The sequence below is a fragment of the Macaca mulatta genome, chromosome 9, assembly GCF_049350105.2.
Source record: "Macaca mulatta isolate MMU2019108-1 chromosome 9, T2T-MMU8v2.0, whole genome shotgun sequence".
In the NCBI taxonomy this organism is placed as follows: Eukaryota; Metazoa; Chordata; class Mammalia; order Primates; family Cercopithecidae; genus Macaca; species Macaca mulatta.
In genome coordinates, this window is record NC_133414.1 from 56,244,343 (window position 1) to 56,316,431 (window position 72,089).

The window sequence follows — 72,089 nt, forward strand, 5'->3', positions numbered from 1 at the left end:
GTGTGTGTGTGTTTTTCTGCAATTACTTCTTTTCCTTTGGTAGGCCTACTTTAGTTCTTTGAAAAATCTCCATACTGTTTTCCATAGAGGTTGCACTGATCTAACATTCCCACCAGCAGTGTATAAGCATTACCCTTTCACCACATTGTGCCTACATCTCTTGCTTTCTGACTTTTTAATCACGGCCATTCTGGCTGGGGTGAAGTGGGATCTTGTGGTTTTAATTTGCATTTCCCTGATGATCAGTGTTGTTGAACATTTTTTTTTATATGCTTATTGGCCATTTATATATCTCCTTTTGAGAAATGTCTGTTTGTATAATTTTAAATTTCATACAGCTTGAATCCTTTTGGTTTTATTAACACTTATTTTATGATCCAAAATATGGTCTTTGTTGGTGAATATTCTACATGCACCTGAAAAGAATGTGTATTCTGCTGTTTTGGGTGAACTATTAATGCCAATCATGTCATGTTAGTTGATAGTTTATTTGGGTCTTCTAAAATTCTTCCTGCTTTTATCTCTCTTTGTTTCATTAATTGTAGAGTGAAGGGTATTAAAATATTTTATCATAGTGGCTTCATATATTTTTAAACTCTGTTATTAGGTGCATAAATATTTAGAATTGCTATGTCCTCTTAATGAATTCACCCTTTTATCAATATGAAAAGACCATTATTATCCCTGATAATACTCTTTGCACTGAAATCTACTTTGTCTGATATTACTATAGTCAGTCCAATTTTCTTTCGATTAGTGCTAGCATGGTCTATGTTTTCCATTCTTTTTCTGTTATTATTTTTGTGACTATTTTTGTTACTATCTCTGTGTATTTTTAAACTGTTACTAGATGCCTACAAACTGAGGATGTATATATTATCTTAATGAATTGATCCATTTAACACTTTGAAATTTTTTTTAATCTTTAGTAATGCGCTTTGCTCTGAAATCCACCTTGTCTGATTTTTTTTTTTTGAGACAGAGTCTTGCTCTGTCACCCAGGCTGGAGTGCAGTGGCCGGATCTCAGCTCACTGCAAGCTCCGCCTCCTGGGTTTATGCCATTCTCCTGCTTCAGCCTCCCGAGTAGCTGGGACTACAGGTGCCCGCCACCTCGCCTGGCTAGTTTTTTGTATTTTTTAGTAGAGACAGGGTTTCACCATGTTAGCCAGGATGGTCTCGATCTCCTGACCTTGTGATCCGCCCATCTCAGCCTCCCAAAATGCTAGGTCTCTTTAACTTTCTTTGTATCAGTGTTAGCGTGGTATATTATTTTCTCCTCATTTAAATTTTAGTCTATTTGTGTCTTTATGTAAAATGCATTTTTGATTATATATGTATTTTGAAAATTGATTATTTATTGCATGTACTTAAGATATATGACGATGTTTTGATATACATATACATACTGAAATGATTACAACAGGTAAACAAATTAATATATTTATCATTTTCCTCAGTAATCTCGGTTTTTGTGGTAAGAGCACCTTAAATCTGCTTTGTCAGCAAATTTTCAATATATAATACAATATTATTAACTATAGTCCTCTTGCTGTACATTAATTCTTTAGACTTACTCATCTTACATAACTGCAAATTTGTACCTTTGAACTACATCTCCCCATTTCCTTCCCCATCCTGCCCTGAAAACCACTATTCTACTCTCTGTAGAAAGAGTAAAATTTTTTGGATTGCACATGTAAATGAGATCATGCACTTTTTTTATTTTTGTGTCTTCACTTTTTTTTTGTTTTCTTCACTTAACATAATGTCTTCTAGGTTCATGCATGTTATTGTAAATGGCAGTATATCCTTTTTAAAGGTTGAATAGTATTTCATTATGTAAATATACCACAGTTTCTTCATTCATTCATCCATTGATGGACACTTACGTTGTTTTAATATCTTGGCTATTGTGAATAATGCCACAAGGAATATGGGACACAGATATCTTTATGAGGTGCTGATTTCGTTTCCTTTGTGTATACACTCAGCAGAGGGATTGCTGGGTCACATGGTAGTCCTATTTTTAATATTTTGAAGAACGTCTGTACTATTTTCCATAATGGTCATACCGATTTACATTTCCACCAACAGCATACAAGGGATCCCTTTTCTCCACACCCATGCCAGCACTTGTTATCTCTTGTTTTTTTAATTGATTTTTTATTTTTTAAAATAATAGTCATTCTAACAAGTGTAAAGTGATATCTCATCATGGTTTTGATTTGCATTTCCCTGATGATTAGTGATGTTGAGCACCTTTTCAGATACCTGTTGACCATTTTTATGTCTTATTTGGAAAAATATATCTTCAGGTCATTGCCAATTTATTGATTGGGTTGTTTTTACTTTTTAGTTTGCCGTTGAGTTGTGTAAGTTCCCTGTATATTTTGAATATTAACCCCTTATCAGATATATGGCTTGAAAATATTTTCTCCCAATCCATAGGCTACCTTTTCATCTTAATTTTTTTCTTTGCTGTACAGAAGCTTTTAGTTTGGTATAGTTTCATTTTTTATTTTTGCATCATTGCCAGAACTTTTTGTGTGATATTCAAAAAATAATTGCCAAAACCAATAATGAGGAGTTTTCCCTCTATATTTTCTTCTAGGAGTTTTATTGTTTCAGGTCTTATGTTTAAGTCTTTAATCCATTTTGAGTTAATTTTTGTGTATGATGTAAGTGTCCAATTTTATTCTTTTGCATGTAAATCATATGTTTATTGGCCATTTATGTATCTCCTTTTGAGAAATGTCTCTTTATATAATTTTAAATTATATTTTGCCAACACCATTAATGAAAAGACTATCTTTCTCCCCATTGTGCCTTCTTGATGTGCTTGTCAAAAATTATTTGACTATACTTGCTTGGTTTTATTTTTGAGCTCTCTATTCTGTTCCACTGGTCTATTTGCCTGTTTTTTTTTGTTTTGTTTTGCTTTTGGCCAGTAACATACTCTTTTGATTTTTACAGCTTGGTACTATAATTTGAAATCCAAAAGTGTGATGTCTCCAACTTTGTTATTCTTTCTTAAGGTTGTCTTGGCTATTTGGTATCTCTTGTGGTTCCATATATATTTTAGAATTGCTTTTTTTATTTACTTGAGAAATGCCATTGGGATTTTGATGGAGATTGCATTGAATCTCTATATTACTTTGAGTAGTACGGGGATTTTAACAATATTCATTATTCCAGTCCATAAACATCAGATATCTTTCCATTTGTTTGTGTCTTCTTTAATTTCTTTTCCCAATGTTTTTATACTTTTCAGTGTACAGATCTTTCACTAATTTGGTTAAATAAATTCCTAAGTATTTTACTTTTTTTGATGCTATCATAAGTGGGATTGTTTTCTTGGTTTCTTTTTTCAGATAGACTGTTATTGGTGTAAAAAAATGCAACTAACTTTTTATGTTAATTTTGAGTCCCTCAACTTTATTAAGTGCATTTTTTGAGAACAGCATAAATTGAGTCTTGGTTTTTTGATTTTAGCTGACAATTTCTGTCTTCTAATTGGGGTATTTAGGCTATTTACATTTAATTTATCACTGATATTGTTAGGCTTAAATCTATCATCTCGTTTATTTTGTATTTTTCTCATCAGTTGTTCCCTTTTATTTGTATGCCTTTTTAAGATTTATTAAATATTTAATATATTTCCATTTTATGTCAATTTTTGCTTTTTAGTGATAGTTATTTGTTTTGTTATTTTAGTATTTTAGTGGTTACTTTAGAGTTTATAGTATATATCTTTAATTTTTTGCAGTCTGTCTTTAACTAATATTATGCCACTTCATGAATACTTAATAAAACCCTATAGTAGTATACTTCCATTTCTACTCTCCTGACTTTGTGCTATTACTGTCATATGTTTAACATCTACATATGTTATATAAACCTTAAACCTTCAGTTATTTTTCTTTAAATACTTAATATTTACTCTTTAAGCAAATATATTTAAGTAATATTCGAGACGTTTAAATAATAAAACATATTTTACTTTTGTTTTTACCAGTCTCCGTGCTCTTTATACACTTTTGCAGATCCACATTTCCATATGGTACTTTCTTTGTCATTTCTGTATATGATGCATTTGCTGGTGAATTAAATGATTTCAACTTTCATATGACTGAAAGTCCTTATTTTGTCCTTAATTTTGAAACATAATTATGCTTCACAAATCATAACCATTACTAATAAGGAAAAAAAGACATAAAATGGGATCATACAAAATATTTAATTTTAAAAAGGCATATAGATGGGGGAACAAAGAATTGATGAGAAAAAAACAAAACAAATGAGATGATAGATTTAAACATAACGATATGAAGGATGTAGAATTCTTGTTTCACCAGTTTTTCTTTTTGCTCAGCACTACCTTAAAAATTTGCTCTATTGCATTCTCTTTGCTCTATTGCATTCTCTATTGCATTCTTGTTTTAATAGTTTTCAGTAAGAAATTTGTTATCCTTATCTTTAATTACCTGTATACGACATACCTTTCATTCTCTGGCTACTTAAAAAATATACTCTTTATCACTGTTTTCAAGAAATGTGTTTATGATGTACCTCAGTGTAGTTTTCTTCATATTTCTTATGCTTGGGGTTCATTCATCTTCTTAGATCTGTGAATTTATAGTTTTCCTTAAATTTGGAAAATTCAAGTCCTCATTTCTTTAAATACTTATTTTCTCTCTGTGTTCTCTTCCCCTTTAGAGACTCGACTTACATGTACGCCAGACTGCTTGAAGTTGTGCTACAGCTTACCCATGAGCTGCTTACTTTAACAATTTATTTTCTTTCTGTTTGATTTTGAGCCATTAAAGGGAAAGGTAGCAGTTTCAAGGAACTTATAAAGGAAAATGGCATATTTACTTTGATAAGCTGTAATTTAAAAAAGAAATAAGTCAGATCTTTCCTGTCCAAAAGAGTGGCTATCAAAAAATAAGAGAGCTTTTGTAAAAACTGGAAAACGTCAGAGTATTCCTTATCAAAGTAAACGGTTTGTTTTTGTGTAGAGATTTCCCCTGCCTGAATTTACTGATTTTTCTCTCCATTGTGTTATCTGACATGCTCCTCTATTCTCTGTATTTCATGTAGAGTGGTAGTTAGATCTGGATGATACAATTTTTTTGACAAGAATATTTCATAGGTAGTTGTGTACTTCAACCAGGAAGCACATAATGTTGATTTTTCTCTTGTGATGTTAACAGCCTTTGACAGTCATCATTATCACTCCATATGGCAATTTAGTTCCAGTAGACGCCTCATGAATGACTCATGGGAGTAAGATGTCTTGAGTTTTTGCTTTTTTAAGTAAGAGATTGCCTTAAGCCTTTAAATATTAGTCTGGCTGGATGTAAAATTCCTGGCCTCATTCATTTCCTTGAGCATATTAAATATGTAATTCCATTGTCATTTGGCACAAAATGTTGCTGTTAAAATGTCTGATGCCAATCTGATATTTCTTCCACTTTAAATGTCTTGTTATTTTTGCCTGGTATTATGCACACAAACAAAATAGTTTTTGAAAAATAAGTACTCTTTTTTAAAGTTTCAACTACTGTTCTCAGATTGACCTCTCTTGCTCATCTGTATTTTTTGGAACTTTTTTGTTTGTTGGTTGCCAGTGTTACTAGAAGTGTCATTGTCTCATGCAGCTCACATAGCTGTAAGTGGCTTGTTTCTGCTTTATAACTTTGGGTTTATGAAGATACGTTGTCATCTAGATTTTTAGTAGATATTATATTGCTTGTAGGCTTTTGGGTCTTCCTAGGTGCTCTGTTTATAAGGACAGGAGCTCTCAGGAGGATTAACAAGCAATGCATATGCCATTATGCCTGTTTTCTCAATCTTCCTAGTAGGTTTTGAAAATCTTGGATGTGAGTTTTTGTTGGTGTCTTTATTTGCATTTTCTTTTGTTTTGGTGTTCATGACTTTCAGGATACATTGGCTTTTCCCTCATTTCCCTAACTTAGACCCACAGCTGCTGACCTCCCACAGTCCTGCTCACCACTACTTTTACTCAGGTCAAAAAGGACTCTCCATTACCTGGTGGTGTTGAAGATGTTATCCATAGATTCATTTTCTTCCAATTTCATATTTGCTCTGTTTAGTTTTAAGGAGTTTGGAACATTAAAAAAAACTACCCTGCTGCTATGGTCAGTCATATCATTGGAAGTTTATGGAACTTTGTTTCCGTATGGAAGTTAACGGAAATTTGTAAAAGTTTTATCACACCATAAATGTCACTATTCATATTGATAGTTCCTTTTTTACACTTAAATTGTCTTTGGAATTTATTCCTGTGGACATACACATACATGTATATATAATTTTATAATTTCTCTGTGGTATTTTCCCTTTGTATGAATATGCCACATTTAATTCACCAACTCACCTATTCATTTGCATTTCTGCTATTTCAGATTTTTCACTATAACAAAAAAGACTGCAGTAAAAATTCTGACATATTTCTGTTTGAGATCATGTGATAGTTACTATAGTGTTTATTTATAAAAATTCATCTTTAGTCTTTCAAAAATTAAATCACATAAAAGAGCTTTATAAATGGAATATGGTATACAAAAGTCAGGTACTTTATCTGAGATTCTGGCATTTTCTGATTTTTACAAAAGATCTCTTCCTTTTTGATAGTTGCTTTTTTGGACACAAAAGACTTGACTTTATTATTTTTTTAAATGACAGCTTATGAATGTAAACATCCCATTTCCCTTTACAAGTTTCTTGAAACTGCTCCCTTTCCGTTTAATGACTCAATAGAGCACACATAAAGAACTGCACAAACGTACATGCACACCCAAGAGAGCCTTGTGTGAAAATCTCTCTGTAGGTAGTTTTCTGTGGTGGTTACCCTTTTAGTTTGCTCTAAAACATCCTAAGAAGAGAGAGGAAGGATATATTGGATTCCCTTCCAGGCTCTTCCATCCTATATCAATGTGCTTGGGGCTTCTGTTGCATTCCAAGCAGTTCCAGCCAGGCAACTTTGCCTTGACAGTAACAAAGTTTCTTAGTTTGCACAACATTTATTAATGAATAAGTCAGCCTGACTCTTTGGCATGGAGTCCTTTGCTTTTCATTTGGGTAAATTAACTTAAGAACCCTAAATTCAACTCTTTGAATTTCCTGTGTATTCTTTTGTTGAGGAAGCAGTGATCCTAGTGTTTTTAGATATGGTCCAGGCAGCTGTGACTGCCCCAGATGAGGTTAAGAACATTTCTGTTTTCCCCTGGCTAAGACCTCACACGTTGGTCTCAGTCTCAAAGGGAAAGTCACCAGCTGTTTGGTCAGTACGTTCATTTGTTCATTCACTTGACATGCCTTTATGGAACACCTGCTGTGTGGTCGGCTGTGGTAGAAGCTCAGGATGCAAACACGATGATGATGATGATGATGATGATCACACTGAGCACAATGATGCTGGGTTTAGATGTGCTTGTTTCCTGCTAATAGCTGGAGAATATTTTTTCCATTTCATGAATATACTACATTTAATTGATCAATTTTACAATGCATGCACATTTAGAATGTTTGTTCCAGTGATTTACATGATTAGCTGCTTTCATCCTCACAATAATCCCAGAGGTTGGCAAAATTGTTCTCACCCCTGTTTTACAGACGGGAGGAGGAAGGCACAGAGAGCGAAGCAGTTTTCTTATAAGTGCTCTTACTTGGTGAGCCTTGGATCCCATCCTAGGCAGCCATATTCCAAAGACCACATGCTCCAGAACTCTGCTCTCTCCACCTGTCCAGAAGTAGTTGCTGTCCTAAGGAATTCACAGGCTAAAAGCTCAACATGCAAATAAGTCACTTATAGTACAAAGTAGTAAAAAACAATAGGTGAGCACTTACAGGACAGGCCCAGCACAGACAAGAGGGGACTAACTCACCTCTGCAGGTAGGAGGAAGTCTGCTGGGGAGACTCCTTGTTTTGAAGGATGCATAGGCTCAGCCAATCAATTTAGATTCCTAGAGAAGGCATCTGTACATGGCAGTGGTGGACTATGTGGACAGTATGAGCAGTGGTGGACTGTTGACAGTGTGAGCTCACCTACAGCAGGGCAGTGCGGAGGAACGGGAGGTTCCCCAAGAGAGTCCACTTGGGGTCAGAAGTTCAGGCCCCGACACTCTGCCTCTCACGACCTCCGGCAAGTTGCTTAGCTCTCCTGATGTGGTCTTCACTTAACAACCTCACACACTGGCCTCAGTCTCAAAGGGAATAATCAACGCAGAAGTTCCTTGTAAATGGCAAAGTGCTGGGCACTGTGATGGCTGCTAGCACTCCCTGGAAAGGACAAATGAGGCCTGGTGAGTCTCATGGGGGGCAGCGTGAATCACGGCTCTATCGCCTTGCTCCAGTGACTGCCTCGTAAAGCTGCATCTAATCTCTAGGTTCCAGCCTTGAGCTCCTCAGGAAGGGTGTCAAGTATCACGTTTCACCAGGAACTGTTGGTGTTGACCCACAGTCAGGGCCTGGCCAGCGAGGTGAGGCTGCGCTTCTCCGCGCCACTCAGCCATGGTCCCCTTTCTTCCTCCCTAGGCAGAAAGCGTCTGTTTCTGTACAATAACGAGAGCGGCTCCACTGATAACACAGTGGCTCAACCGGCCCGACCACCAGAACAGTAGCACTGGTTAATTCTGTGCACAGAAGCAGGGACTTTCCCTAAAATGGTTCTCAGAAACTGGGAAAGTAAGACTGAGCTGAGGGTTTATCCTAGAAGAATGTGTCAGGATAGCCCTCTTGTTAACAGGTTTCATCCATGATTCAATCTGTAATTCCAAGAAGTCTTATTTTTTAGACCTAACAAGCTCTCCATCAATAATGGCTGGAGAAAGACTAAAGAGAATATTTTAAAAACTGAAACCTGCAATCTCCTGATGATGGAGACCAAAAATGGAAATAATCACAGAAATTTCTCGAGGTCCTCAGTCCCTCCAGTTTCCCAGGCTCCCTCTTGAGAGAGCTACGTTTCATTCAGACCAGGGAGAATTTGCATTGAGGGGTCCATCTGGGTGTACTCAGCTGAACCTAGCAGCCAAGCTGGCCAGAGGAGTCCCCGCTTGCACGGCGGATGCTGATGTTGGCCGGGAAGCCTCCCCCCATTCAGCTCTGTGTCATTCTTGGGAATGGGTAGTGGCCCCTGTGTTCTCCTGAGGTTTGGGTAGTTTCCTTCCCTGGCGAAGCTGCAGTGAGGAGGCCACTGGGCATGGCAGTCTGGAGTTCAGTGGATCCTGTGCTTGCTGTAGAGCTCCCTTTAACTCTGGGTCTGCTGGGAATATGTGACCATGAAATGCACTGAGAAGAGGCAGCACCACATCTTTGGATAAAGATGCACCACCAAACTAATCGACTAAGGTCATGACCCCAGGGTGATTCCCAAGCCCAGAGCCATGTCCACCCTGGACCTCCCTACCCAGCCATGCTACCTGTGTCTAGGTCTGGGGGCAACTCAACTCTGCTTCTCTCAGAAGCTTCTGGTCAAATAATGGTCTGTCCTGCCTTGGCTGTGGTAAGGCTGTCACACAACCCATTTTGGGAAACTTTCATGGTGATGGTCAGGTTGGACGACCTGCTGCCTTTAACTCAGTGTCCTAGATGTCACCTGAAAGGCATCAGCTTCACAATATCCCACATCTTGAGGCTCTGAGCTCCCTGCTTGCTTCCTGGCAATGTGTGCTTAGTCAGCTTCATGGTTGCTTTAAGCTTCCCACTTACGATGCCTGTATCTTTGTTCAAGTTCTTTTAAACATATTTTGTTCCTCCAAATTGTGCCATTTGAATTTGGTTTTACTTTGACTGACTGATATTTTATGGAAATACATGATGATAAGCCCCCAGCAACTTGCATCCCCCTTAGCTGAAGTTTGAATGGGAGCCCTGAGCTGCACACTTCAATGGTGCTGAAAGAGGGTCCCAGAGAGGCAAGGAGGTGCATTTGGGCATGCGCAGCCCTGGCCAGCGATACCCTTTGCTTTATTCTTCTCAGTGTATGACCTCCAGACCTCCCAGCTCACTCATAGTCATAGCCAAAGTCACGTTTTGCCCTAATCTCCTACTCCCCTCCCCCTACTCCGTGGGGCACACCGGCCTCCTGCCTCCTTGGCCATGCCAGACACTGGCTCACCTACCTGGATGCCTTTACACACCTGTCCACAGGATGGCGCCGTCACCTCTTCCAGGTCTTTGCCCAAAAGTCACCTTCTCGGGGACTTGTTCTTCACCATTTGGTTATTTAAAATTACAGCAGATTCCTAGAACCAACCATCCCTTTTGCTTTTTTTTTTTTTTTTTTTTTTTTTTTTTGCCCTTCTCACCACTGAGCATACTCTTTATTGATTGTGTATTTCTCCCAACTACTGTGTAACCCTTAGAATATAAATTTTTTTTCTTTACAACTTTTATTTTCGGCTCAAGGGGTACAAGTGCAGGTTTTTTATATGGATGAATTGCGTGTCATGGGGGTTTGGTGTACAGATTACTTTGTCTATAATAAGTAGTAAGCACAATAGCCCATGAGTAGTTTTTAATCCTCATCCTCCATCTTCCACTCTCAGGTAGGCCCAGCGGTCCTTGTTCCCTTCGTGTCCACGCATATGCGGTGATCAGCTCCCACTTCCACATGAGATCATGGAGGACAGGTGTCTGTCTGGTTTGTTACCTTCCCAGTACCTGGGCAAGAGTGTGCATGAACTAATACTTTCTAAAGAATAAATTAATATTATATCCTCATATTATATAAAGAATATCATTTGAAGTATTTCTCCTTCTGTAACATTTCTCCAAGTAAAAATTAAATGCCTCTAGTAGAATAACTTTAAAACAACAAATAACTTCATTTATCCATAGATACATTTTTAAGACATCTTTTTACTTTGTTTTTTTATTTTTAATTTTTTTTATTATACTTTAAGTTCTAGGGTACATGTGCACAATGTGCAGATTTGTTACATATGTATACTTGTGCCATGTTGGTGTGCTGCACTCATCAACTCATCAGCACTCATCAACTTGTCATTTACGTCAGGTATAACTCCCAATGCCATCCCTCCCCCCTTCCCCCTCCCCGTAATAGGCCCTGGTGTGTGATGTTCCCCTTCCAGAGTCCAAGTGATCTCATTGTTCAATTCCCACCTGTGAGTGAGAACATGCGGTGTTTGGTTTTCTGTTCTTGTGATAGTTTGCTGAGAATGATGGTTTCCAGCTGCATCCATGTCCCCACAAAGGACACGAACTCATCCTTTTTTATGGCTGCATAGTATTCCATGGTGTATATGTGCCACATTTTCTTAATCCAGTCTGTCACTGATGGACATTTGGGTTGATTCCAAGTCTTTGCTATTGTGAATAGTGCCACAATAAACATATGTGTGCATGTGTCTTTATAGGAGCATGATTTATAATCCTTTGGGTATATACCCAGTAATGGGATGGCTGGGTCATATGGTATTTCTAGTTCTAGATCCTTGAGGAATCGCCATACTGTTTTCTACAATGGTTGAACCAGTTTACAATCCCACCAACAGTGTAAAAGTGTTCCTATTTCTGCACATCCTCTCCAGCACCTGTTGTTTCCTGACTTTTTAATGATTGCCATTCTAACTGGTGTGAGATGGTATCTCATTGTGGTTTTGATTTGCATTTCTCTGATGGCCAGTGATGATGAGCATTTTTTCATGTGCCTGTTGGCTGTATGCATGTCTCCTTTTGAGAAATGTCTGTTCATATCCTTTGCCCACTTTTTGATGGGGTTGTTTGTTTTTTTCTCATAAATTTGTTTGAGTTCTTTATAGGTTCTGGATATTAGCCCTTTGTCAGATGAGTAGATTGCAAAAATGTTCTCCCATTCTGTAGGTTGCCTGTTCACTCTGATGATAGTTTCTTTTGCTGTGCAGAAGCTCTTTAGTTTAATTAGATCCCATTTGTCAATTTTGGCTTTTGTTGCTGTTGCTTTTGGTGTTTTAGACATGAAGTCCTTGCCCATGCCTATGTCCTGAATGGTATTACCTAGGTTTTCTTCTAGGGTTTTTATGGTTTTAGGTCTAACATTTAAGTCTCTAATCTATTTTGAATTAATTTTCTACTTATGGCTAGCCAATTTTCGCAGCACCATTTATTAAATAGGGAATCCTTTCCCTATTTCTTGTTTTTCCATTGTCAAAGATCAGATGGCTGTAGACATGTGGTATTATTTCTGAGGGCTCTGTTCTCTTCCATTGGTCTATATCTCTGTTGTGGTACCAGTATCATGCTGTTTTGGTTACTGTAGCCTTGTAGTATAGTTTGAAGTCAGGTAGTGTGATGCCTCCAGCTTTGTTCTTTTGACTTAGGATTGTCTTGGCAATGCGGGGTCTTGTTTGGTTCCATATGAACTTTAAAGCAGTTTTTTCCAGTTCTGTGAAGAGTCATTGGTAGCTTGATGGGAATGGCATTGAATCTATAAATTACCTTGCGCAGTATGGCCATTTTCACGATATTGATTCTTCCTATCCATGAGCATGGTATGTTCTTCCATTTGTTTGTGTCCTCTTTTATTTCACTGAGCAGTGGTTTGTAGTTCTTCTTGTAAGTTGGATTCCTAGGTATTTTATTCTCTTTGAAGCAATTGTGAATGGCAGTTCATTCATGATTTGGCTCTCTGTTTGTCTGTTACTGGTGTATAAGAATGCTTGTGATTTTTGCACATTAATTTTGTATGCTGAGACTTTGCTGAAGTTTCTTATCAGCTTAAGGAGATTTTGGGCTGAGATGATGGGGTTTTCTAAACATACAATCATGTCATCTGCAAACAGGGACAATTTGACTTCTTCTTTTCCTAGCTGAATACCCTTGATTTCTTTCTCTTGCCTGATTGCCCTAGCCAGAACTTCCAACACTATGTTGACTAGGAGTGGTGAGAGAGGGCATCCCTGTCTTGTGCCAGTTTTCAAAGGGAATGCTTCCAGTTTTTGCCCATTCAGTATGATATTGGCTGTGGGTTTGTCATAAATAGCTCTTATTATTTGGAGATACATTCCATCAATACCGAATTTATTGAGAGTTTTTAGTATGAAGGGCTGTTGAATTTTGTCAAAGGCCTTTTCTGCATCTATTGAGATAATCATGTGGTTTTTGTCTTTGGTTCTGTTTATATGCTGGATTACATTTATTGATTTGTGTATGTTGAACTAGCCTTGCATCCCAGGGATGAAGCCCACTTGATCATGGTGGATAAGCTTTTTGATGTGCTGCTGGATTTGGTTTGCCAGTATTTTATTGAGGATTTTTTGCATCAGTGTTCATTGGGGATATTGGTCTAAAATTCTCTTTATTTGTTGTATCTCTGCCAGGCTTTGGTATCAGGATGATGTTGGCCTCATAAAATGAGTTAGGGAGGATTCCCTCTTTTTCTATTTATTGGAATAGTTTCAGAAGGAATGGTACCAGCTCCTCCTTGTAACTCCAGTAGAATTTGACTGTGAATTCATCTGGTCCTGGACTTTTTTTGGTTGGTAGGCCATTAATTATTGCTTCAATTTCAGAGCCTGCTATTGGTCTATTCAGGGATTCAACTTCTTCCTGGTTTAGTCTTGGGAGAGTGTAAATGTCCAGGAAATTATCCATTTCTTCTAGGTTTTCTAGTTTATTTGCATAGAGGTGTTTATAGTATTCTCTGATGGTAGTTTGTATTTCTGTGAGGTTGGTGGTGATATCCCCTTTATCATTTTTTATTGCATCTATTTGCTTCTTCTCTCTTCTTTATTTTTCTTGCTAGCAGTCTATCAATTTTGTTGATCTTTTCAAAAAACTAACTCCTGGATTCATTGATTTTTTGGAGGGCTTTTTGTGTCTCTATCTCCTTCAGTTCTGCTCTGATCTTAGCTATTTCTTGCCTTCTGCTAGCTTTTGAATATGTTTGCTCTTGCTTCTCTAGTTGTTTTAATAGTGATGTTAGGGTGTCAATTTTAGATCTTTCCAGCTTTCTCTGGTGGGCATTTAGTGCTATAAATTTCCCTCTACACACTGCTTTAAATGTGTCCCACAGATTCTGGTATGTTGTATCTTTGTTCTCATTGGTTTCAAAGAACATCTTTATTTCTGCCTTCATTTCGTTATGTACCCAGTAGTCATTCAGGAGCAGGTTGTTCAGTTTCCATGTAGTTGAGAGGTTTTGATTGAGTTTCTTAGTACTGAGTTCTAGTTTAATTGCACTGTGGTCTGAGAGCCAGTTTGTTATAATTTCTGTTCTTGTACATTTGCTGAGGAGTGCTTTAATTCCAACTATGTGGTCAATTTTGGAATAAGTGTGATGTGGTGCTGAGAAGAATGTATATTCTGTTGATTTGGGGTGGAGAGTTCTGTAGATGTCTATTAGGTCTGCTTGGTGCAGAGTTGAGTTCAATTCCTGGATATCCTTATTAACTTTCTGTCTCGTTGATCTGTCTAATGTTGACAGTGGGGTGTTGAAGTCTCCCGTTATTATTGTATGGGAGTCTAAGTATCTTTGTAAGTCTGTAAGGGCTTGCTTTATGAATCTGGGTGCTCCTGTATTGGGTGCATATATATTTAGGATAGTTAGCTCTTCCTGTTGAATTGATCCCTTTACCATTATGTAATGGCCTTCTTTGTCTCTTTTGATCGTTGATGGTTTAAAGTCTGTTTTATCAGAGACTAGGATTGCAACTTCTGCTTTTTTTGTTCTCCATTTGCTTGGTAGATCTTCCTCCATCCCTTTATTTTGAGCCTGTGTGTGTCTCTGCATGTTAGATGGGTCTCCTGAATACAGCAAACTGATGGGTCTTGACTCTTTATCCAATTTGCCAGTCTGTGTCTTTTAATTGAACCTTTTATTCCATTTACATTTAAAGTTAATATTGCTATGTGTGAACTTGACCCTGTCATTGTGATATTAGCTGGTTATTTTGCTCATTAGTTGATGCAGTTTCTTCCTAGCATCAATGGTCTTTACATTTTGGCATGTTTTTGCAATGACTGGTACCAGTTGCTCCTTTCCATGTTTAGTGCTTCCTTCAGGGTCTCTTGTAGGGCAGGCCTGGTGGTGACAAAATCTCGAAGCATTTGCTTGCCTGTAACGGATTTTATTTCTCCTTCACTGATGAAACTTAGTTTGGCTGGATATGAAATTCTGGGTTGAAAATTCTTTTCTTTAAGAATGTTGAATATTGGCCCCCCACTCTCTTCTGGCTTGTAGAGTTTCTGCCGAGAGATCTGCTGTTAGTCTGATGGGCTTCCCTTTGTGAGTAACCCGACCTGTCTCTCTGGCTGCCCTTAACATTTTTTCCTTCATTTCAACTTTGGTGAATCTGACAATTATGTGTCTTGGAGTTGCTCTTCTCGAGGAGTATCTTTGTGGTGTTCTCTGTATTTCCTGAATTTGAATGTTGGCCTGCCTTACTAGGTTGGGGAAGTTCTCCTGGATGATATCCTGAAGAGTGTTTTCCAACTTGGTTCCATTTTCCCCCTCACTTTCAGGCACACCAATCAGACGCAGATTTGGTCTTTTCCATAATCCCATATTTCTTGGAGGCTTTGTTCATTTCTTTTTCGTTTTTTTTCTCTAGACTTCTCCTCTCGCTTCATTTCATTCATTTGATCTTCAATCATTGATACTCTTTCTTCCAGTTGATCGAGTTGGTTACTGAAGCTTGTGTATTTGTCACGTATTTCTCGTGTCATGGTTTTTGTCTCTGTTAGTTTATGGCCTTCTCTGCATTGATTATTCTAGTTATCCATTCTCCCATTCTTTTTTCAAGATTTTTAGTTTCTTTGTACTGGGTACGTAGTTCCTCCTTTAGCTCTGAGAAGTTTGATTGACTGAAGCCTTCTTCTCTCAACTCGTCAAAGTCATTCTCCGTCCAGCTGTGATCCATTGCTGGTGATGAGCTGCATTCCCTTGGAGGGGAGATGCGCTCTGATTTTTTGAATTTCCAGCTTTTCTGCCCTACTTTTTCCCCATCTTTGTGGTTTTATCTGCCTTTGGTCTTTGATGCTGGCGATGTACTGATGGGGTTTTGGTGTGGGTGTCCTTTCTCTTTGTTAGTTTTCCTTCTAACAGTCAGGATTCTCAGCTGTAGGTCTGTTGGAGATTGCCTGAGGTCCACTCCAGACCTGTTTGCCTGGATATCAGCAGTGGAGGCTGCAGAAGATAGAATATTGCTGAACAGTGAGTGCTGCTGTCTGATTCTTGCTCTGGAAGCTTCATCTCAGGGGAGTACCCCGCCATGTGAGGTGTGAGGTGTCGGTCTGCACCTAGTGGGGGATGTCTCCCAGTTAGGCTACTCAGGGGTCAGGGACCCACTTGAGCAGGCAGTCTGTCCGTTCTCAGATCTCAACCTCCATGCTGGGAGATCCACTGCTCTCTTCAAAGCTGTCAGACAGGGTCATTAACATCTACAGAGGTTTCTGCTGCTTTTTATTTAGCTATGCCCCATCCCCAGAGGTGGAGTCTATAGAGACAGGCAGGTCTCCTTGAGCTGAGGTACGTTCCACCCAGTTCGAGCTTCCCGGAGGCTTTGTTTACCTACTTAAGCCTCAGCAATGGCGGTCGCCCCTCCCCCAGCCTCGCTGCCACCTTGCAGTTAGATCGCAGACCTCTGTGCTAGCAATGAGGGAGGCTCCATGGGCGTGGGACCCTCTGGGTCAGGTGTGGAATATAATCTCCTGGTGTGCTGTTTGCTAAGACCCTTGGTAAAGCGCAGTATTAGGGTGGGAGTTACCTGATTTTCCAGGTGTTGTGTCTCAGTTTCCCTTGGCTAGGAAAAGGGATTCCCTTCCCCCTTGCGCTTTGCAGGTGAGGCGATGCCTTGCCTTGCTTCAGCTCTCACTGGTCGGGCTGCACCAACTGACCAGCACTGATTGTCTGGCACTCCCCAATGAGATGAACCTGGTACCTCAGTTGAAAATGCAGAAATCACCCGTCTTCTGTGTCGTTTGTGCTCGGAGCTGGAGGCTGGAGCTGTTCCTATTCAGCCATCTTGCCTACATCTTCCTCTTTTTACTTTTTTGTAAAAGTTTTGAAAAACTTTTTTTCAGGCAATAAAAGTAATTCAGAATCATTGTAAAGAGTTTTTAAAAAGTACTATTCTTTTTAAAATTAGTAATTAGTAATAATCCCAGAGTTAACCGCTGTTAGCACTTTGCTGTATTTCCTTTTGTATTTTTATCTATGAGTGCACATTTGCATGGACACACATACATACTTCTATAAATACTTAATATTTGTCTACATGCACATGTGTGTGTGTGTACATGTGTGTATATATATATATTTAGGTTGGAATTGTACTATGTTTACTTTTATCATGTACTATGCCAAGAACATATTACGTATTGCTCATTGCTGGTCTTTCTGGAACACTATGTTCAGAGATATATTATCATTTCACCACATATAATCTATCATAATTTAACTAGTATGCTATTGTGGATAATAAGTGTTTACATTTTCATTATCTATTGAGTTTATCGGTCTTTAACAGCTCTCACTTTTATCTATTCTAATTCCTTTAGCTTATTTTGCTTGTATATTTTACCTATCAATAACCTTCAAAGTTTAGTCTTTTGTTCTTATGTTCTTTCAGAATGGCATTCTCTTGACTCTCAGTGGTTTCATCCCATGGCCTGTTTACCTTTAGTTCCTTGATTCTACCTGTCTCATCTTCTCTGTATTTTCTAGAGTAGATCCCATTTCCAGAATGTTTCCTGGCAGGCTTTCACTGTGGTGAATGGGAACAACGTGACCCCACAGCCCACTTCCTACTCTGTCAGAACCTCCTTCTCAAAGAGCACACTCAGGACCTAAGGTTCTTCCCCCTGTGGCTGGCCAGGTTACAGTGCCCTCTGGAATCACATTCCCAGCCCTCCCTTGCTGAGAGAGGAACATTCCATGTTCTAGAGTCTCTAACATGTGCAGCCCCTGATGACGAGCAAGAATGTCCCCTCTCACCCAGCCTTGTTGGAGCCAAGTGAATGAAGCCCAGGCAGGCCTGGAGAAGCTGCCCGAGGAGCCTCAGTAGTCAATGCTGGCATCGTTTCTCTCTCAGCCCCTGTCTCCGTCACTTTGAAGCTCTCTACTGGTTTCCTTTGAGTCCCCTCAGCTCCCCAGTCAGATCAAGGAAGAGCTGGTTGTTGCTCTCACAGACTTCAGGGACAAGCAGATCTGAGCACCTTGAGGGTCAAACAGACCTGCCCCAACTGCAGCGTTAAGGAGGAGATCCACTTCCTAAAAGTGTGGGGAGACGGCTATTGGTGGGATGCTCTATTCACATCTGTCTCCACTGCTTGTCCACAGAACGGCTCCCTGTATTCTGGGAGTAGCGTTCCCTGGCTTCTCTGAGCTTTCTGCAGTTCATGACAGGCTGTTTCCCTTGATGGAAGCCTTTCCTCTTCTTCCACATCTGGCTGACTGCATGTCCTTTGGAGCAAGCCCTCTGGACTGAGGACTCAAATCTCTGATTGATCCGCCCACTACTCAGCTCCATGGTCTCAGTGATGTCCATGAGCCTCTTGACATGGGACCCATTCACAAGGGAAGGCACCTCCCCACAGATGCACCTAAAAGCTGTGGACCCTGTGATTCTCAGGAATTCAGCTGACTGATGGAGCAATCCTTCCCAGGCGGGTGGAGGTGAAAGACTCCCCTTGATCCAGACACACGGGTACTCCCTGGGTTTCTTGATGGCGCCAGTTCCTCTGAAGTATGAATTTTACTTCTTTGTGTTGTCTGATTAGATAAACTATACCAAGATAAAGATCCGGACATATTGGCAAGGGACCTGGCTTTTAGAAAACACATAGTCCTCAGATTTAAAGTTTTAGGCCCTCTTTTCTCTCCAGGTATGTGAAGAAGATACCTTTGGCAAAGATCTTGGTGGGCTGGCACCTGTATCTGCTTAAATTCTGGAAGAACTGGCTCATGCTCTGAGAATCTGCTTCTCCCAGATCTGATCTGTCTCATTAGATGTACGATCTACATTCCAGTCAGGGTGCATTCCATCTACTCGGCATCTCAGTCCCATTGCAATCCAACTTTAACCTTGATTCTCTGCCCCAGGAGGGGGAGTGGTTATCTGAGAAGACACATCACTAGGCCCAGCCTCGGGCTCATGGGCCCGCATGGAGCCATGGGCCATCCTCTGGGTGGTTTACAGCCACAGTTGGGAGTGACATTGAGTTCAAGGGTTTGCTAGTTTGTAAGTGAATTTTATTGCTGTAATATTCTCACTCACTTGCCCTCTGATGTGCTTCCTTGGTCAGGAGGGAAGGTCAGGGTGACTCAGTGATGCAGAAATTATCTTGATTCTTGGGCTCCTCCAGGACCCCATGTGGGCTCTGGGTCCAAGGAAAGCAATGACACTCATGTTAGGACCCTGAATACTCAAGTTCAGCCTCTGCCTTTTTGTAAATAGTAAATCCACCCGAGGTTGTGTACATCCCAAAGGGGAAATGTGCCTTTTCCACCCTGTTACACAGCGTGGAGGTGCATTTACAACTTGAATGTGAGAAATTCACCCCCAGCTGGGGACCAAGGCCAAAGGGCCTTCTTACTGTCAGGCTTCTCTGCTGCAGGCCTGATGTGCATGGCAGACTCACACCTCTGACGATCTCAGCCAGATGGGACAAGGGCCATTCAGGTGGGAATTCAATTTCTGGACCTTATAGTATATCCACATCCCATGAAATGTTATGTGGTTATTTAAAAAGCATGCTTTTGGGGTTATTTTAAGACATGGGAAGATGTTCTTAGTACTCTACAAAGTTGAAGAAAAGGACAGGCCCTCAGCTGCTTCCTCAGTACGACCCCCGTTTTGTTATCTGTATAATAGCCATATCAAAATGCTGATGACAGATATTTTTGGGTGACTTCATTATAGGAACTTTCTAATATTTTTCAATGTCTACAGTGTATGTGAATTATTTTGTAATGAGAAAAAGACACATTATTGAATTAATATGTTTTTAAAAAAACTATTAAAATTATGAGTTTCATAATTAATAATGAAGCCCCACCCATGGACTCATCGCCCATTCTCAAAAATTACCCCAACTGTGGGCTAGTATCCCATATATGAGTATATGAGTATAAAGCAACGGCAGTGCTGGTTGCTGGCGCTGATACGTGGGGGCTGGGGTGTGTGGCTGCGCCTGCCTGGGGAAGGTGAGCCTCACTCCTCCGGGAACAGTAACTTTAACTGGAGCACCGTTGTTGAGGCAGTGGGAGTGGGAATGAGCACGCAGAATGTTCCCCAAGACTGATTGGAGCCAGAACCTACAAAGGGGATTAAAAAAATTAAAAAGTAATCCTGGCCGCCTAATGAAACAGAGACTTTCTCAGCAGTGGAATGGGGGAGCAATGTCCAGCCATGATGTCACCACGGCCGGCCAGGCAGCTCTTTCCAGACACCTGCCAGACGCTAATTAGTGCAGGCCTCCAGAGCAGGGATCCGGGCGGGAGCAGAGGGAGCAGAGGTCATTTTCCCCAGGACATTTGCAACCTGTCAGAGTTTAATGCCCTGTTCCCACAACCAGTCAGTAGAGTTTTGGTTTCTATATGCAGAAGGGGACAAGAATTGTCAGAGCCAGCTGACTCAGCCCTTAAATTCATCATGCCAGTTGTGGTAGAGACCACACTGACTGTTTGATCTTCAAGAATCTCACTGATAAGCACTTCTTGCATGGGGTCAGGCTTCGGGAGGCAGTGGTGGCAAGACAGGGCAGGTTCTGCAGGGGCACTGAGCTCCCACTGCGGGACACCAAGTCCCCAAGGACAGTAGGGACTGCTCTTTATTTGCTTATTTCCAGGGGCCCCACCAGCCTTCATGTTGCCCTGTGTAGCCAAAGGGCCATGTCTATGCACAGACACATGTCATCTGGGTTTCTCAAGAGTGGAAAAGACCAAAACTGAATTCTGAGTTTCCCAGTTTCCAAATATTCAGCCTGTCTTGATGATGTGAGCAAGCCCTCCTGTGTGGAGGGAGTCACAGAGAGCTGGGCCCTGCTCATGGCTTCCCTCTACCTGCTTTTGGGGCCACAGCTAGATATCAGTCACTTCTCAGCAGTGGACCTCACCCCTTCCTAGCTAGGAGCACCAAACTCAACCCAGGACCATTCAGATTCTTTAGGCTACTTTAGAGAATCTGTACAAACCTATATAGAAAAACAATTAGGAAACTTTAAAATGAAAACTAGGAGAAGGGACTTGCTCTCCAAGATTCCAAAATGTATTTTAGGTTTCCATGGAAAATGGTGCCTGGTAAGAATTCCAGATACAACCTCCTCTCCCTTTACATGAAAAGACCTAGGAAGAAACAGAAACGCTTGGACACTAACAGATTCTTACTGTACGTGTATTGCATACCAGGTATCATGCTGGGTACTTCCAGCAGCTCATCAAGGTTGGCGGAGTAACTGACCCCACTTACAGAGGACACCCACCCGCCCAGGCATGCACAACCCCACAGACTCAGCCAGCAAGGGGGCACAATGGGTGTCATGTCCAGCCCTTCCTGGATCCCAGGGCTGTGTTCCTACTGAGGTCACTCATCTGGTCTTCAGAATCCTGGGGGAATTTCCACAACATGAGAACCTAAGGGGCTGAACCAAGAATCACGCGCAGAAGCTGGCAGGGTCCGAGCCTGGGACAGATGGGGAAGGACAATGGCTTGGTGCCTGTGGTCATCTCTCCCCTCACAGGCCCATGTGGTTGGCACTCAGGCCACAGTCTTAGGTTGGAGCTGTGGTTACTTTTTGGAGGTTTCATAGGAAGGCTTTGGTAGCTGACCTCAATCATTCTCTCCCAGCCCAAGATGGAGCAAATCCATCAGCCTCGTTCAAAGGCCAGTACCTTCCTCTGTCATGGCTCAAAACCCAGGCCATGACCAAGCCCTGCCATGCCTGGCAAGGGAACGACTGTTGGCATTGACCAGAGAACTGCTCCCTGTACTGTTTCCCTGACCTCTTTCCTCCACCTGATTTCCCCACAAACCCTCTCTTTCTAGATCTGTTCAGGGGAGCCAGAGAGTAGCAGATGAGAGGCAGTAGCACTATCTCCCAATTCTTCCCTCACAGTCTGCCCCTGCAATGTCTTCTCTACACAGTAGCTATGGTGAGACTTTTAAAACATACATTCAGTCCTGTACCTCCTCTGCTGGTGCTCTTAAATAGCCCCATGGACTTCTCGTGTTGTAAAAGCCTCTCCTCCCTACCCACTCCACTCCTGACTCTGGAGGCCTTGCTCTTCCTGCAAATACCAGGCGGGCTCCGACCTCAGGGCCTTTGTGTGTGCTGAGCCCCCATCCTAGGATGCGCTTTGGCCAAATGTATTCATGCTCTGCTATGTCCACTGTTGGCTTGGAAAAGGATGAGTTCTCTTTGTCTTTTACCAAATGAGGACCTCGATTTCTGAAATACTGGTAATGTAAAAAAGAGTTCTGGCTTGAACTTGAGAAGTTGATTTTGTCTGACCTTATGAAATCTCTTGAGAATACTTAGAGGTGATTCAGCGAAGAAGAAGTGAACTGATCTTCCCTCTCTTAAGTGATCCACCAAGGAGAGGAAGGGAATCCAGAACTTTCAGGAGCAAAGTCATATGTTAGAAAGGTGTCCATCATATATTCATTCAATAGACACCTACTGAACACTGAGCTCATGAGTTAGGAGGTGGGGACCCCACCTCGAATCAGAGAGCAGTCCCACTCTCAACGAGCTGATGGCTGGCCTAACTGAGGAGACAAATATTAAGTGACTATACAAACAATTATAAAATCCTAAGTATCATAAGTGCAGTGAAGGTGACATGGGCAGTTTTAGGTCTGTCTGGTAGGTCAGGAAGGGCTTCCCCAGAAAAGGGACATTCGTTGTAGAATATGAAAGATAAGTTGGAGAGATGCTGAGCAGCACTGAGAGATCCATGGCTTCCACCCTTCGATGCTCACTAGTATCATTCAGTGAAACAGAAAACACCAGCAGACAGGAAGGCCTGGTGTGGGTAGATGGGGAAAAGAACAAGTCCTGTTTGGGACTTTACTGTGAGGTTCATTTGAGCCAGAGAAGAGTGAATATCAAATATAGAATTGGATATTACTAGATATACCAAGGACAATATGCAGACAAAAGCGTGGAAATGTGAGGAGTGGTCTGGCTCAAGGGACATGTTTGCGAGTCACCACCATGCTGTGCGGTAACCGAAGCCCTGGGTGCACACGAGTTCTTCTGAGGACAGAGTGCAGATGGCGCAGAGAAGGGGGCCTGGGGGCCACCTTGAGGAGCTCTAACATTCCAACTGTATGTAAAGAAGGATGAGTTTGCCAAGAAAGCAGAGACATTTCCTGATCAGCAGGAGGAAAAGCAGGAGACAGTGCATTGAATGAAGTCGAGGGAGGATTCTTTGGACTATTGGTGTGACATTTTTGTAAGTCTAAAATTATTTCAAAACAAACAGTAAAAATCAGTTTATTAGGGCTTATTAGGATGGAGGAGGGCCCATCTTCTCCATGGTGGATAACTGCCCCCCATCAATAGGGACCTTCCTTAGTAGGGGTCCTCATCTTCCATATCCTCTTCAAAGAGCCACTTTAACTCCTCAAAGCTTCCTCCTCCTCATGCCCCTACACTTATCTCTGCATTCAAACCGGTGTCATTCCAGGACATAAACTGTGAAAAACGGGTGGATCATTTATTTTTCAACACTTTATATTTAAAGAAATGCTATTGGCTTTTAAACATATGCTACATTTTAATATATCCCCACTTATTTATTAAACAAACATATACATACATTTAATTGAGGACACTACTACCAATTTGTACCAGTCAGGATAGGTCAGGTTTGAGAGTAACAAACAAGCCCCAAGTCCTAGGAGCTAAAAGAACAAAGGTTTGCTTTCTCCTCAAGTGCTCCATCTAGTGTGGGTTGTGGGAGAGCTTGGTTTGTATTTAACACTCTAAGACCGCTCCATCTTGACAACTGTTTCCATGATTGCTGTGGTGGGGAAGGCAGGGCTCAGTCAAGCACTGCAGCTGGGTGCTTCAGCCTGGGAGCTACACACATCGTTTCTGCTCACCCTTCATTAGCTGCAGGCAAGCACTGGTTGTGCCTGACTTCATGGGAGTGTGGAAGTATCCTTCCTGTGTATATGAAATAGAAGAAATCCAGAACCAGTCCATGCAATGTAAGGTTCTACCACAAGCAATAAAAGTCAGTAAAATCTCAACACTGTGCAGAAACAGCTAATTGCTTAGTCAGTGTTCATTATCTACTTCCTAATAGTACTCTTGTATGTCAATACCTACTGAAAAGTATCTAACTCTACAGATATCCTATTAGCTAAGGGGGGACATATGACCCAATTTTGGGTGTTTGGACAGAATCAGAAGTCACTAGGGATGGGGCTTAAAGCAAAAAAATCTTTTTGGTGATCTGACAATGCTGGCTTGTACCTTTGGCCTCTGTCCCTCCCCTGCCGTCCATCTTCTTCCTCCCATCTTGGACCCTGGACACGGTGGGAGCATGGCAGCTATCCTGTGATCCCAGCACGGGAGCCTCACCCTGAGGACGAGGTGGGGCAGGACTACTTATGGGGACTGGTCTTGGAGCTGGTGTTGAGCCGCTAGATCAGCTGTGGGCTTCTTCCCCCACATCGCTGTAGACAAATAAGCCAGCACTGTTAGGTCCTCTGTTACTTGCAGACAAACCCAATCTAAATGATGCAAATAAAACATTTCTATTATCACATGCCATAAATAATGATGTATTCATACAGTATAATTCTGGGCATTTTAGAAATATTTACAAAAATTGTCACAATAACATCACCTTTCAGGTAGTTAAATGGCATATAACTTTCTGTAATGAATTTAGAACAATTTTTCTACAGGAAAATGGAGGGAAAATAAAATATTATCTACATGTAAGACCCACTTTGGGGAATAAGTTGTATGCTTTGAACTTCTTGTAAAACCAATCTAACATAATAATTTAAGACATTAAAGTTAGTTATTCAAACATTGATAGTGATAAATATAGCAGTTGTATCCATTCCTCCTCCAGGTAATCAAGACATTCTGATTTTTTGATGTAAATTATTTTTTAAACATGCAGTTCATTTAGCAATACATGTATTGACAGCTGCACCTTCAAAAAAACTTAAAAAACCAGGGAACACAACATTAACTTGTTACTAAACTAAAAGAAACTTAGCTGAGATAGTGTTTCGGAAATCGCTAGGGAAATAGCCTGTTCTTTGAAAAGAAAACAAAAGCATTTACTGGAGCATAAAATTAAATTCATTATTTGGCAAATTTCTTGCTAAAATACCATGTCCACAGGCATCTCTGTCCCAGCAATTCTGTTTTGTTGTGAATTATGTAGAACTTATTTTAATGTGTTTGCTTTACTTAAAAAAAGGAATGAATTATAGTAATCTTTTCATCATGCTTGCCTCACCGGAGGGGAGCTCTTAGGAGAGCTGTTCCGGGTGTAAGAGTCCCATCACAATCCTTCCGCCTTTCTGAAACGCCTATGCAGGATCTTGAGGGCCTCTGGCCAGCGTTATTTTTTTTTTAATCTCCCCCATTCCTTTAAACTTAATTTATATGAATAAAAGAACCTGAGACAATTTAGCTCAATTTTAATATTTTCCAAGCATTATTTTGACCAGGTAGCCAGGTTTAAGTAATGAATATTGACAGTGTCCATTATATAACTACACTTGAAGTTATTAAGGACTTAACCATTTTCTAATGCTAGCCTATTTTCTACACTGCTTTTCACATATATGCCCATTAAAAAATGGAATGTCTGTTACATTTATTGGTTTGTGAGTGTTTCTAGAAAACTGCAGTACGTGTGAAGGCCAATTTCCATGCTGGCATTGCATGCATCCAAATATTAACGCACAGAGGCACAGAATTAGAGAAACAAGAGAGCATATTCAAACACTAGCATGCCCCATTTCCCTTTTTATTGCTTGTTTGCTTAGTACTTCTTAAAACAAAAAGAAAGAATTGAATTCAACGTTCAACTACCAAAGAAAGAGTAACAACAGGGCACATACTCCGGGCTCGAATGAAATTGTAAGCACAGTAGACATTGGTATAACCTTATTATCCAAAACTCTTCTCAACCAGGGCCTTCCAAACAAATTGGTAACAATATGATTTATGTTGAAATATACAATGTGTTCTTTGGGAATTTAAGAACTCAGACTATCCAAATTTGAATTCAGGTCTGTAGGAAGTGAGAAGCCTGTACTAAGCAACTGTGCCACATTTCTGCTGCAGTTAGGTTATTTTGGACAATTATACCTAAACCATCCTTGGTTTCATCCAGCAAAATATATAGAGTACAAACAGGAAAGCATGCCAGCCAGTTAGGGGTTTAATAACGCATGGTTTTTATTCTCTTGCTCTGAAAACTTGTATCAAAAAAAATTTAAATTAAGGAAAATAACTCAAGATTTATGGGCCTCATGTGCTTTAAAAAAGAAAAAAAAAGTACCTACTAATTTGCTCAGATATAGCAGGCTTAATGGTTCCATATTTTGAAAAGCTGTTAAGAATGGTTTCTAACGCAGGAGAGGGAAAACATCCACTACCCCTTTTCAGAATTTAAATGGAGGGCAGAAACATTCTTTACACCCAAAACCTATGGCAGCAGTTCAAATTTGACCAAGGTAAATGTAGATGGAGATGTTCTAAACACAGCTAGGACTCAGCAAGTCTAACACACTAAAATCATGTGATTACATTTTAAATGAAAATGCACAAAAACCAATTAGAAATTTTGAGATTTTTTTCATTTGAAGGTAATCTTAATGCTGTTAAATTCACAAATGCTAATTTAAATACCCAATCCTATTTATCTAAAACACACATTGCAAACACACAAATTATCTATTCTCTCCACATGTCGGCGCCCATTCATACCATGGTTTGGAAATGGGGAGAATGGATTACCCTTAACCTGCAAGTGCAGTTGTCTCTTTACAGTTAACTTTAGCAAAATTCATACAAAATAGTGATTAACAATGATCTTTACTTGTTAACTCACAAGGAAACACCTTCAAAACTGCAATTTGTTAAAGTTTCTGTACTAAAATGTAGAAAAACTGAACTAAACAAATAACAAAATGTTAAAAATTCCTTAATTTTTTATTTCTGGTACCACTACCACAATTTACAGGGCAATATACCTGATGTAATGAAAAGAAAAAGAAAAAGAAAAAGACAAAGCTACAACAGAAAGACCTCTGGAATGTACATCGAATTGACACCACATTGCATTAATCAATAGCTGCACTTTGTGCAAACTGTGGCTATGACAGTCCTGAACAAGAAGAGTTTCCTGTTTAAGCTGCAGTAACTTTTCTGACTATGGATCATTGTTTCTTCTGTGGCAGATTTATACAATTCCTCTAATGCATTTGGGGCAACTGTCTCAAAGTAACCTGCAGCTTTCCTGACAACTCCTTGCTCTCTCTCCTTCTAAGAGTTGTAGCCCTTTTCTGCTGTTTTAAGAACCTCCTGCTACCATATCCACCATTTCCACCACCAGATCCATAACCACCACCATAGGGATTGCCTGAGCTTCTTCTGTTATGCCCAGACCGTTTATTCCCCGAAGAAGACCACCAGAGTCCAGAGTCAAAGCTAAGCAGCAAGGATCTTTATTACAGGTTCGAACCTGGAGCTCTCACTTGCTCGTGAAACGAGACGGGCAGGAGAGCTCCCCCACTGAGCTCCGAACAATGTTATATAGTCTAAGGAAAGTAGGCATAGAATCATTATACAAATTAGAGGTATGAGTGGCTGGAGTTTGAACAAAGCGATTTGGCAAACTATGATTGGTTCCCACCATTTCTGATATTTCAGTACAACCCTTGAGGCGGAAGAGCAGTTTTACATAAAGGCAGTTAATTATATTGCATCAGGTTGCACGACCAGTTTATGGCTATCTTGCTTAAACACACCTTGTGACCTGGCTATCTTACTTAAACATTCCTTGTGACCTGGCCTCAGAAAGAAAAACATGTACTTACAGAACTTACGAAACCTCTGGTACGTGCAGAGATTAGAAAGCAGAACAAAGAGTTTGGCAACATCGGGTGGGGGAAGGGACGGTACGCATTTTTGTATCTTTGTGTCCTTTCATTTCCCCCTCCCATAAGTAACTGGATGTCCAATCTTGGATTTCCAGAGTCTTATAATGTAGCCTCACTTTCTGGGTGCAGGAGAGGCTGGTGATGGCTACTGGGCCAGGTACTAGTTGATGAGTAATATACTCCCCCATGTTGTGGGGTTGTCCACCGAGAGTCCTATAATTATCCAAGTGTAAGTGACGGGAGACTCAGTTTTGTAAAAATACCACCCTTGTTGTTCTCTCCAGTATCGGACAGAGTGCGTCTTACAGTATCTATATGGGCAACCTGCACTCTGGTGCCACCAATAATTTTTACAATTATATTCAGTTTGATCATATTCAAAACAGATCATGGGTATTGCTGGTTGGGCAATCTGGAACCTAGTGAAATTGAGGTAAACTATAGTATTACACCCTGAGGGGGGGCAGTCTGCGCTAGCTAGCAGTTTACCCGCTTGGGGGGTTTCCCCGGGGTGAGTTTTGTTCTCATAGAGCCAGAACCTCCAGACATAGGGATTAGACGGCACAGCAGTGAGGAGAGTCAGATGCATAAGGCATAAAAGCATAGGTAAGCTAGACATGGTTACGGCTATGGGGATGACAGCGCAGGGTTAGCTTTAAGGGATTGTTCTTAGCTTTGTCTACAGTCCATGTAACCGGTGCTCCAGACGGCCCGAGAAGGTTGGATGCTGGGTCCACTGGTTTGACGTGTGTGTAGTGGATCCACGAAGCGATGCCTTCTACCTTGAGAGCGGTGGGAGTAGTCAGGAGTACTTGCAGTGGTCCTTTCCACCTGGGTTGAAGAGTTTCTTGCCGGTGGCGCTTGACTAGGACCCAGTCTCCCGGCTGGAACGGATGAGGCATCGGCGGAGGTCCTGCCTCGTACAGTTCTCGTAGTCTGGGCCAAATTTCCTGGTGAATTTTCTGTAAGGCTTGTAAGGAGAACAAGAGCTCAGAGACATTTTCAGTTTCAGATTTGAGTAAGTCATCTTTTAGACTGGGGACCAGGGGTGGGGGTCTGCCATACATGATTTCATATGGTGTGAGGCCCAGTCTGTAAGGGGTATTTTGGGCCTGGAACAGAGCGTAGGGGAGAAGTACTACCCAATTAGCGCCAGTCTCCATGGTCAATTTAGTTAAGGTCTCCTTTAGAGTCCGATTCATCCTTTCTACCTGTCCTGAGCTTTGGGGCCTATAAGCACAATGTAATTTCCAATTTGCCCCAAGAATGGAAGCCAAATCCTGACTTACCTTAGCAACGAAGGCTGGTCCATTGTCTGACCCTATTTGGACGGGAAAGCCATACCTGGGGAGGATTTCTTCCAAAATTTTCTTTGCTACAACCTGAGCAGTTTCTCTCTTAGTTGGGAACGCTTCTGTCCATCCTGAAAAAGTATCTACAAAGACAAGTAAGTACTGATACCCATATTTTCCAGGCTTTATCTCAGTAAAGTCTATTTCCCAATAGATACCAGGCCTAGTTCCTCTACACCTGATTCCTGCGGCGGTCTGGGTTTGGGGGCAAGCGTTGTTCAGTTGGCAGGCTTTGCAATTTGTTGTCACATCGCTGGCCAGTTCAGCTATGCGTCTGATTCTGAACTTGGCGTGCCTGATTAAGTCTATCATTCGCCGGGCACCCAGGTGGGTTGTCCAGTGGATATGTTCCAACACCTGCCGTCCTAATTTTTCTGGTAGGATGGTTTGGTCATTTATATCAGTCCACCACCCATTTTGAGCCTGTTTTAGGGGAAGCGTGTCCATCCATTCGCGATCCTGTTCGGTATAGTCGGGAAAACATGGCAAATTTCGCGGGCCAGGATCGGGGAGCTGGAGCGCGAGGAGCTGACTGGGAGCTTTTGCTATGCTCCTTGCGGTTTGGTCGGCTAAGAAGTTGCCTCGAGCAATTGGCGTAGTTGGTTTCTGATGCCCAGGGCAATGTACGATAGCCAATTTCTTTGGTTTCCACAAAGCAGTTAATAGAGCTAGGATCTCTTGCTTGTTTTTTATTTCTTTGCCTTCGGCTGTTAATAGTCCCCTTTCTCTGTAGATGGCCCCATGTATGTGCGCAGTAGCGAAAGCATAGCGGCTATCCGTGTATACTGTTAGTTTTTTCTCTGCCCCTAGGGTGAGGGCCTGTGTAAGGGCTATCAGTTCGGCTCTTTGGGCCGATGTCCCTGGAGGCAAGGGTTCCGCCCAGATTACCTCAGTCTCTGATGTTACAGCCGCTCCTGCATACCGCTGGCCTTGGTGGACATAGCTGCTGCCATCAGTGAACCAGGTGAGTTCTGTGTCGGGGAGCGGACGATCTTGCAGGTCCTCCCGCACCCCATGCACCTGAGCCAGTATCTCAGTGCACTCATGGGACGGGGCGTCCAAGTCTGGATTTGGCAGCAGTGAAGCAGGGTTTAAAGAGGTTGGGGGCAGAAAAGTTATTCTGAGGGGGTTTAACAGCAGTCCTTGATAGTGGGTGAGCCGGGCGTTACTCATCCATTGGTCCGGCGGCTGCCGGAGGACGCCTTCAATGGCATGCGGGGTTATAACGCGCAACTCTTGCCCCATGATAAGTTTATCAGTGTCTCGGACCATTAGGGCGGTCGCCGTGATTATCCGGAGGCAGGGTGGCCAGCCAGCAGTCACTGAATCTAATTTTTTTGACAAATAGGCAACTGGCCTCTGCCAGGGGCCTAGGTACTGTGTTAACACGGCTTTTGCAACACCCTTACTTTCATCCACGTATAAGTGGAAGGGCTTGGAGATATCAGGGAGCCCCAGCGCGGGGGCTGATAACAAGGCAGTTTTGATTTGCTGAAAGGCCAGCTCAGCCTCTTCCGTCCAATTGAAGGGCTGCCGTTCCTTTGTTGCCTGGTATAGGGGCTTGGCTAACTCAGCAAATCCGGGTATCCATAACCTACAGAACCCTGCCGACCCCAGGAATTCTCTCACTTGCCGTGTTGACTGGGGTCTAGGGATGCGTAGGACTGTTTCCTTTCGGGCTTTGGTTAGCCAGCGTTGCCCCCCTTTTAATAGGTACCCCAGATAAGTTACCTCCGACTTGCAGATCTGAGCCTTTGTTGCTGAGGCTCGGTAGCCTAGCTCCCCCAGAGTCTTCAGGGGGTCCTCAGTCCCTCGAGCACAAGTTTCCGGGGACCTGGCCGCTATTAAGAGATCATCAACATATTGCAAAAGAGTTATTTCAGGGTGTTGCTGCCGGTACTCACCCAGATCTTCATGAAGGGCTTCATCGAACAGGGTTGGCGAGTTCTTGAACCCTTGTGGCAGTCTGGTCCATGTTAGCTGACCGTTGATGCCCCTCTCAGGATCCGTCCATTGAAATGCAAAGAGTTCTTGACTTTTGGGAGCCAGAGGAAGGCTGAAGAAAGCGTCTTTTAGATCAAGAATGGTATACCACTGTTTTTTGGGATGTAAGGCACTCGAAGGGTGTATGGATTGGGCACAGTGGGATGTATGTCCATGACCCTTTTATTAACTTCTCTTAAATCCTGTACTGGCCTGTAGTCCATACTGTTGGGTTTACGAACAGGTAACAGTGGAGTATTCCAGGATGAGTGGCAAGCCCGTAGGACTCCCTGGTCTAGGAGTCGGCGGATATGGGGCGTAATTCCTTCTCTTGCCTCCAGGGGCATAGGATATTGCCGAACCCAAACCGGGTCCGTCCCTGGCTTAACTTCCACAAATATGGCAGGTCGATGTTTAGCTAGCCCCAAGCCCCCAGTTTCTGCCCACGCTTCAGGGAAACGCTGGAGCTAAGAGTCAATTCCCTGATCGGGGGGCTTTTGCTCTTGATAGAGTTGGTACTCATCTTCTAAGGTGACAGTCAGGATAGATATTGGCCTGTTTTGGGAATCAGTTATCTTGGGCCCTTCTGGCTCAAAGTGGATTTGGGCCCCCATCTTTGTCAGCAAGTCCCTCCCTAGTAGAGGGCAGGGGCTCTCTGGGATGACTAGGAAGGAATGGGAGACTTTTCCCGTTCCTAAGTCTACAGTCCTCTGGGTTGTCCAGGGGTATTTTTTGATGCCTGTGGCCCCGTGCACCCAGGATGTTTTCTTAGACATTTTTCCAATTGGTTTGGTTAGGACTGAGCGTTCCGCCCCAGTATCGACCAAGAAGCGAACTGGGGACCCCTCCACTTGCAAAGTTACCCTGGGTTCGGGGAGGGGGTCCAAACCCCGTCCTCCCTAGTCAGAGTCCTGGGTAACGAGTACGGAGGTAGGGTTAGCTGGTCTCCGTTTCTTTGGGCAGTCTTTAATCCAGTGGCCACGTTCCTTGCAATAAGCACACTGATCTTTTTCTAATCCTTGCCTAGGGCCTTGCTTTTTCTGCTTTCTGTTTTGGCCATTTCCTGCCTGGGGGAAAGCTGCTACTAAGACTTTGGTCATTTCTTTGGTTGCCTTGAACTGTTTTTCTTCTGGAGTATCCCTATTATTATAAACTCGCTGGGCCATCTGAAGGAGGTCCTGAATCTGCTTTCCCTCTAAACCTTCTAATTTCTGGAGTTTTCTTTTAATATCTGGTGTTGCCTGGTTTACAAAGGACATTACTACCGCTGCCTGATTTTCCGGTGCTTCCGGGTCCATAGGGGTAAACTGTCTGAAGGCTTCCATTAATCTCTCTAAATACACAGCGGGGCTTTCTGTCTTACCTTGTAACACAGAATATACTTTAGCCAAATTGGTGGGCTTGCGAGCTGCAGCCCGGAGACCCGCCATTAGAGTCTGGTGATAAATGAGCAGTCGTCCCCTACCTTCTGCCGTGTTGTAGTCCCATCTGGGCCGGGTCAAAGGGAAAGCCACATTAATGAGGTCAGGATTTGCAGTTGGCTGGCCGTCATCTCCTGGAACCAGTTTTCTGGCCTCAACTTGGATTCTTTCCCGCTCCTCCATTGTGAACAGGATTCGGAGGAGCTGTTGACAGTCATCCCAGGTCGGCTGGTGAGTAAACATGACACTGTCTAACAACGAGGTTAGATCTTTGGGATTATCTGAGAACCGAGCATTTTGGGACTTCCAATTGTATAAATCACTGGTGGAAAAAGGCCAATACATGAGACGGGAGAGCCCGGTATCATCGAGCAATCCTATTTCTCTGAGAGGCAGGGCTACAGTGGAGTCAGGGAGTCGGGAAGCTTGGTCCCGCTGTACGCGGCCTCGTGTTCGGCCGGCCGCCCCCCCCAGGTTACTTTCACTCTCGGCTGCTTCCGCTTCTCGGTTTCCCTCTACGGAAGCACCACCCTGGGGGACTGGGTCCTGTGGGATAAGGTGCGGATATGGTGGGGGAAATGTGGGTTCTAACGTTAGGGGGTCCTGGCTGTCCGGCAGCATAGGGGCCGAGGGAGCAGAGGGAGTCTTTTGTCTTGTAGGTCGCGTTACTAGAACTTTGCAGGGCTCAGGGATGAATGGAGTTATCCAGGGTGGTGGGTTTTCCACAAGATCCTGCCACACTAGAATATAAGGAATTTGATCAGGATGTCCTGACTGCCCTGGCAGGAAAATCTTAGTTTTTACCTTAGTAATAATAGAGAGACAGAAAGTTCCTTCGGAGGGCCACCCTATGCCGAAAGAGGGCCACTCCGAACGGCAGAAAGTAACTAGCTTTCCCTTCTTTAGTTCTACGCTTAAGTTACGCCCCTGAGCCTTCACATCCTTAAAACTGGTAACAAGGAGTGAGAGCGGCGTGCTCTGGTTGTTGCCCATCTTTGGACTGCTCCTACAAAGAGAAGGGGGGACGAAAATGAGTGTGAAGCAGAGGGGAGTATCCGACAGGTCCGGTCCTGGAAGGGGAAGAAAAGGTTTTATGTTTCGTTTTGGGCTTACACTTAACACTTAACAATAACGGACAGACAGTAATAACGATGAGCATTCACGAGCGCGTGTCGGACTTCCGACCTGAGTCAGACGGGGCAACCAAGGATGGAGGCCCCCAGATGGGCACTGGGGAACGTCTCCCACCAGTCCCGAGTGGCTGTCTTCTAGCGCGTCCGCCAAGACCGTGCCACTTACAGAACAGACCAATACAGATTACAGATTACGGATTTCGCGAAATTTCAGGGAGACAGACAGAGACAAAGACAGAGACAGTGACAAAGCCGGCTTACCTACAGATTAAGATCCGTTGACTTGGGGGTCTGGTGGGCTTGGGGGAAATCCCGGACGAGCCCCCATTTGTTATGCCCAGATCGTTTATTCCCCGAAGACCACCAGAGTCCAGAGTCAAAGCTAAGCAGCAAGGATCTTTATTACAGGTTCGAACCTGGAGCTCTCACTTGCTCGTGAAACGAGACGGGCAGGAGAGCTCCCCCACTGAGCTCCGAACAATGTTATATAGTCTAAGGAAAGTAGGCATAGAATCATTATACAAATTAGAGGTATGAGTGGCTGGAGTTTGAACAAAGCGATTTGGCAAACTATGATTGGTTCCCACCATTTCTGATATTTCAGTACAACCCTTGAGGCGGAAGAGCAGTTTTACATAAAGGCAGTTAATTATATTGCATCAGGTTGCACGACCAGTTTATGGCTATCTTGCTTAAACACACCTTGTGACCTGGCTATCTTACTTAAACATTCCTTGTGACCTGGCCTCAGAAAGAAAAACATGTACTTACAGAACTTACGAAACCTCTGGTACGTGCAGAGATTAGAAAGCAGAACAAAGAGTTTGGCAACATCGGGTGGGGGAAGGGACGGTACGCATTTTTGTATCTTTGTGTCCTTTCACTTCTACCAAAACTACCCCCGTTCATGGGTCCATAATTTGATTGCTGTTGTCCACTATAATTTCCAAAATCATTATAGTTCCCACCACCACCATAGTTCCCACTGCCAACATTCCGTCCTTCATGGTAACCATCACATCCTCCACCACCTTGGTTTCCATATCCTGGTCCACCACCACCATAGGCCCCTTTACTACTATAAACAGGACCACCGCCATAGTTGCCACCATTACCTCCAAATCCATTATATCCACATCACCTCCTCCATAACTACATCTCCTGCCCCCACCTCCACCACCATAGCCTCCTCTTCCACCAAAGTTTCCACCACAGCCAAAATTACCTCCACCACTTCCAAAGTTTCCTCCATGACCCATAAAATTGCCAGATCCACCTCCACGACCCCTCTGTGATCCAGCAGACTGCATCTCTTGTTTAGAAAGGGCCTTTTTCACATCACAATTATGCCTATTAATAGTGTGGTATTTCTGAACAAAAATTTTATCAGCTGTATCATGATCATTAAAAGTTACAAAAGCAAATCCTCTCTTTTTTCCACTCTGCCTGTCTTCCATAACTTCTATGGTTTCAATCTTGCCATACTTTTCAAAGTAGTCTCTCAAATTATATTCTTCTGTATTTTCTTTAATACCACCAACAAAAATGTTCTTCACTGTTAGATGGGCACCAGGCTTTACAGAATCCTCTCTAGAAACAGCTCTCTTTGGTTCCACCACACGGCCATCAACCTTGTGTGGTCGAGCACACATTGCTGCATCCACCTCTTTAACACAAGAATAAGTCACAAAACCAAATCCCCTGGAACGTTTTGTTTGGGAGTCTGTCATTACCACACAATCTGTGAGTGTGCCCCATTTCTCAAAATGTTCTCTTAAACTATCATCTGTAGTTTCAAAGCTCAGACCACCAATAAACAGTTTTCTCAATTGCTCTGGTTCCTTTAGATCATGACCCTCCTCCCCCTGGCGGCGAGTCGGGCTGGGGGCGAGTCGGGCTGGGGGGCACCGGGCGGTGGTTTGACCTCCATTTTGAGACAGGACTCACCTCTTCCAACTCGAGCTCAATATGGGACCCAGAGGAAGGTGACCAGCGTTTTCATTTAGACAACTCTGCCTGGATCAGCACACTTTTCCTCTGCAGTTCAGGACTTAACTCTGAACTTACTTGATAACTTATTCTGACTTCAGGAAAAACCACATTATCTTGCAGTATGTCAATCGAGCCACTGACAGGGGCCTGAAAATGGCTTTTTAAATGGTGAGATGAGGCCGGTATGTACTTTTGGATCAAAAGTCAAGTAAGGAGGAGCCAGGGAAGATGAGAGTTGCAGGTAATTTTGGTGCTCTAGATGCCCTAGACCTGGGAATGGGGGGAGGGTCAGGGATGCTGGCTGGAAAACATTTTTTCCTGAGCTGTGGACATTTCAATATTTCTCACTCCACATTTCTACCACATTTGGTTATTATTTGAACATGTTTTGCATGTTTTACTTGCATGCAAATATTCTCCCCAAATCCACTGTTTCAGTGCTAAGCAGCCCAGCTCCAGTCCCGTCTTCTCTGGGAGCTTTCCAGATCTCGCCATCTTCCTCTGAGATACCATAGCTTTCTGTCTGTGTTTGACTGTGCCATGTCTTGAGCCTGCCCTCTCACTGTTCTGCCAGCTCTTAGAAGGCTGGCATCATTCTTATTCTTCTCTGACTGTCCCAGGTGTTTGGCACGCAGTGGATGAATCTAGGAGCTTCATGTGTGCTTGAACAGAATGAAAGGACAGCTGTGATTTTCTCCTCTGTGCGGCTGATGCCTTCTCTGTCCCGTCCAGAAGCAGGATTGCATTGAGATCCCTGGAGTTGTCTGTGGCCCTTGTAAAATTAAATGCCAAGAGAATCCTGGTTAACAGAAGAAATGGAGAAGGACCAACTTCTAGTTTTCTATGCCAGAGGTCAGGGCATTGCTTCTTCTCTGTGAATTGCTCTGACTTGCTGAATTGAAACTTTCTTTACTTTTGGGCAGATAAGAGTAATTTGGGGGCAGATAAGAGCTTCTGGGAAGTTGTCATTGCAAAGGGGTTGGCAGTGATGCTGCTACAAAATGATTATCCAGGACTTGTTTTTTTCCTAGTTTGAATTATTTTATAAAACCTAAGAATTACTTGATTTAAAAATAATAGGTCAAGACCTTCTGGCACTACTGAAACTTCTGAGTGGCCCTCAGATGGTCACTTGAGAATCTATTCAGACAACCCAGCAGTTGGCAGATGTAACACTCATCATGCCTCCGCACTCTTTTGTCATTAGTTGATTACATAACAAGTATCAGCGGGCTGGGCGCGGTGGCTCATGCCTGTAATCCCGGCACTTTGGAAGTCTGAGGCAGGCGGATCACAAGGTTAGGAGATTGAGACCATCCTGGCTAACACGGTGAAACCCTGTCTCTACTGAAAGTAAAAAAAAATTAGCCAGGCGTGGTGGCGGGCGCCTGTAGTCCCAGCTACTTGGGAGGCTGAGGCAGGAGAACGGCGTGAATCTAGGAAGCAGAACTTGTAGTGAGCCAAGATCGTGCCACTGCACTCCAGCCTGAGCGACAGAGAGAGACTCCTTCTCAAAAAACAAACAAACAAAAAACAAATAGCAAACATGAAGTTGTGTGCCCGAGTGAAGCCCTAGCAAAGGAATCAAAGAGCAAACTTTTACATGTAGGTCAGCAACTGTTGGTGTGCTCCATGGGGAATTTACCATCAGGGCACACTTGGGCCCCCACTGTGCCACCATCACTGCTGGCCTCCCTGCCCAGGGGAAGGACTCCATGTTCCTCTCCCAGGCGGATTCTCCCTCCTCATGCCACTTGTCCTCCCCACCTCCCATTTACTTATGTGCATCAACACAAAGCTGTCCATGGACTCTCTCCTTTGTTCTGGAGTTATCATTCTGGGAATAAAAAGGAGAGTGGATAGACCATGCACAGTGTGTGGGATGGAAAATGCCAGAGAATTCAGGTGTCTGTGAGGCTGGAGGAAGCCTCCTCTTTGGGAGCAAGGACACTGGCTCAGTCTATGCTGCGTCCAGCCTCAGGGCCAGCTGGGAGCAGGTGTCATTTGCTCTTCATCCCACTCTAAATAGGCAGGTGTGAACGCTGGTACAACAGGCTTTCTCAGGCTATTTTCGATTGTGTGCAGCTGGTGTTTGAAAGAGCATTGCATTTAGGAATAGGGCTACTTTATGCTCTGGGGGTGAGGAAGGATGGAATGAGAAGACTCTGGTTCTGACCCATCCCAAACCACTGTGCAACACCCTGTCTCCGAGGTAGCCCAGAGTGGAAAGTGCCTGGGGTCCTGCATACCCACTGCTGCTAGTGACTTATTAGCCATGAACATATTGTCGCCTGATTTCTGAGATAGCACTTGTCACATCCAGAGGAAGAAGTAACTATGAGATGTGAGAGATAGTGCTGGTGGCAGAGGGTAGGGAGGGGAATGGTGGGAATCCTGAGGGTTAGTGTGGTCTGTGGGGCCCAGGCCCAGGTGAGCAGGCACTGAAATTCTCTAGGATAGAGGATGTAGCGATGCTAAAGGCAGCCATCACTGCCTTAATTTTACAACGATTTTACGTGTGTTTGCACCTGCACTCTGAGGAATTTCGAGGCTGGACGTGGTGGGATGTGCCTGTCTTCAAGGTCCTGCCCTTCCACCAGGAGAGCCAAGATGAGCACTTACACTAAATTTGTATTTGCCACAGTGAACAGCTCCTATGCTCATGGATGGCACTGACTGTGATTTACCAATGGGGACGGTCCATCCTGAAGAGGGCCTTTCCTCTCCTTTGCAAAAGGATGTAAGAAGCATAGAGGGACACATGATCCTCCCCAGCCCATGGTTTCCTTGAGCCCCATGGCTGCTGATGCCAGGGCAGCAGGAATAGAGCCCCCAGGAGCTCTCCCACCTGGCGAGAGTCAGGCCCCAACCCACAAAGCATAGCCCTGGGAGCGCGCTTGCGATTCTAGTCTTTTTCTGAGCATCCTTTCTCCAGATTAGAGAAAAATCCTTTTAAAGTAAGTCAATGGTCAGATGACCTCTGTGAAACCTCTAAAACGATTTCTCACACACATTAGGCTCAGCTCCTTATATCAGGCAGACAGGAACTGTATTTTAAATCTTTAATAGCACCTAGTATCATATTCGGCACAATAATTCTGATGAATACATTTCTTTACCTTTGTTGGTGAAAATCATTCACCTCGAGGGCATCTGTTTAGGTTTTGAAAAACGCATTAGATATTTTCTTTATATACTGTTTGCTACATACACCCACCCACCCACCCACACACACACATACACACAAGTTATGAAATCCAATATAACATGAACATCCGTGAACTTACCACTAAGTTGAGAAGCTGTCTTTGTGTTCTTCCAAGATCCCATTCCTCCCTGCCATGAAATCCTGAATTTTGTGTATATTGTGGCCATAATTGTCCAGATGTGTATGTATCTCCAGTTGTATTGTTTAGATTCTACAGTTGCTGGCTTTGTTTAGGAGTGTGTAACACAGTGGTTACAAATAGTGGTTTTGGAATCAAACTCATTGTGTTGAAATCTGAGATGAAGTATTTACTAGTTGTGCAACCTTGAATGCATTACTTACCTGCTCTGAACATCAGTTTTTTCACTCTCAAATGGTGGTAATCCTGCCCAACTCATCCCTCTCCTGGAGTTGTCCAGGGGATTGAATGGAATGAGACCTTGTCCATTTCTTCTTGGCCCACGATCGACCCTCAACTAAGGTTGAGGGCAACCCTCTGCCCCAGACATCCCTGGGAACTCCTGTCAAACACACTCACCCTTCACCACTGGCACGTACTCCAAGTCACCAGGCCTTAAAACAGCAGCGAATGAGGAATGCATGGGATGAACAAGTGTGCCAGACTATTAAGTCTTTCCTGTGTCCACACAGGAAGAGGAATGCGCCGGGCAGAGGACAGCAGATGCCATTACCAGATCATTACTTAGCACGTTGCTTGGTCTTGGCAGGAAATGGTTCATCATTTTCAGATGAGTAGAGAGCTGTAGAACCTCGTAACTGTCCTCCCTCGTTCTGCACCCGTGTGGCAGACGCAATGGTCCTTGCCAAAGCTTTCCCTCCCACGGTGCCTTATCAAGATAAGTGACTGGGGGTGTGGGATACCACATGATCCACTGAATGCAAGAGCCCTGAACTCAGAAGGGGGCTGGGGTCAAAGGCTTCCAGGGCTGGAGAGTGAGGCCGGAAACCCCAAAAGATAAATGAGGACTTCTGGAACAAGATGAGAAGATGAATTAAACTGTTTGCTTTGAGCATGCACATAATGTTCCAGAAAAATCCACTTTGGCTGCCAAAGTAGCCCTTTTGGAATTTATGAAGACCCTTGCCAGGGCCCTCACCCTGGGGCTTAGTGCTCAGGTCTTGTATCTGTCTTTTTTTTTTTTTTTGAGATGGAGTTTCGCTCTTGTCACCCAGGCTGGAGTGCAATGGCGTGATCTCAGCTCACTGCAACCTCCGCCTCCTGGGTTCAAGCAATTCTCTCGCCTCAGCCTCCCGAGTAGCTGGGACTACAGGTACCTGCCACCATGCGTTGCTAATGTTTGTATTTTCAGTAGAGACAGGATCACCATGTTGATCAGACTGGTCTTGAACTCCTGAGTTCAGGTGATCCACCCACCTCGGCTTCCCAAAGTTTTGGGATTACAGGTGGGAGCCACTGTCCCTGGCTGCATGTGCTGTTTTACAGCAATCCAGTGAGGCAAGATCACCAAGCTCACAAACGAGGAACCTGAGGTTTAGGAAGCAAAAGTTATTGCCCAAATTAAAATACATAGTAAGAAGCTGGTTTGATTCCAAACCAACATCTGTTTAACTTCAAAACTCAGGTCGGCTCTATTTCACCATCCTGTGTCCCTCAACAAGGTGACAGGTCAGCAGGACAGCCACTGGCCAGCAGTGTCTCAATCACTGATTGTCCACTGTGCTTAAGCATCCACAGAGCCCTTGGTGCTGAATAGATGGTGGATTTTTGGCCTTTTTGTCTGTCCCGAATCTTTAGAAGCCTGTTGTCTATGGTGATAGTGATTTCAGGTTGGCTAAGTTTGACAAGCAGTGAGCAACAATACATCTGTTGTTAGAGGTGTTTGTTATTCCACATGCCAGGAAGACAGAGAGAAAGTCTCAACCAAATTGTCAAGGCAAGAGTCTTTCAGGAAAAGGATATGGCTAAGAATTCTAAAAGGGGTGAGGGTTGGTTTAACAAGAAGGAGCAGGGAAAGGTGTCTACCTTGAATCTCCAATCTAAAAGATTGGTATAGGCATAAGATGTCAAGAAAATTAGCAGAAAACATCGTGTTGAGCCCTCAAGACTTGCTTGGAGCAGAGGAGACCACACTCCTGCAGCTGGGTGGTCAGGTAACTGGGTTTCTGCTTTTACAGGAGCAGCCATGCGACTACACACCTGGCTGGGGCTTGAGGCTGGGGGTTGGGGAGGCATGGTGACCCAGCGATCTGCTACAGTTCAGCTGCTGTTTCCCCAACAGGAACCCTAGGGTTGGAGGGAGGGGCTGTTGGTTTTGTCAGTCCATTGTGCTTTGGGTGAGGAAAATATTTAGGATATATTTTAAGTAATCTTAAATTAAAAACTAAAATTATTGTCACAAAACTGTGTGCCATTCTTATTTTCAGATAGAATTAAGAACTATTTGGCTGGGCTCAGTGGCTCACACCTGTAATTCCAGCACTTTAGAAGGCCCGAGGTGGGCGGATTACTTGAGCTCAAGAGTTTGAAACCAGCCTGGCCAACGTGGTGAAACCCCGTCTCTACTAAAAATACAAAAATTAGCTGGGTGTGGTGGCGTGCGCCTATAATCCCAGCTTCTCGGGAGGCTGAGGCAAAAGATGAGAATCGCTTGAACCTGGGAGGCGGAGGTTGCTGTCAGCCGAGATTGCACCACTACACTCCAGCCTAGGCGACAGAGTGAGACTCAATCTCAAAAAAAAAACCAAACCAAAACAACAACAACAACAAAAAACCCCTAATTTATTAGTATCTGTGGAGAGCAGATATAAGCATTTGTCCACAATTTTTTATTGTTTCACTTATATCCTCCCATCCATGCTTTAGTTTTCCCTTCCTCCCACTGAATTAGTTAAAAGACAATCCAGATTTTTATACCATTTTGGTCATAAATGTTTAACTATGCGTCTCTAACCAAAAGAGACTATTTAAAAAAATAAAAATTTTGCCATTATCAAACTAGAAATATGAAAAATAATTCCTAAATATCATCTAATATTCAGTCAATGCTTAAATTTTCCTGATTCTTTTCAGGTGATTAAAAAAGGAAATAAACAAGTGTACACCTTATATTTGGTATGTATGTACGTATCTGTCTATCTCAACCAACAGTTCTCCCTTCTTCTTTTTCCTCCTTGTTATTTATATGTTGAAGACACTGAATCATTTGCCCTGCAGAATTTTCCACACTGTGGATTTGCCGGACTACACCCTGTGGTGGTGTTCTTCTACCTTGTTCTGGGTAAGTTAATAATTAGATCTAGAGGCTTGATCAGATTTGGAAGTTTTTGCAAAACTATTTCCCACTTATTGCCATGTTCTTCCTGCTGCAGCTCACAGGGGCACTGGGAGGCTGAGGTCTCTCCTTTGGGATATGTAGATTCATCAGTGGGATCAGGTCATGTCAGCCTCCTCCATCCTGAAAGAAATTTCTCACCAGCTGTCGTCTAAGGATTTGGCAGCTAATCATGGTTACTGCCAGATTCATTATTTTATTGGGGTTATGAAACGCTGATATCCTCACACAATAATTGTTTCTGCATTTGTTAGCTGAAATAATTCTATGAATAAGAACTTTTGGTCATCGGCTAATTCGTTTCCCCTGAAAATAGTTTGTACAAGAAAGTCCAGATAAATGCTCTGTTCTTTCCATTTATATATCAGTTTTCAGAATAACAATTTGTTGTTCTAGCAATCTCCATTGTGACCAATGCTATTATTATGAACTCATCGATTTTTAACTTCTTTGATATAGTTTGACTGGCTGCAATCATTGTTCTTTTTGATGCTTAAATTATGCCATCCTCAGTCAGTGAGAATCCTTTTGGACTGGTCTCTCTGTCTTTTTGACATTTCCCTGATAGTCTTCGTTAGCTTTCTTGCATCTCATACAATTTCTGATGAGATCTGGAATCAGACGTTTTTTCCCCAATGGATTCCTAGGACAACTCTTTGTAAACTAAAGTCTGGATACTGCTTGGTTTTCATAGCTTCTAGGTTTTTTTTTTTTTTTTTTTTGGAAATCAAGGAAATAATATTTTTACTGGGCTAGAAAATATGTATTTATTTTTATTTAAAAGTAAAAGTACATCATGAGTTTTCACTTGCATTTCTGTTTTTTTTTTTTTTTTTTGACAGCGTTTCACTTCTATCACCCAGGCTGGAGTGCAGTGGCTCTATTGGGCTCACTGCAACCCCCTCTCCCACCTTCCTGCTCAAGTGATTCTCTGGCCTCAACATCCCTCCCCCTCAATAGCTGGGGACTACAGATGCATGCCACCACTCCTGGCTCATTTTTGTGTTTTTTTTTTTTTTTTTTTTTTTTTTTTTGTAGAGATAGGGTTTCACCATGTTGCCCATGCTGGTCTTGAGCTCCTGAGTTCAATCAATCTGCTCACCTCGGCCTCCCAAAGTGATGGGATTACAGGCGTGAGCCACCACATCCAGCCTTTTACTTGTATTTCTAAGTCACATTTAAGATTACAGGGATCTTAACTTCTTTGATTTAATGTTAATTTTCTTTACTTTTACACTAAAAGTTCTTGATTCCTAAAAACATTGTGGTGATGTGTGTGTGTGTGTATGTGTGTGTGTGTGTTTGTAGTTTCAAATAACAATGTCAACAGCACCACTTGTTATTGATAAAAAGTAAGGCTGCAGAATACTATTTGAAATTTCTCTGTATTCTTTTTGTCCTTAAGATGTATTCCGGTAGGGGGAATCGCCACACTGTTTTCCACAATGGTTGAACTAGTTTACAGTCCCACCAACAGTGCAAAAGTGTTCGTATTTCTCCACATCCTCTCCAGCACCTGTTGTTTCCTGATTTTTTAATGATTGCCATTCTAACTGGTGTGAGATGGTATCTCATTGTGGTTTTGATTTGCATTTCTCTGATGGCGAGTGATGATGAGCATTTTTTCATGTGTCTGTTGGCTGTATGAATGTCTTCTTTTGAGAAGTGTCTGTTCATATCCTTAGAACTAGAAATACCATTTGATCCAGCCATCCCATTACTGGAGATATACCCAAAGGATTATAAGTTATGCTGCTATAAAGACACATGCACACGTATGTTTATTGCGGCACTATTCACAATAGCTAAGACTTGGAATCAACCCAAATGTCCATCAGTGACAGACTGGATTAAGAAAATGTGGCACATACACACCATGGAATACTATGCAGCCATAAAAATGATGGGTTCGTGTCCTTTGTGGGGACATGGATGCAGCTGGAAACCATCATTCTCAGCAAACTATCGCAAGAACAGAAAACCAAATACCACATGTTCTCACTCATAGGTGGGAATTGAACAATGAGATCACTTGGACACAGGAAGGGGAGCATCACACACTGGGTCCTATTGTGGGGAGGGGATAGGGCAGAGGGATAGCATTAGGAGATATACCTAATGTAAATGACGAGTTAATGGGTGCAGCACACCAACATGGCACATGTATATATATGTAACAAACCTGCATGTTGTGCACTAGAACTTAAAGTATAATTAAAAAAAAAAAAGGTTGTATTCCTGTAGTTCCATATCTGTGTCTTAAACTTACTTAAAGTAATTTTTCTCTTTACTTCCCTCTTATCCTGTCCAATGTCATTAAACACCAACCTAATATATAGTTGGGTTAATTTATTTTGTTTTGATTGGTAATCATTTTTTCCCATTTTGGTTGAATTTTATTTTGTAACAATGTAACACATCCACAAGGTTCCAAAGGTGGAACTCTAAAGCAGGTGCCCTCTGAGCAATCGAGTTCTGTTCCTGTCTCCTGCTTCCTATTTTCTCCTTCTCTCACAGGTAACTATTTTTTAAAAGTTGAGTTTTTTTTTCTTCAATTCAGTTTAAAAACAAAACAAAACAAGCACTCACATATTTATACTGACTTCTGTCTTAGACAAAAGGTATCACGCTACATTTGCTATTTGGCACCTTGCCTTTTGTCTTTAATATATGTGGATCTTTCTTCTTTTCACAGCAGCACAGTCCTCGATTGTATCACAGTTTATTCACATTGTCCCCTGTGATGGACACTGGGTCCCCCTTGATGGACACAGGAGTTATTTCCATTCTTTTCTATTACAAATAGTGTTGTAGTAGGCAGCTCTGTGCCTGTGTTGTTTGCATTTTTTGGTAACAAGTTGAATGAGCTTAGAAATCATCTTAGTTATAATCTTTCAGGAGTTAGGTAAGTAGAATTATTCACTTAACATATAGGTATTTGTTGATGCTTATTATGTGACAAAATCTGTGCTAGTTTTGGTGAAAGAGGGCTGGACAGAGTGATGAACAATACAGGCGTGGCCCTTCCCTTGTGGGGCTTACAACATGGTAGGGAAAGTATGTGAGTAATGGTAGAAATAAATGTATAATTAAATGTGTGATGAATGACATGGGGGGAATGAGAAGAGTGAGCTAAGAGGGCTGAGATGGTGGTGAGTGGCCAGAGAAAGGCTCCAGAAGGAATGGCCATTAGGTGGGCATCTGGAGGAAGAAGAAGAACAGACCAGGCAGAGATGCAAAGCAACGTCTGCCAGGCCAAGCTAGCAGAATGGAAAAAGTTCACAGGCAGGAGAAGGCTGATGTTTCAAGCAGGAAAAGGGCAGTTGGTCTACATCATGGGCAAGGAGGAGGGTGGCAAGGGATATGGTGCAAGGGTGTGCAGGGCAGGTGGCAAGGATCTGGGGGGACTGGGAATCCATTCTAAGTTACAAGAAGCCACTGGAGAGTTTACACTAGTGGTGTGATCCAGTTCATTCTGTAAAATGCTGTTCCAACTTCCATGTCCAGAGGGACTGGGGAGGGGTGGGAGCAGAGGCACAAAGACCAGGAGGGGATGATTGTGGGAGTCCATGAAACTGATGACGACAGCTTGGCTTAGGGTAGTGGGGTTGGGATAGAGAAGAGGGAATGGGTTGAACTCTTTTAGAGGAAGTGTAGATCAGAATTACTGGATGGAAGTATTGGGCTGAATGAGAGGGAAGGAGGTGTCCACAGTAACTCCTTGGTCTTGAGCACAGGAACTGGCTTATCGAGCTGGATGACTTTGAAAGAGGACTGGGTTGGGGTGGGGTGGGAGAGGCCATACATTTGGGACATTTTAATTTGAGATCTGTGAGAAATCCAAACGGAGACACAGGGAAAGTCTCTGAGTACGTCTGTTGGGACCTCTGAAGGTGTCATCTGGAGGTTGCACACACTGGAGATGGGACGAGACTGCCCAGGGGAAGGGCAGTGAGTGTGAAAAGAGGCTCCAGGGCTTGATCCAAGAAATTCCAGCATTGAGGAGCTTGGAGAAAATGAGGCGCTGGTTGAGAAGTTTGGATTATTTTTAACAACAGTGGGAGTGAAAATTATTTTTTCTTAATAACTTACATTTACTACATTATAGAACAACAGCGATTCTGGAGATATGTAGTCTGACTCTCCCATTTAATTGAAAAGGAGTTGGAGAATTCTGAAGTTACTGTCTGTTGCTTGCTAGCTAGCACGGCCTGCCCTGTACAGCTAGTTTGACTCCAGGAAGAACACTGACCTCAATTAGTTTGCAAATGCAGGGAAAAAAAAAAAAAAAAAGAAAAGAAAAATTAAAACCACTAAGTGGCTCCTCTGGAGCGTCATCATACCCTTCTCCTGGGGTACAGCTCTCTGGGTATCCGTGTAGGGGTTCACTGGCCTGGAAGTGGCAGCTGGGCATGGCCATCATTCATGCCATTTGTTATATTTTTTCTTTTCCCTCCCTCTCGGTGCATGGCAGGACTGCTCTTCTCAGTCCCCTCATGGTTGGGTATAGCCATGTGACTATTTCTGGAGAATAAGTTATGGGTTGAAACGATGCTTCACCTCCAGACCAGAACTTTTAACTGCCAGGGTGGGATTCTCTACAGTGTTTTGCCTTCTGGCACAGTGACTGAAATCTTGTATTGATATTGACAGCCCCATCAGGCTGGATTCAGTGAATAGCAGAGCCCCTCTGAGAGCTGGAAATGAACATGCAGCATGAGCAAGATAGAAATCTTTGTTGTCTTAAGCCACTGATGTTTAGAGGTTGTTTGTTACTACAGCATAACTTAGTCTATGCTGACTGACACCCTGGATGTTCTACTGTCTGCTTTTCAGGGGCTAAATGGACAGTCTGTGTATTTAGTTCTTTAAGGACAAATAGATACTCTCATTTTCCCTGATTCCAGACTTTGTATAGTTTGCCAAATTAGGTTTTAATGTTGGAGACGCTGACACCCAAAGTCTTAATCAGAGGAGCTGAGGTTGCTTCTTCCAGACTTTTATTCTCAAATGAATTTCATGCACTAAGGAGGGAGTATTGGGATACATCATGGTGGGCATTTCTGCCAGTAACATGGAGACCAGGAGACAGGCCTTCCTGAAGGAGGTGGTCTGAGGGAGATGGTTCAAGGAGTAAGCAAACAAACAAGGAAGCAAACAACAACAAGCATTTGCCATCAGGAATGGATGGGGAGAGAGGAGGTGATCAGGCTCCAAGGGGACGTTCCCAAAATGATGGTGAAATTTCCATGAGGTCCAGGTAACTGTTTCTTGTTACTTCATGTCTTTTTCCCCAAAAGGAACTAGAAAAACAATAATTTCCTCCTCATTCAGTAAGAGAAAGAACACATCTAACAAAAGTGAAAGGAAGCAACTTGTCTCAAATTGGAGAAAAATAAGAAGAGGACTGCAGGGGCTTTCTCATACAGAGGGGCACCCGGAACTTCACCACCAGGACTGTGAGGAATCGGGAGTTCAGACAGCCTGCCCATGTGTGGCCTCTGCGATTTCTAAGAGAAAACCCAGAAGTAAATTGTGTAATTTGCCAAAATAGGTTTTAATAGATTTTAATGTTGGAGAGGAATGTTTATACCGAAAGTCTTAACCAGAGGAGCTGAGGTGGCTTGAAGGATGCCCTTCTCCCACAGGCCCCTCTCCCCAGTCCCTTCTTAGCCCTGTCAGGAGCTTTAAGTATGTCTGCCAGCCACTTACTGCCAGTCCGCAAATCCTTTGCTGTTTCTACAGGGAGCTCAGCAGCTAAGCACACTTAATGGATTCAGTTTTGGAGTGGCCAGGATTTTGCTGTGTGGCCAGATATCTATAAAGAAATGCATCTCCAAGAGAGTGACAGATGTTCCATCTTTGTTATATATGAGTTTGTGAGAATAAAGCCTTAATGAGGGTAATTCTTAACTGCTTGGACTCTGGGAGGCAGCTTGGCTTTTTCACACAAGCTGTTGAAATATTTCGCAAATGTTGAGATATCACACATCTTCCCTGCCATGGTGGCTGGGTCTTCTTTATGCCCACAGGGAGGAATCCCAGGGAGGGAGAGCTGGGTGAGGGCTCCCCAAAACTTTTCTACTCTGCTAGAGGTATAACCACAGACAATCGATGGGCAGAATTCACCGTCATCACCCGACCTCTTCCTGTAGTTTCCAGGACACACTTTCTGGTTCCTTCCTCTTAGCCATTGGTGGAGCTTACCTTATAAAATGGCCAATAACGGAAAATGCATATAACCTTTGGGGTAAGACAGGCATGGGTCTCAGTTCTCCACTCAATTTTCCCTGTCCTGCATACTCAACAGGTTGTGAGGCTGACAGAGACACTGGAGGTGGGAACACGGTGTATGGTGAGAAGCCATGTTCCTTAGTCGTTGCTGCTGCTGGTGGTGGCTGCGGTTTAGGTAGGAGAGTTAAAAGGCAGAGCACCTAAGAGAGTGGAAAGAGCCATCCCCAAACCTCACGGTTACATAATCACAGTTCTATAATAGGTGCAGAGGAGAGCTGTGCCATTCCCCTGCCTGCTCCCTCTGCCTCCCGTAGTCGTACTTTTGTTAATCCATCTTGAGACACCAACCCCCAGCCCATGACACAGTGGGGCAAAAGGCGGCATGAAGGCTGTGCTGTGTCTCAGATTTCAGAGCCCCTTCAGAATGGGTTGATGAGTGATAATCAGGATTGAATTCCGTGGTTGTCAGTTATAAGCTGTGTGGCCTCTGCTAAGTGACTAAACCTTTTTGAGCTGTTTTCCCCTCTATCATATAAGGTGGGGTTGATAATCATAGCACTTATCTCTATAGAGTGGCAATAATAGTTAAATGGAATAATGCATACAGGGTCCCTAGCCTGCTGCTTTGCATATAGCAATATATGCTTATTATTTTTGTTTTGAAAAAGAGAAAGTGAGAGAAGAAAAGATGGGTGTCTTAGTCCATTCTGGCTGCTATGACAAAATACCACAGACTGGGTAGCTTATAAACAGTTCACATTTGTTTCTTACAGTTGTGGAGGCTGAGAAGTCTGATGTGATATTTGGTAAGGGCTCATTCCCTGGGCATAGGAGGTGCCTTCTGGCTGTGCCCTCACATGGAACAAGGGGCCGGCAGCTCTCAGGGGTTCCCAGTCAGGACCCACACTCAGGACCTAGTCACCTCCCAAAGGCCCCACTCCTAACACCATCACATTAGCTTCCAGCATGTGAATTTTTGGAGAGCACAAACATTCAGACCACAGTGGTGGGAGTGGCACATGATGTGATGGGTAGATTTTGTTCCTCATGAACCTTAAAAAGGTCCACAGAATGCGTCTGACTCTCTAATCACAGAAACTGGTGGTCCAAGGGGGACATCACTGTCTTTAGGATCTGTGACCCAGCTCCACCTAAGTAGTGACTGCTTTGAAGAGGAACTTGTGCTAAGAGCTGTATTTATCAGTCCTTCAGACAGTCCTTGCACGGTGCGGGGAATGAGGGGTGCTTCTGACCTCCCTGAGGGGAGGAAGTGGGCAGTGGCCCAGGACAATCCTCCTTCTGTGTGTGCTGGCAGATGCCAGGCTTGCATATACTTTTTTGCTTTTTCAAATATAAGCAAACATTAAAAAGAAGTTCCCATGAAATAGCTCTGCAGTTCAGGGAAAATAACATGTTATCTGGAGGATGGTGGACTTAGAGAAACAGCAGATGTCTAAAACCTTTTTCTGCAGGAAACAGAAGAATGTTTTATAAAACATCTGCTTGGTGTCTTCAAAAAGGCAAGAAGACTGGGATTCTATGAAATGGGAGCAAAATGCCACAGAGAAAACATATGGGTTCTAGGGAGGGTGGAGCTAAACGTGAACCCCTATGACAGAGTTCAGGGCTTTCCCTGCCGTGCTCACCATTGCCTTCGTGGGAGAGCCGTCTACAGGAACCACACGCAGTGGCAGGAGTGAGCTGCTCCTACAAGGCTACCTGGTCACAGAGCCATGACAGGCACTGCCCCAGAAACATAGGACGTAAACCACTCAGCACTGAGCTGGAACCTCCTGTCACCTCTACCTCTAGTTCTAAATTTATCCCCACCTCCCCCATGCACTCCTGGAAACTCATCTGGAAAACGGAATGCCTAAGGATCTCAACATCTCCATTCTTTGATCTTAGCTTGAGAAAGTCTAATCAGAAGCCAGCAGCCTCTGACAGGCCCCTCCCAATGCTGCATGGACCTCCCTTTGTAAGGATAAGCAGGCCTATATATATACATATATATATATAAATATAATAAAAAAATCACCCTGCACCTGACACATGTTCCTCCAGGAAGCAGGCTGACTCCAAGAGAAAGGGGGAAATCATTTGAAAATCTGGACTTGGATTCTCAATAAAATGTAGGATGTAAGTTTATGAAAGAGAACGATCTTTGACAAGTGGTCCATGGACTTAAAATGAAAAACACAGTTGCCAACAATAAAAATGACACAGAAGGCACAATGAGCAGATTGGGTGATGCAGACACTTGCCTGAGCAAAAGATTGGCTGGTCATTGCCATGTGGCTGTTAAAGCACAGCATAAAAGTCCTCCCACAGGAAGAAGAAGAATTATAGAGGCACACAGAGGATGTACACGAAGATGAGGCACCAAAGTTCCATCCAGAGAAGTGCAGGCACTCCCAGTGAAGACCACAGAAGGGGGCACACGGCTAGCTGCGGCAATGCACAAAGCTACAGAACCGCAGAAGTGGGTCCCGTGCAATGTTCAAGAGTTTCTCAAATGGAACAAAACCGGAAACAAATGGCAAAAGGGTAAGCAGGCACACCTTGAAAACCCCAGAATACTTAAAAAAAAACAAAAACAAAAAACCCACTCCTGATATCACAGAGAAAATCAGCACTGCAATTACAGAGTATTTAGAGAATAATAACCAAAATTTAAGAGTATGTGGCTGAAACTTAAGGAACATATTTATTTTATTGAAACTCTTCCAGAAACTGTTGCAGAAAGGAATAAAGTTTCCTAATCTCCTTAACAGAGATGGCCTAAACCTGATAAAAACATAATAAAAATAACATTTAAAACATAAAACTATAGCACAATCTCCAGGATGAACGCATTCAGTGTTATAAAGATGTCAGCTCTTTCCACTGATGTGCAAACTTAGTATAACTCTAGTCAATAGCCTAACTTAATTTCTTTTCAGAACTTAGCCAAGGGGTTCTAAAGTTTATCTGGAAGTGAAACATGCAAGGAAAGCCAAGAAAATTCTGGAAAAGACAGCAATTGTCTGGTAATTGCTGTAGCTATTAAAGAGTATCACCATGTTTCGATGATCAGAATAGCCTTGAGCTAACCCCAGGGGAGACTGATCAATGGGGAGAGGCAGAACGAAAACGTGCATCCAGAAACAGATGCATATATGCAGGAAGATGCCTAAAATTAATAAAAATGGCGTTTAAGGCAGCATAGCTGGGGTTTATTACTCAGTATGATACATTAGCCCAGCTTGTTACTTATTTGGTAAAACACTGGCAACAAAAATTACAACAGTAATAAGTATAAATCTTTATCAGATTAATTATATGTAAAATAAAAAAGCCATAAAAACAGTAGAAGGAATTGCAGGAGAATAATTTTGTGATCTTAGGCTGGGGTAGGCTTCTCAAACCAAGATTTTAGAGTCTGAAACCTTAAGGGAAAATGTGATAGAATTGACTCAGATTTATGAAAAAACTCTTCAGAATGGAAACTATTATAATAAAAATTTCAAATAAAGCTGAATTGGGAAAAATAAGACAGAAGATGAATATTATCAACATGCACAGAGCTTTGCAAACCAATATGAAAACTACCAATGCCCTAATTTTGGTGGGTGCTGTGGTCCATGCCCACATTCCTCCTTCAGGACTGAATTCCTGTTCCCCAGCTGCCAGGAGGTTGGCAGCTGGAGGCTTACAGTGAGTCCTTTCCCAGGAATTGCCCTCTGCTGAAGAAAGCTGCCTCCCATAGGGTTGAAGGCCCCCCTAAGAGTGTGACCAGACTCTGCAAGGCTGTCTCAGCTGCAGGGCACCCCTGCTGTGGGCTGAGGGCCTGCAGCAGGTGCACAGCTCTGTGCCTCCGCCTCCACCCTGCCTCCACCCTGCCTCTGCCCTGCTGCCCTCCCTTCCTCCAGGCATTGCTCTGAGAGCCCCAGACATCCTGCATGCACATCTCTGTTTCAGAATCTCTTTCCTGGACAACCTGACCTAAGAAACCAACTAGATAAAAATGGACAAGCGACATAAGCACAGATCACATACACAAAAAGGAAGAAAAAAATCCTAAACAAGATGGTCAATTAGCGCTGAACGTGTGGAACAATGCCCAGCTGGAGTGAAGCAACATGAGAAGCAGGGCTGTTTGGGAAGGTAATTAACACAGCATTTGTGAATGGAAATGTGGCAGTATGTGTGAAAATCTAGAAGGTTTTTCTTGGGAAATCTCTCATTAATTTATCCTAAGGAGGTAACTGTACAAACAGATGTATTAGCCAGGATTCTCCAGAAAAACAGAAGCGTGTGTGTGTGTGTGTGTGTGTGTGTGTGTGTGTGTGTGTATAAAGAGTTTTTTATTTTGAAACAGGGTTTCACTCTGTTGCCCAGGCTGGAGTGCAGTGGTACGAAACATAGCTCACTGCAACTTTGAACTCCTGAGCTCATATTCTTCCTCCCTTAGCCTCCCAAGTAGCTGGGAGTACAGGCCTGCATGACCATGTCCAGCTAATTAAACCTTTTTTTTGTTTGTTTTTTTTTGGTAGAGATGAGATTTTGCTATGTCGTCCAGGCTGGTATTGAACTCCTGGCCTCAAGCATTCTTCCCTCTTTAGCCACCCAAAGTGCTGGGATTATAGGTGTTAGCAATCGTGCATGGCTTTATATAAAGAGACTTAATATAAGGAATGGGCTTACATCATATGGAGGTTGAAAAGTCCCTAGACATGCAGTTGGCAAGCTGGAGAGCCAGCAGGAGAGCCCTCGGTGTAGTTCCAGAGTCCGGGTCTGAAGGCAGGAAAAGACCGAGGTCCCAGCTCAAGGCAGTCAGACAAGAGGCGTTTCTTATTCAGCCTTTGCGTTCTATTCAGGATTTCAATGGATTGAATGAGGCCCAGCCACGCTGGAGAGGGCAATCTGCTTTACTCACTTTACCAACTTGGATGTGAATCTCATGGAGAAGCTCCCCAACAGACACACCCAGAATACTATTTGACCAAATGTCTGGGTATCCTGTGGCTCAGTCAAGTTGTTACATAAAATTAATCATCCCAACAGGTATGCACAGAAACAGTTGGAGCACAGTAGTTTGTGTTCATTCATAGCACCCTGGGTACATAAATGAATCCACAGCCAAGCAAAGGAGTGCACCTAGGCCATAGCAAAGCAAGCAGGAGGGCACGGCCCAGGAGACGTGAGCTCCCATACTGCTCGCAGCACTGGGGACCAGCATCCCCTTCAGCAGCAGCCCAGAATACACAGGGCATTGAGAGCCATGCCCTGCAAAGGGAGGGCAAACCTCCCATTCCTGGTGCTTTAAGTGGACCCAATCCCTGGCTGGAACTTGAAGGCAGGCCACAAAAACAGCCTGTTTCCAGCCCTTTACTCCTCGTACTTGTCTCAGCCCACCTGCTCTCACCTTATCCTTCGGGTTCCTAACCCCAGTATCTGTACCCAGGTCTTATATTAGCATTTTCCCCCTGCCACTCAATTTGATGCATGCTTAGATTCACTTTTGGGGCTTCATGAAGTTCCGACTTTCTTTGGGCACTGGACTCTGCATCGTGGTATTCCTACGTTCTTTGTAAAAACTTCCTTACTCCAACCCAAGTGACAAGGACCTCCCACCCATGACTATGCAGAGTCGGGGATTTGGCCTAACCTAGCAGGCTGGCCTGTCCTGCAGATGCGCCAGGCATCCCGCCATGTAGTCAGCGTGCCTGCTTCCTGAGAGGGACCACTTGTTCTGTTGGGCTTTCTTGTGAGCTCAGTCCTGAGATGGCCCTAGGAGTTTCTATCCCCACATTCCACCTGGAACTCTCATGGTCCTTGACAGCCACAGGTTTCCAGTGGCAGCCGATGAGGCCTCCAGATAGGTGGCAGGGACTGAAATACTTCTAAGGTTTTCCACGGACAGAGAAGATCAGCAATTTGTTTTTAAATGAAAAGTAAATGTTAAAGTGAAGTTGGCATCAGGCAATTGAGATGCTATCAGGACCCTGAGTGGTGACTGAACACATGCAACCACACCGTGTAGTATTTTTAGGCAATTGCTCACTCATTTGAGAAAACACGGTGGATAAAACTGATTCCCTTGTGGTGACCGTTGGACTTTCTGCATTTTCAGAGGTTTTCTGTATTTTCATAGGAGTCCCATTTCCTTTGAAGAACCAGATTGCCAGTGCCCCATTAGTTAGCTTTGCACTCCAACAGGCTGCTCATTCTTTTGCCTTTCCCTCCCCTTCTATTTTAAACCAATTAATTAAAAAACTTTACAAAAACAATACATGCTAATGTGAAAAACTAAAGCATTTTAGAAAACTACAACACAAAAAGGAAAAGCTCCTCTGCCCTCAGCTCCTACACTCCTCAGAGGTGACCACCATGAACATTGGCTTCTTTCTAGAACTTTCCCTGCATAGACAATCAGAGAAACATAGATTGATAGACTGATTTATGCAAAGATGGCTGAATAATGATGTTTAATGCTCTGTTACTTGCTTTTTCATACTTAATTTATGCTAGACATGATTTCACAGCAGTTGTCAAGGAGGTCTATCACCCTTTTCAACATTTGCATTTTGTCAATTATAAATAAAAAATTAATTAATTAAGAAACACTTGCATTTGGTTCTACTGTAGAAGTGTACCATCATTTGTTTAACCAATATTCCACAGATTGACTTGTAGATTACTTCAGAGGTCTTAATATTAAATGTTCCAGTAAATATCCTTAGGCATGTGTTTTTGAAGAACTGGGCTAGTGTATCAACAGGAGATTGTTTTACAGGTCTTTATAAAATTAAACAGTTTTCACTGGTATAAAAATTTAATAATTGTCAAATAAAATGTTGCTCTTATAAAGTTTCTTCTCATTATCAAATGACACTTTTTTTTTGTCTTGGTCTTCTATAAACCTGCCCTTAAGCTGTGACAAAATTAATTTAAAAAATTGATGTTGATCCATGGGATCCATAAATTCTTTTTATAGATCGTTTAACACAATTCTGTGTCGTGGACGAGGCTCCAGGCTGGTGTGCAGCAGCGCGCTCCCCGGGTCTGTGAGTGGGCATTTCTTAGAATCCCCGCAGCCTGACCTGCTGCCCTTTGCTGGTTTCACTTGAAGCTATTATTCCAATTGACTCACTCTTGGCTGACATCTGGATGCGTTTTATAACAGACTGTTTTCATAACTCCACAAAAAGGTTCTCAGGATTAATACTTGTTTATTTTCATTTTCCATTGGACCTTAAATTAGCTAGCAGCCAATGCTGGCACAACCCTTTACCTTGGGTTTTCTGTTGCTTTAAAACCTCTTGCCAACCAACTATTCCAGAGTGGCTGTCAAATCAACCAATAGCAAAATATTTGGGAGTATTTGTCAGTTAGCCGGGGTAGAAGCAGCCAGATGTGTGGATACGTCATCAGGTTACCTTCCCCGTGTAAGTAGGGGCCAGGAGTACCCATGGACATGTGTGCATGTACGACATAGTGCATGTACAGCCAAGCATACAGGTGCCAAGATATTTTACTGGGATATTATGTGTTTTCTTCTCTCTGTTGTAGGTATTTTTTCCCCCTCCTACCTGAAGATTTTTTCTTTGCTTTTTGAGATTGTACTTTCAAAGACATTCAAGACACCTGGATTTTAAATTCAGGGTGTTAATCCAGAGTTCTGTTTTTGAAGACCTGGGATCATTGAAGGGATTAAGTTAGATTTTCCCTGAGGAAACAGGCAAGTGACTGCCTTTGAATTTAAGGATTGTGTGTATATGTGTGTCTGTGTGTGTGTGTCTATGTGGTGGGGGAGGGGGTTGTCTGCCCTTTAAAATTTGTTCTTTTAAGGTTTCTTCTCATTATCAAGTGACACTCTTTTTTTTTGTTCTATAAACTTGCCACTGAGCTGTGATAAAATTGATCATTTAAAAAAATCTGTGTTGATCTGCTGTGATCCATAAATTATTTTCTTATAGATTATCATGGGCACAGCTCAAGGCTAGTGGTACAAGAACATCCCTTCCCAAGAAATTAAAAAGCCTGTTATTTTTGCAAAAACATGAGAAGCTTTCAACAATGTTGTCAAGAGCCTTTCTTAACTCTTTGGTGACTGGTCTGAGTCAGTCACAGGTGGAAGGTGTGATGTGATCAGACAGGCCCTGACATTTCTTGGGAACTCATGAAATCCTGCATCTTTTCCAAATGTGCAATTTTGTTTTTGCAATTAATTTGTATTATCTTCACATTGTGTTGGATGATCAGAGGACTATAATTATGCCCTGCCCCAGGGGAGAGTATTGCAAAGGTACGTAGGGCATGAACATGGGGAGGGCAAGAAGTGTGCCCAAAGCGTGCTATAGCACAGTGTGTGTTCCACTCCTCACACAGTAATGAACTGGTGAAGGAGTTAAAATCTTATTGATTTCCAAATGATCAACAGTTTTTAAAAACATAAATATGCCGCATGAGAGCCTACATTTGTACAAGTGTATGCTAGTGTGTGTGTGTGTGTATGAACATGCTTGCATGTATGTGCTCACAAACGGGGAGGAAGCACAAGAGACAAAAGGCAATGGTTTGTTTCCTTTTGGAATTTAGGAGGTATGTTCAAGACAAGGAATTTCTTTTCCTATCTTCATCAGACTACTGGAAAATGGAATAAAAATACAAACCATAAACTTCAGGCACTCAAGTTTCTGAGCTAAGAGTAGCATTCAAATGTTATTCCAAACCTCTAAAAGAAATCTATAAGATTTCTATATTTTAAGTTGGGTGGTACAATACTAGCTCTAAGTAGGCTGTAAAAGTTAAGGAAATGTATTGTAATTTCTAGAACAATCACTTCAAATGTAATGCAATGAGGTATTGCTAAAAAGCCAACAGAAACATTAAAGTGGAATTCCAAACACTTCAAATAAACAGCGAGGAAAGCTGAGGATAATTCATTTAAAGTGTCTAGTGGCAGATAAGAGGCATTAAATGAATGGTTAAAGAAAAGTCAGCAGAAGAGAAAAGCAAAACAAAAACAAAAAGAAAGCACTCTGCATTTCCTCTCCTTAACATTTTAAAAAAAGTAGCTTGCAGGATATAGAGAAAATTCTTTTGGAAGAACACTTGCCTAAGTAAGGTACCTAAATAAGATATTTTCAAACAACAAATACTCATACTTTTAAAGAAATACAACTGGGGGAGTTTATTAAGTATTAACTCATACGATCACAAGGTCCCACAATAGGCCGTCTGCAGGCTGAGGAGCAAGGAGAGCCAGTCCGAGTTCCAACACTGAAGGAATTGGAGTCTGATGTTTGAGGGCAGGAAGCATCCAGCACGGGAGAAAGATGTAGGCTGGGAGGCTAGGCCAGTCTCTTGTTTTCACATTTTTTTCTGCTTGCTTATATTCTAGCCTCCCTGGCAGCTGATTAGATTGTGCCCACCCACATTACGGGTGGGTCTGCCTTTCCTAGCCCACTGACTCAAATGTTAATCACCTTTGGCAACACTCTCACAGACACACCCGGGATCAATACTTTGTATCCTTCAATCCAATCAAGTTGACACTCAGTATTAACCATCACATGTAGGTATCCTCTAGGGCCCATAAAATGAGGCACCATGGATAAGGATCTTTGGACAAAAGTGCTTATCACAGCATTGTTCAGAGAAACTAAACAAACTGAATACTTTTCAGTAAGGGAACTGTTAAATAGGTTCTGTTCATCCATAGCATAAATTATAATGCAGTGGATAAAAAGAGGAGAGAGAGAGAGAGTGAGTAGCAAGATTTCCGTCTGATATTGTTGAGTGGAAAAAGTAAAATGAAGAAAGCACATACAACATACCTACTATCCGCTCATAAGTATTACATATTGTATATATGTATATACATATATGCAAAGATGAATGGACATTTGTATATGATTGTGAGAGCAAGGGGCAATATAGAAAGCAGCACAATTGGTTGTTGGCATGGATGGCTGGAGTGTGTGGGGGGAATTAGAGGGTGATGTGGGTGCAGGGAGGAAGGATGAAACAAAAGGGAGAGAAAAGGAAATAGAAAAAAAGGACTGCAAAGAGAAATAAACAGTATGTTTCATGTTCTCACGTAAAGATATATATGCATGCCTTTAAGAAGACAGGAATAGGACATGAAATATATTTTTCATTGAAATATTAACTTTTAGCATGTTAATATTTTGCCAATTTGCTTCAGAATTTTTAAGAATGATAATGTCAAGCTCAAAAGGCCTTACCCCTCAGCAGCACTGCTTTTCCTGAACCTGGTATAATTCATTAACAGCATTATTGTATAATTTTTACTACATTTGGATATATCCATATACAAATGGAATCATATTTCACATATATTTTGCACTTGATTTTTTACATTTGGCCTTGTGTTTTTGATATTTATCCATGTAGATACATATAGATATAATTTGTGTATTCTGTTGCATGATACTCCATTGTATGAATAAACTACAACTTATACATGCATTTCCTGACTGACAGCCATGTTGTGTACATTTTTTTCTTGTTATAAACAATGGTACAAATCAATGTCTTTGTACATGTTACTGTATATATATGTGTGTGTGGGAATTTCTCTAGGATACAGACACACATGCATGTTTGCATATGCCCATATATATTATATGTTATTATGCATATGCACATTTGTATATACACAGTATAAGCATGTGCAGATGCACATGTACATACTGCATACACATGTACATTCATATGTGTACATATATACATGTGTGTTTCACAGGTACACATCATGTAACATGGACTAATTGAAGATGCATGTATCTTGTGAAACAGTACTTGCCATCATAGGAATGGAATGTATGTATCACACCCACATGCACACACACTTGCCTAGGAGGGCAATTGCTGCATCATACGAGACACACATCTTCAACTTTGCTGGCTGTTGCCACGTGGTTCTCTTATTGATTGTACCACTTGCTGCGCCCACAAGCAGTGTGTACCCTGCTATACCCTGCATGACACTGGTATTTTTGGACTTAACAAAAAATTTCTAAGCAATCCAATGGATAATAAAACTTGTATAAGTATCCACTGTACATGTTAAAATATATTAAAAATATCTAAAAGTAGTATGCTTGACTTGAAGACTATGTGCGCTTCCAATTTTGATTGAAAAATTGATATTTTGTAAGTAAAAAAGGATGAAATATTGGCAATGACATGGAGTTCAACCTTTTGCCAAGTGGTGTTCCCATTTTGTGGCTGTGGTCATTTTCTTTTTCACAGCTTTGCTGATTCTGAAGGTTTGGTTTTATGTAAGTTTGCTTATACTTTCTTATAGTTTACATTAATTCAATCATTATCTTTATCTCCTTACTTTCTTAACTACTTGAAAAAAATTCTTTGTTCATTGTGAATGCTTATTCATTGTCATGTGTCTTGTTAGTATATTCTCCCAGCTTTTACATTGTTGTTTGATTTTGATTATGTGGTTTTGCAGAACTATGCATATCTCACATAGTCAAATTTGTTCATCACTTCTTTGATGATTAATTAATTCTGGGCATGTGTAGAAAGGCTTTATTTATCCCAATATTATAAAAATACATTATCTTCTGGTACTTTTGTGACTTCATTAACTATGTTTAAATATTTGCCACAACTGCCAATAAATTTGGTATGAGGACTTAGGCAGGAGACTACATTCCTTTTCCTTACTCTGACCTCCAATTGAGCTTTTTTTTTTTTTTTTTTTTTGTGGCATTGTTTACTTATGGTGCTGAAATAATGTTACATTTATAAAATCCAACACTTCCATTTATCCTTGGTTGTGTTTCTGGATTCTGTCCTGTTCTATTTCTCTGATTATTTCTGCACTGGAATTGCTGGATTTTAATCATTCTAGCCTTTAACATCTGACTGAGCCGATCTTGCTACCTTACCCCGCTATTTATTTTTCTGATTTATAAAAAAATCACCAAGTTTCTAAAAAGGAGCATGTTTGGAATGTTTTGTGATTGCATTAAATTATTTATCACTACATGACATATTCTAAGAGTTCCTCTTCCAGACAAAAGTACATCTCTCACTTTACCTCAATCTTCTTGTTTGTCTCTCAAGAGAGCGGATAAGGCCTTGCTAAGCAAAACAAAACAAGACCCAGAAACTATAAGGGAAAAGACTCATGCATATGAATATGTAAAAATAAAACTAAAATTCACCAATGAAAAATATGGCAGAAGTTAAATTTTAAAAAAAGGTCAAACTGGAAAAATACTTGCCAAACATGTCAGAAAAAGAACATGTCACTAATATAAAGCCAGGGATTACAAAACAGTCACCAAAATGCCACACTCAGTGGAAAAATTGACAACACACTTGGCAGTCTATAGAGAAAGAAAAGACTAAATAATAAAGAGACAGCATAGGATTGCTCACCACTGAGCCTGGAAAAAGGTAAATTGTCCCATATAGCCAATGTGGCAAGGTAGGGGGAGGGCCTCTGATGTTTTGGGAGAGCACTTTGTGCAATGGCAAGGGTGTGGTATTACCTATAAAGGCAAAAGACGGAATGCACCTAAATGCCAATCTAAAGGGACTTGGGAAAATGCGTGATCATTCTTCCCTAAAATAAATTACAACGCAGTTTTGAAAAAGAATGAGTGAGTCTGAATGTGCTGAAATGTATTGTTATAGCAAAGAAACTTGGATTCAGAAGAGTAGGCGCTGACTGCTCTAATTTGATAAGAAAAGGATATGAACGCAATGAACACAAGTGAATACCTGGGCTTACATATGTGTAAGATGTCTGGAGGCACAGAAAAACTATTCATGATGGTTACCTCTTGCAAGGAATCTGGGGGTCTGGTTGTGAGGGAGATTTGCTATCATTTTAAAATATTTAGACTTTTTAAAAAACACGTTTGCCTTACTTTCAATAACTAAATAAAAGAGGATTGGATGACACCTTGAGAATGCATCTGATGTATGAAACATCCATGTTTGTTAAACAAATATAATAGGACATCTCTCTTGGAAATCAATTGTGATTTGCAAAGTTGGCCCCCTAAGTTCCTAAGTTTTGTAAAAATTTGAATTCAATCCCATTATACTTTTAAATTTGAGGAGCAGGTGGTTAGTAATCCAGATGTGAGAGGAACTGCATGCCAGCAGTCACTTTCAGTTTTAAAGAGAGAGGCTGATTAATTTCAGTGAGAGGGCCCTTAATGGAGAAGGGTGGACGTGCTGGGGGAGAGAAAGCCGTAGACGCAACTTACAGCTTTTCCTGTCACACAGGGACACTTGGTCAGCCTCTGCTCCTTTTCCTCTGGCCTCTTAGGGATGCACATTTTTAAAATGATTCTCTGCTACTCTTCTGCACTGAGAATGACTTTTCTTTCTATCCTCTTTGGTATAAGATTTTCAATTATTTCGCCCACCCTTCATCTGACCCAGGTTAGAGTCTATTTCTTCTTCCTAGATCTTCCCACAGTTTTGGCTGTGAGGCCATTGTGGGAGTTCCACAGAAACAGGTTGCAGTCTAGTCTCTGAGCAATTGCTCATATATCCTTTGTGAGTTCCGAGAGTGCTGAGAGCTTTCCAGAGTAGTCTGGAGATAACACCCTGGACTTGTCCATGCTCACTTTTGAAACAAAGCAGATGTGCCATAATTAGTGGTTGGTTCCATATTTTTTGGAAGACGTAATTTTTTTTACTGGAAGAATGCACAGAACAGATGCATTCCATTGCAGCAGGCCAAGTGCCGTAACAGGAACATGCACAGAAGTTTATGGGAATGGAGGGGAAAGAGACTGGGAAGGGTACAAAGGAGGAGGATGAATTCTCCAAGAGGAAAGTGGTCCCAGAACAGAATTAGAGAAGGCAGACGTATGAGAGAGTTGAAAACAGTCTCTAATGGAACAGGCCGACTAGGTTAAAAACACACATGTAAGAAGCTCCTGGCGGCCTCTGTACTAACAAGGGATCCTGAGGATATGCGAGTGATGAGGATGTTTTCCACTCCTTCCCTTCTGCTAAGTCACTTCCTTTGGACGGAGAGAGATCTGGCTCTAAGGTACAGTTCCTACACTCACCAGGTGTGTGTCAATATGGAAATCTCTCCCTTTCTAGAGACCCCACTTCCTCATCAGCAAACTGTAAATATTTAGCACTAGTTTCACAAAATCTTGTGCCTGGCACGTAGTAGTTGCTCAATAAATATGAGTTTCCTTTATTCCTCCCGAATTCCTTTAGTGTAAGTACTACTTGTTTGTTCACTTGGCATTCAAAGTCTTCAGTGTTTTGAACCACTCATCATACAAACGTGACCTTCTAACATCTCTGAATGCTAGACTTTGACTTTAATAATAGAAACGACTAATAATATCCTAGCAAGACACTCCTAACTCAGAGTTCCAGATCCTTCTATCATATGTACCCTGTGATGCAGCTGGCCTAGGACCACTATGGTCCCCAAGAAACAGATGCAGAAATGGAGGCCAAGGTCCAAGTGGCTTGAAAGGCCACTAAGTTAGGGACCAACTAGCCAGGCCTCAACCCACTGACTCTCTTGCCTGAGGTGGCTACAGTCCTTGTCAGGCAGGTCATTAAACATCAGAATCACAGGGTTCTTCCTTTTCAAATGTTCTTACTTTTTTGCCTGGGGAAACCTATTCATTTTTAGGGTCCATCTTTTTTTTGTGTGTGTAAGACAGGGTCTTGCACTCTTACCCAGGCTGGAGTTCAGTGGTGTGATCTCAGCTCACTGCAACCTCGACCTCGTGGGCTCAAGTGATCCTCCCACTTCAGCCTCCTGAGTAGCTGGGACTACAGGCACACACCACCATGCATGGCTATTTTTTTTTTTTTCATTTTTGTAGAGATAGGGTTTGTTCATGTTGCCCAGGCTGGTCTTGAACTCCCAGGTTCAAGCAATCCTCCTTCTTCAGGCTCCCAAAGTGCTGGGATTACAGGCATGAGCCTAGGGTCCATCTTAAGACTTCTGTATTTCAGAATTCTTCCAACATCAGTTTGATGGGTGTGTGTGTGTGTGTGTCTGTGTGTGTGGATGTGTGTGGAGAGAGAAAACGTGTGTGATCTGAATGTACTGGCATTTGTGTAGGACACGCTTTGGGGATTCTGGCTATGCCTATATAACAATTTCTCCTTTGTGGGAAGAAAGCAAGGGTAACAGGCTGTGACTGTGCATTTTGTTCTTCAGCAAGGAAGAGCCAAGCACCGCATGACTCTCATAGAAGATGGACTTCGCAGACTGCAAAAGGGGAAAGGAAAGGGGCGTGTGATGTTTGTAGGTGCCCTGGGAGAAAGTCCCTCTTTGCCTAGAAATTATTTAGGCATCCCTTTATAATACTTCTGGCAGAAAAGAAAGAAAAATCTACTTCCTGAATGAGATAAGGATGCTTTTCATTGAGTGTCAGTATTGAGCCAGCCCCAACTGAAGTGAGAATTGTATTTGGATGTCACTGTGGACCCACCCCCTCAGTCCTAGTAAAACCAACACAAGGGGTTGGGACTCTCTCCGTGCCCTACTTGAAATGGCTGCTGGTTGTTGAACTGGCCTTTGGTGGCTGGCACCCATCTGCTATTGTCCCTAGAAGAGGTAAGTATGGTTCTGGGTCCCTGGCTGCTTGGGGCAGGGATCACTGAGGATGAGATCCGGATGTTCCTTGTCACCGATGCTGTAGGAATTAAAGTCTTTACAGCCCCTTAGCCCTGACATTTCCATCTCCTTGAGCTGAAAATAATCAAATTGAGGCTGACAGGGGAGTCTCCCCAGTTCCTGTGAGTGAGCCTCCTCCATCTGGGGGACACCTGCACACCCGCCAAGTGCTCTGACCTGGGGACAGTGACAGTGTTGTGGTGAGGGGGACCCAGACCTGCCCTTCAAGAGCCTACCTTCTGTCTGGGGCCCAGGTAGATGGCTTGCTGGGGAGGGCCACCGTCCTGGGGCCGGATAGGGTGGAGGGTCAGGAGAGGCCTCACAGGGAAGAGTTATGCTACAGAGGGGTTATTTTCCTCAGGACTTAACAGGAATAAAACACCTAGGCTAAGTTTTAAAGTAAAGCCGGGTGCTCACGCCTGTAATCCCAGAACTTTGGGAGGCCGAGGTGGGAGGATCGCTTGAGCCCAGGAGTTCGAGACCAGCCTGGGCAACAAGGCTAGATCCTGAAAGTTAGGAAAGTTAGGCTGAGAGGGTCGAAGCCCAGCCCCCTTCGTGCTCAGGCCACCCCTGCGCCCTGGATGGGGCTGCCTGGGGCCGGGGGCAGGGTCTGGAGTGGGCGGCAGTGGACGAGCTGGGGCCAAGGTGAGCCCAGACCTTCTTGCGCGCCTCTGTCTGGACATGGCCCCGCTATGGCAATGATTTCCAGTGCCTACAGGGGCAGGGCTGGAAGCACAGAGAGGTGCGGTGGGGGACCGCGCCCCTTGTCGGCGTCAGGTGTGGGGTGCAGGATGCCTTTGCAATTTCACAGCGTTTATGATTTATAGCCGGGGAAAGTGAGTCGGAGTGGTCACTAAAGAGTAGATTAATGATTCCATCATCACACATCTTAGGTTTTTAGCTTTCTGGAAACGAATGTTCTTTCCTTTAAAACATGACGGCTGGCCTTCTCTGTGAACGGCTGGTCTTCTCTGTGAACGGCGGGCCTCCGAGCGTTTCCTCTGGAGCTGGTTTCTGGTGCTGGTGCGCCTGTGAGACAGGTGGAGGGGCTCTGCGGCTGATCTGCAGCTTCCAGAAGCAGACCTGTGTGTTTTTCCATTGGATGTGACGTTCCATAACTAAGGGATTAGTGGACCCTTTATTGTTCTCAGTCTTCCTAAAATGATGAGAGGAATTCCTCCTAGACTCTAGAAGATGCTTTAGAATGAGCTAGAGAGATTTTAAAAAATAAGCTTGATGAGGCTTTACAAAAAGAAAGATCAATGGCCAGGGCTTATGTGCCATGTAAATTGACTTGAGACAAGCTAGCCAACAGTCATACTCATTCAAAGATGAATAAAGAGAAAAAGAAAATACACCGTGTGTCCTGGGAAGAACTTCTGGGGCTTAATGGAAATTAGGAATTACCCTGATAACTAAGAGAAGGTTTACTGATAAGATTATAAAATAAAATCTCAGAGGAAAAAGAATAACTTATCTTTGGAAAAACACAAGAAACCATGAATAAAATGCATTAAAAATTCCTATAAGTACTGTGGCACTAAAATTTTAATTAGAAAATTGGCAGAGCAGTGTGCTGGCAAAAAAAAATTAATTAGCAATTAATTACATGCTTCTAACTTAATCTACATTTAATTTCTAATTAAAATTAGGAAAAAAATGCCCACAAATATATCAAGCTAATTTTAGCCTCCTATCTGCTGGAGAGCATGTACAGGGCTTTGAAGTAAACAAATTCTGCTTGCAGCCAACTTATCGTGTAAATTTGAATTCAAGAAAATAATATTTACATGCATGCAAGAGCCTGAATAGTTTTTTATCTCCAAGCTCTCCCTGAAGCTTTCATAACTAGCTGATAAATGCATCAAGGAAATGTCAGAGAAGCCGTGGTGAAGGTTCAGTGATGTAAGTGAGAAATCAGAGTGTCCCTGAGCCTCCCCTCCACCCCACTCTCCTAAATCTACTAATTTACCTCCTCCAAGCCTCTTATGTCCACCTCTACCCACTCCCCGACTCCAAATCCAAGCTGCAAACTGCTAGATTTTTGAGACTTCTGACTAGTCTCCACGGTCTTTCTCTGACTTCAGTTGGGGAAGAGAAGAGTAACACACGGGCGTGAACACATCACTCCAGCCTGGAATGCCTCTGGGGCTCCCCTTCCAGCCCTGGGGTGGGAGCTCCCCTCCAGGTCTTGTTTATCCTTGGTGCTTCTGCTATCTCCAGTGTTCTCCCTGACCCCTGTCCCCTCCCTCCACAGCAGCCATTTCCCTGGAGAAACCTCTCTGCCCACACACAGCCCATGCCAGTCTCCACTCTTCCAGCAGCTGGCACTGGGCCAAGTGGTCGTGCATCTGAACCATGGCCATCCTCCTCATCTGTCCCCGGGCATGGGGAGCAGTCTGCTCATCATCCTAGCCTTAATGTAGCCCTTGGTCAGTATGTAGTACCTGTTCAGTGGTGTTTGTTGAAGGAATGAATGAATCCTGCGGTGCTGTGTTGCGGTTGTCCACAGGCTTCCCAGGACTCCACCCCGCTGGGCCTGCGTTTTGCTGTTCCTTGAGTTCTCTGCATGGATTGAGTGTGCACCAATGCTGTGGGACACACCAGCCACACTGAGGTCTGGCGGGCAGTTTGGGGATGAGCAGGTCCCATCTTGACCTCATCCTTCAGTTGGAGGGCTACCAGCGGCATGAAGTTTTCTCTAAAATCCCGGGGTTGGGGTGGGGAAGGTCTGATTTCTTTCCTGCTCCCTTGGAGCTTTCTGCAAAGCCTCAGTGTAATACTGCTCACTGAATTGTATATATTTTAATGTGAATTTGTGCCTCATTTTACTGCCCCCTGCTTTGTACCACCCTTCAGGGGTATACGCAGACACCAAGGGGATGCAGAGAGGGCTGCAGCGGCCTTTCTGGAGAGAGAGACGGCAGCTGAAGCTGAGGGCCAGCTGGGGCAGCAGGGTGGGGCTCTAATCTGTCTCTGCAGAGTCGTCCCCTGTTCAGCCTGCAGGGCAGGGAGGCTGCAGAACATTCTTTTCCAGGAGGGAGGTAGGTTTATTGACCTTCAGGTTCCTGGAACTCTGTGATAGATCCCACAGGCTGGAAAGTGTGGTGACTTGCCCTCAGGGTGCTTGCAACTTAGAGAGAATGGGGAGGAGGAGAGGATCCCTTGTGCTCTAGAAGGCTATTAACATTTCTGTCAAATGCTCTGGTAGAGGCAGGTTCAGAGGTCCAGGAGCACAGAGAGGAGGAATACTTTTTTTTTTTTTTTTTTTTTTTTTTTTGTTGAGACGGAGTCTCGCTCTGTCGCCCAGGCTGGAGTGCTGTGGCTGGATGAGAGGAGGAATACTTTACCTCTCACTATAAGGGCTGGCTGGGGAGGCTTTGTGGAGGACACGGCACAAGGCCAAGAAAGAGAGAGATGAGAAGAGACAAAGGCCCCAGCAAAGGTGGAGGAGCCAGGGAGTAGTCCTATGTTGGGAGCACAGTGTCCCAGAGAGTGGCAGGAGGTGACTCCGGGTTGCAGCAGATAAGTTGGGGCCTTTAGTGCTGGCCTAAGGAGGCTGAACTTTCTTCTGTGAGTAGAAGAGGAACAGGTGAAGATATTCTACCTGACGATGGAGTAATGGCTGCATCAAAGAGAGGAGACCTGCGGAGAACCATGATGAGTTCATGCGCGAGGGTGGTCGAGGGCAGGACCCTAGGGCAGGAAAGAGCTTTGGGGAGCACAGCGAAGGCTCCCCCTCACTCTAGAGTGAATGACTTGGGAGGAGGAGGAGGCTACGCTGAGCAGATGCTGCAGTCTGAGCTCAGCCCCTTCCCTTGCCAAAAGACAAATGAAACTTCTATGACTTCATCTTACTCAGAAACTCTGAATCTTTCAGGAGTAGTAGACACAAATTTTCCCCTGTCTGTCCCTGTGCCTTTCATACAGATGCAAAAACATGAATCCAATTTGTGCTTGAGAAAGGTTTGTTCAAGGAGCAGACAGATCCTATAACTTGCAAAATTGATGAGTTTGGGCTAACATCACTGGGTTGCTGCTCTGAGAGTTCTAGAAATGCTATAAAAAGACAGCTTCGAAAAATGGTGGAAACAGGCTCTGGAGCCAGCCTTGCCTGAGTTCAATTCCCAGCTCTACCACTTAGCAATTGTGTGACCTTGGGCAGTTACTTAGCCTCTGAGTGCTTCAGCTCTTTCGTGTATACAGAGCAACATAATAGTATCTGTCTCCTACAGTTGGTTCAGTGATTAGAGCTGGGCCTAATCAGCACTGCGTATAGAAGTTGGTTTTTATGTTTGTTTGCTATTGCTGTAGAATTCAAACAGTTCAATATCAACAAAACCAAGGTAACAAAGGGGAATTGAAAAGAAAATAATTTAATCATAAATCCAGGCACAAAGCTTGTATATAAAATTAAACATGAAAAAAAGCCTTGGCTAGTAAAAACAGAGTTTCTGGCAGAAGCATTATTTTCCATTGTAAATACCATGGTTATTAAGTCCTTGTGTGATTTTTTGGCATCTTTTCATTTTTGGAAGATATTTTTAATAGTTTTGTTTCCTTCTGACTACCCTTACATGACTTCATAGTGCTATGTAGGGGAAATTATGGGAGTAGAGAGGCCTTAATATAGAATATTAAATGCATGGTCTCAGAGTGTTTTAACAATGTTGTCACGGGAGTACTCAGAATGCTGTTTCTAGTGAGTTTTTGCCACACTTACAAGTTGTGACACTTTCCAAGCAAAATATTACATTTTAGAAAGTCATAAGGAAGGAGTCATGATCTGGATCATATTTTACATTATATTATATGTGTCTTTTGTTTTTATAATTTTATTTACTAACTCTGACTCTTATAATAAAGAAATTTTAGCACACAGTGAATATCTGGCATATTTGGAAGGGTGCATTTGGTAAGCCATTTTGGACTACGTAGAGCAGGGGTCTGCAACCTGTGGGCTCATACTGGTCTGTGGCCTGTTAGGAACTGGGATGCACATCATGGGGTGAGTGGTGAGTGAGCATTGCCACCTGAGCTCTGCTTCCTGTCAGATCAGTAGTGGCATTAGATTCTCAGAGGAGCATGAACCCTGTTGTGAATTGCACATATGAGGGATCTAGGTTGCACGTTCCTTATGAGGATCTAACTAATGCCTGATGATCTGAGGTGGAACTGTTTCATCCTGACCCATACACCCTGCCCGTGGAAAATTGTCTTCCATGAAACTGGTCCCTGGTGGCAAAAAGGTTGGGGACTGCTGACTTAGTGTAATTGTGACATAAACAAAGAACATTATTCCTATGATTTTATTTAAAATATCTGGCTCTCATATCACTGTGAATATGATCTATTCAGACTATGAAAGAGTTAAGGTTAACATGAGATTGAAAATTTACTTCATTATAAAATTTGGCTATGTTTACCTGCTTTCTATGAAAAAACTCAGATTAACCAGATATATGATTCCAAATATCTAGGCAATGCCCTTAGGTATGCAAAAGTCGATTTTTGTAATTGCCTTACTCTTGGTTGGAACTGTAGACACGTCTTTGCCTTGTCTACAGTCCCACCCAGTGGCAATGTTATTTATTTTATTTTATTTTATTTTTGAGACAGAGTCTCACTCTGTCATCCAGGCTGGAGTGCAGTGGCACGATCTTGGCTCACTGCAACCTCTGCCTCCCAGGTTCAAGCAATTCTCGTGCCTCAGCCTCCAAGTAGCTGGGATTACAGGTGAGCACCACCATGCCCGGCTAATCTTTGTATTTTTAGTAGTGGCAGAGTTTCACTATGTTGCCCAGGCTGGTCTCAAACTCCTAGACTCAAGTGATCCACCCGCCTCAGACTCCCAAAGTGCTGGGATTACAGTTGTGAGCCATGGTGCCTGGTCCCACTGTCAATTTTAAAGGGCTGTAAGTCCTCTCAGGCAAGCACTATGCTGAAAGTTTTGTTGCCAATGCTATTGTTAATCTATTTTTCACCAATCTGATCTGCTCCATTAGCTTCAAAAGACACCTTTTCATTTGTTTGCGTTTGTCTTTGATGGCCTTCTGCCTGCCACAAGCAATCCTCTAGAATATGGGCCCGTGCTTGGCTTTTCTACACAAACACGAACAATCTTAAATTACTGGGAGACATTCATCGCCTCCTGCCAACTAGAGAGAGAAGAGGCGCCTCCTGGTGAGAGTTGGACCTTGAGCTCCTCCCGGCCTTCCTTGGGCCTTGGTCCAGGAGGTTATGGGAAGAAACTGGTTTAAAGCTGACCTCATGGGTTCGCTATTCTTATGTAACACTTAGGAAGAGCAGAGACCCACGCGGTTCAGTCCCAGAGCAATGTTGTGGTCAACAGAACACAGTCCAGCTACCAAGAGTTATTTCAAAATAATTCAAGTTCTTTGTTTATATTTCTTTTAATAAAAGAAAAAAGACAAAAAAAGGAAGGGGTGGCCGAGCTGGAAACCTGGCTTTAAGTCCCCTTTGTTTCCCCTCAGGGGTCCCTCAGGTGGGCGCCTGCTTGGAAACCTCTCCACCCCTCCAAACACCCCTTTCCTCCCTGAGTGTTCATTTGTTGATCCAGATTCTGAATAAATGAAGTTGCACAGAATCTACCTGGCAGAAAGGAAACTGCCTCGAGGCCAGGGCTGAGGGGAGGCCCAGAGCAGAGCAGAGCAGGTGCGCGACCTGCAGTGAGCAGGGAGGGCAGGCTGGGGACGCTCACCTCCCAGAAAGACTCTGCTCCCCTCAGCCCTGAGACTCCAGGCTCCCCTGTTCCGCCCTCCCGGAGACCCTGCCGGTCTTCCCCACGGGGCTCCCTGGAAGCTCGAAGCTCGGGGAAGGGGCGGGCTGCGTCCTCAGGACCTTTCTCAGCAGCCACAGCAGCACATCCCAGCACCTCCTCCAGGAGCCCCGCCACCTCCTGCCACCCGGGCTTTCCCCACAGCACAGCGTCCCCTCGTCCCCTCATGGCTGAAACAGTTGTCCCCGCAGACAGTGCAAAAGGGAAGTCTGTTGCGTTTCCATGCAAGCTGTAGGGCTCTTAGAGCTGCTGGGGGAGGAAAAGAAAGAAGAAGAAGAAATACAGTAAGTGTGATGTGGGTACAAAGAAACCAACATGGAGCTTCTGTGGGCCTAGACAGGAGGCCCGGGACAAGTGCACTGGGCCTGCGTCATCGCCAGGCTTCTGCGGGCTCCAGACCCTCCAGAGGACCCCCTCCCCACCCACCTCCCACCCGCGGCCCTCCCGAGTCTCCCTTCACCCCCCTCCTAACCACCGAAGCCCTCCCGAGGCCCCTGGGCTCGTGCTCCTCTGAGTTGCCTGCAGCTGAATCCAGGTGCGGCCTGGGGCTAGTTTCCGGGGGGTCGTTCCCAACCAAGGGGAAGAAGGCCTTTCGTGAGCATCTAACGAGTACATCCTCACTTCGTCTTCTCATTCTGTTCACCCAGCGCCTGTGACCTGGACCCAGTCCGCGGCGCACAGACCCCGGCTCTGGGCACCCCTGGTGAGGGCCTTCTGCACCACAGCTCCGCACAGCACCAGCCAGCTCGCTCCTGCAGCTTCAGTTCTTTTGTTGCAGTCCTGACGGGTCAGTCACCTGAGCATCCATGCTGCCAGGTGACAAACCCAGGCATGCAGAGATGTAATCCTTTACCCAGGGTGACACGATGTGGAGCTGA

The 72,089-nt window shown here is 43.1% G+C and overlaps 1 protein-coding gene, 1 long non-coding RNA gene and 1 pseudogene across 2 annotated transcripts; all 3 read right to left on the reverse strand.

Moving 5' to 3' along the window:
- Positions 1-10,401: 10,401 nt before the first annotated feature.
- Positions 10,402-17,867, reverse strand: LOC114670117 (uncharacterized). The gene is made up of 2 exons (XR_003719601.2): positions 17,552-17,867; positions 10,402-10,691 (listed from the first exon to the last, which is right to left on the reverse strand). It is a non-coding gene; the product is annotated as an uncharacterized LOC114670117 (long non-coding RNA).
- Positions 17,868-26,195: 8,328 nt separating this feature from the next.
- On the reverse strand, positions 26,196-36,842 carry LOC144331114 (heterogeneous nuclear ribonucleoprotein A3-like; annotated as a pseudogene).
- A 34,060-nt stretch (positions 36,843-70,902) lies between these two features.
- Positions 70,903-72,019, reverse strand: LOC100424793 (uncharacterized). Its single transcript, XM_028826289.2, is given in 5 exon segments — positions 70,903-71,027; positions 71,030-71,078; positions 71,080-71,422; positions 71,424-71,460; positions 71,638-72,019. Coding segments are annotated over 5 exon segments (936 nt in total).
- Between the last annotated feature and the right edge of the window lie 70 nt (positions 72,020-72,089).